The sequence below is a fragment of the Cetorhinus maximus genome, chromosome 17 (assembly GCF_964194155.1).
Source record: "Cetorhinus maximus chromosome 17, sCetMax3.hap1.1, whole genome shotgun sequence".
Lineage (NCBI taxonomy): Eukaryota > Metazoa > Chordata > Chondrichthyes > Lamniformes > Cetorhinidae > Cetorhinus > Cetorhinus maximus.
This window is the reverse complement of record NC_135895.1, coordinates 3,233,422-3,305,510: the sequence shown is the minus strand read 5'-3', so window position 1 is coordinate 3,305,510 and position 72,089 is coordinate 3,233,422. Positions and strand designations below refer to the sequence as shown.

Below are 72,089 nucleotides of genomic sequence, written 5' to 3'. Positions count from 1 at the left end.
CCCTGTATAAACTGACTGTTCCTCTGCAACTGAGACAGATCAGGTGCAGCCACAGGGATATGATTGGGGTCGGGCTCCTAGCCTGCCCACACGTGCAAGCAACGTGGGGGCACCAAAGTGCCACCAAGCGCTTAAGACCTTACCGTCCCTGCCAGCACAGATTGTGAGTCCGCGACCTCTTTATTGGACCGCGGAGCAGTTGGACTGCACACATCGCACAATCTCCTCGACAACGCTGCCCATGTAACAGTCACTGCTGGAGACGCTCACAGTCCCTTACAATCTCAGCATCCTTGTTTGGACCAGTGTCCCCCATGTCGCAGGCTGACAGGGCAGCCATGCAGCGCACTCATCTCTGGCCATCCGAGGGGTGACCAGCATTCTCCGGGAAGCATTAAGGGGCAGTCACACAGGGTCAGGAAAGGTGCTAAGTACAGCCATGATAACCACGTCTCTCTCTCTTTCATGCTGCAGGAGGAACACGTCAGGATCATGGATCCTGGTGACCTAGCTGTGTGCCTGATGGCCTACAGAGGCCGTAGAAGACGGAGGAGAGAGTGACTGAGGCTCCTGGCCGTGCAAAGGCAGGAGCAGCAACCTCATGAAGGGGCAGCAGGGGCTCCCACACACACTGCCCAGGAGTGACAGTGAGCCGTGGCTGATCGACACCTAGCGACATCCAGGGTCTATAGACGCCGCCTGTCATTCCTGCAGATGACTGAGAACCAGTGTCGCTGATGGCTGCGTCTGTCTAGGGACCTGGTGACTCACATCTGCCACTTACTGCAGGACTTGTCGCCAAGGGGACATGGAGGGCATCCACTGCCAGTGGCTGTGAAAGTGACAGCGACGCTCAATTTCTATACCAGTGGCTCCTTTCAGGACTCCACAGGCGACCTCTGTGGGATTTCACAATCCACCACCCACAAATACATCCATGAGGTCACGGATGCATCTTCTCTATGGCAACAACTATGTGCATTTCGTCCGGGACCGGGACAGCCAGGATACCAGGGCTATTGGATTCGCCCGGATCTCGGGATTCCCACAGGTGCAGGGTGCGATTGACTGCACTCATGTGGTGCTCAGGTCTCCATCGCTACACTCAGTGACTTCATCAACCGCAAGGGCTTCCGCTCACTGAACGTGCAGCTGGTGTGTGACCTCCACAAACACATCCTGCAGGTGTGCGCACGGTTTCCAGGGAGTGTGCACGACGCCTACATCCTGAGTCGCTCGCAGATCCCTGCAGTCTTCCAGGGTCCACAGAGGCTGCAGGGTTGGCTCCTTGGGGACAAGGGCTACCCGCAGAGGCCGTGGCTGATGATACCCGTGCGGTGGCCTCAGACTGCAGTAGAGCGACGTTATAATGAGGCTCATGCTGCAGCTCACAACTTGTTGGAGCAGAACATTGGGATGCTGAAGATGAGGTTCCGGTGCCTGGACCAGTCTGGTGGAGCCCTGCAATACAGTCCACAGAGGGTGTCACACATCATCGTCGTCTGCTGTACCCTTTACAACCTGGTGCTGCAACGGGGAGAGGAGCTGACTGAGGAGGAGATGGAGGAGCTGGAGGTCTCCTCCGATGAGGAGGACGCTGACAGGGATGAGTGTGAGGGGGTCCTCGGTGGTGACGATGACGGGGATGAGGCTCTCGCACTGGCCAGACGAGGCAGGCACACTCGGGAGGCCCTCATAGCTGCCAGATTTGTGGGGGATGATGACGACAGGCAGTGAGGTGTCCCCATAGATCCTCACATCACAGTTGTGAACGTTTGACTCCAGTTTGGCTTATGGCAGCGCCAATGCCCTCTGTGAGAATGCTCCTTTCATGGAGATGCAGTGGAGGCCCTAATAGTCGCTCTATCACAGGAGGAGGATGACAACATGCAGTGAAGACACTCCATAGATATTCACACAGCCTCTGAGAATGTCTGACTCCTGTCTGGCTGAGGGCATCTCGCTTGCTCCATGATCAGGGCCATCTCAGAGACACAGCCATGAAACTTCAGATGCATCTGATGTTGTGCCCACCTTCAGCACCTCAGCCCTTCAGGAGCTGGTGCACAGCGTCATTGGTCACAGCTGCTGGTATGATGGGGGCCAGCCTCACCTTAAAGGTGCTGAGAGCACACAGAGAGAATGAGAGAACTCTGTGGCGTCTGCCCACTACATTCTGGCAGCAATGACCAGCACCGCCGAGGTGCAGGCATCAGTAATGTTTCCAGGGAGTGAGAGGCTGGACCATCACTGTGGTCTGAAGGCTGCACAGACACAGGGAAGAGGCCCTGGACTGAGACACCTGCCTTTATCTTGTGCAGAAAGGTTTCACATCTGAGTGACAAGAACACTGCTCATCAGAACAAGGAGCCTCAGGCAGGGAGACATTCTTAAGAGTTTATTGACAATAGTGAACAGTATGTACAAGTGATCAACACCCATGCCCAGGCTGTGCAACTAATTCTCCTTAACTTTCCTAACCCTGCCGCTACGTCTTGGCGCTCCCCAGACATCCACAGCAGTGATGGAGGCAGCAGGGTGACTGTGACGCCCTGTCTGTGATGACTTTGGCGGGCGTCTTCTGGAGGGTTGAGACTTGGGCCCTGGCTTGCTTTTGGGGTCTTGCTGTGTGGCAGTGACAACCTCCTCGGCCTGTGGAGCTGGAGCTGCTGAGATCACAGGAAGAGGAGGTTTGGATGGGTCGGACACTCCTGGAGTCACCTGGGCTACATGGGCTCGGAGTGAGCACCTACTGATCCTGCTCCCTATGGGTGCCCGAGGGCCCCTGGCTGACTCCTTGAAGAGAAGGCATAGCTGGAGTGAGATGGAGTTGCCCCGCACCCTTCTTGCATACATACTGTCGTAGGCCAACCATGGCATCAGTGATGGAGCTGAGCCCACACAATCAGTGAAGGAGCAACGTCCTGGACCAAGGTCTCCATGACGGCCGCCATCCTGCCAGTGTTGACCTCGGTGCATTGGCAATGCCGGCGCTATCACCACAGCCTGAAGGCGGACAGACTCCTCCATCGTGCCTTGCAATCTGAGGGGTGCAGCGGACATCCCTTCCTGATGTTCCCGAGCTTGTCTTTGCAGCTCCAGCAACTGTGACATGACCGAGTCCAGAGGCTCCTCATCTGACTCGGACTCAGCAACGTTCTGGCCTCCAGCAGCTCCTCCGAGTGCCGGATACCTGGGAAGTCCCGGCCTCCGCCTGCTGTGGATCAGACTGTGCGATGTGCTCACCAGATTGTGATCCCGAGGATACTCTAAAGCTAGGTCCCACCGAGGTGTGTGTCTCTGCACTGGTGGAGGGTGTGGGTGAGCACTGTGATGGGACTTCAGGGAGGGTGCCTTCAGATTCCTCTTCAGAGGTTTCTTCGGGGTTTGATTGGAGGCCCTGGGTCATGGACTCTGTCGGCTGTTTCCCAGATGTGCCTGTGAAAGCAAGGGGAGATAATTAGCACGTGGCAGTGGCCTGTGAAAGAGGACACATCACTCACAGCATGGTTATCTGATGGATGTTGCACTGCTGGATCCTCACTTGGTAGAGCAGCGCCGACCTCACCGCCAGCACAGGACCGGTCCCGGTCATCGCCGGCCAGCTGGATGGCTCTGTTTTCAAAATCTGTGAGAACCTTGATTTTGGGCATCCCTCCACCTGTCTGTGACCTCTCCCTCCTGTTGTGAGCCAGTTTGTCCTGAATGGATAGAGATGGGGAGGGTGTATCAGGACTCCTGCCGGGTCAGATGATAAGTATGCCCGGCCTGTGTGGGTGGTGAGTGGTCCCATGGACGGGATGAGGACAATGATGGTGAGTGTGAGAGAGTGAATGGTGATGTCCCTCACACTGGCAGTGAGTGAGGGCCCTGTGGGTGTGTGATGAGTTTGTAAGTGTGAGAGTTGAGAGTGATGAAAAGAGTGACTTACCCTGGGGAACGGAGGAGATCATTCATTTTCTCGTGGCACTGGGTGGCTGTCCTCTTCTGAAGGGCGTTGGCGCTGACCACCGCTGGCACCGCCTCCCAAGCCGGATTGGTCAGGTTGCTGCCCACCCTGTGACCAGAGCAGGGGTACAGGACAGCCCGGCGGGCCTCCACGGCATCCAGCAGTCGCTCGAGGGACCCGTCATTAAACCGAGGACTGTGGTCTTTTTTCCTTTGTTGGCCATGTCTCCCAGGCAGCGGCGGTGAGCTGGTGGCGATGAGTGGTGTGCTGGCGGCTGCCTTTTAAACATGGCAGCCGGAGTGATGCGACAATGGGGTGATGGCAGGAAGGTCAATGACAGCCCACTCGCCATGGAAACGGTGGTGTTTCCTGGGAATGCAAAATAATGAGGTGGGTTTGGGACAATACAGCGTGAAAACCCGCCTTTGCGGCCGGCAGGTAGAACATCATTTTACCCGCCCGCTACCGCAGTTAGTGCAAATCTGGGAAAATTCCGCCCTGAATGTTGTCCAGGTCTTGCTGCACATGGACACAGACTGCTTCAGGATCCGAGGAGTCGTGAATGGTGCTGAACATTGTGCAATCAACTGCGAACACCCCCACTTCTGACCTTATGATGGAAGGAAGATCATTGATGAAGCAGCTGAAGATGGTTGGGCCGAGGACGCTACCCTGAGGAACTCCTGCAGTGATGTCCTGGAGCTGAGATGACTGACCTCCAACAACCACAACCATCTTCCTTTGTCATAGGTATGACTCCAACCAGCGGAGAGTTTCCCCCTGATTCCCATTGACTCCAGTTTTGCTGGGGCTCCTTGATGGTTCATGTTGGGTTACTGGGATGTATGGGAGAGTGTTTAGTTACTTGTTTATTGTGGGCGACTTGGTCAGTGTGTGAGGAAGTGTTTAATTGGGGTTACTGGGTTAGTTCCCCTCCTTTTCTGTCTTTGGAGTGGGGTTTTGCAGGTGTGGTTGTGCTTTAGTCTGGCGGATGTAATTAGTTTATGGAAGTTGGGTTCTTTTGCTGCCTCTTCCAATGAGAGTTGTTTTGGGGGTTTGTTGTGCCTGGGCCATTTTTATCCATTGGATTAGTTTGCAGCGATGAAGCAGCTGTAGCTTCTGTTTGGTTTTCAAGACACGGAGCGGCCTTTTCCAAGAGAAGAGCAGTAAGGGAGAGACAGAGATAGAGGGAAAGAGAGATAAGGGGAGAGTAAAAGGCAGCAAGGAAGATAGAGATGGAGGAGAGTATTAGAGAAAGGGAGAGCTGGAGATGGAGAAAGAGTAACAGAAAAAGAGGTGGCTGATGATTTTTTAAAATCCTGAAACTGTTTAAAAGGTATCACAGATCAGTCAGTGGGAACAAGGGGCATATGGCAAATGAAGACAAATGTAGGTCCCTTACAGTCAGAAACAGGGGAATTTATAATGGGGAACAAAGAAATGGCTGACCAACTAAATACATACTTTGGTTCTGTCTTCACAAAGGAGGACACAAATAACATACCAGAAATGTTGGGGAACACAAGGTTTAGTGAGAGGGAGGAACTGAAAGAAATCAGTATTAGTAGGGAAATGGTGTTGGGGAAACTGATGGGATTGAAGGCCGATAAATCCACAGGGCCTGATAATCTACTTCCCAGAGTACTTAAGGAAGTGGCCCTAGAAATGGTGGATGCACTGGTGGTCATCTTCCGAGATTCTATAGACTCTGGAACAGTTCCTACAGATTGGAGGGTAGCTAATGTAACCCCACTATTTAAAAAGGGACGTAGAGAGAAAACAGGGAATTATAGACCAGTCAGCCTAAAGTCAGTAGTAGGGAAAATTCTAGAGTCCATTATAAAAGATTTAATAGCTGAGCACGTGGAAAGGATCGGACAGAGTCAGCATGGATTTATGAAACGGAAATCATGCTTGACAAATCTATTAGAATTTTTTGAGGCTGTAACTAGTAGAGCTGATGAGGGTGAGCCAGTGGATGTGGTTTATTTGGACTTTCAGAAGGCTTTCGACAAAGTCCCACATTAGAGATTGGCATGTAAAATTAAAGCGCATGGGATTGGGGGTAGTGTATTGAGATGGATAGAAAACTGGTTGGCAGACAGGAAAAAAAGAGTAGGAATAAACGGGTCTTTTTCTGAGTGGCAGGCAGTGACTAGTGGGGTACCGCAGGGATCGGTGCTGGAAGCCCAGCTATTCACAATATATATTAATGATTTAGGTGGAATTAAATGTAATATCTCCAAATTTGCAGATGACACAAAGCTGGGTGGGAGGGTGAGCTGTGAGGAGGATGCAGAGATGCTTCAGTGTGATTTGGACAAGCTGAGTGAGTGGGCAAATGCATGGCAGATGCAGTATAATGTGGATAAATGTGAGGTTATCCATTTTGGTAGCAAAAACAGGAAGGCAGATTATTATCTGAATGGCTATAAATTGAGAGATGGAATGTGCAATGAGACCTGGGTGTCCTCTTACACCAGTCGCTGAAGGTAAGCATGCAGGTGCAGCAGGCGGTAAAGAAGGCAAATGGTATGTTGGCCTTCATAGCCAGAGGATTCGAGTACAGGAACAGGGATGTCTTGCTGCAATTATACAGGGCCTTGGTGAGACCACACCTGGAATATTGTGTGCAGTTTTGGTCTCCTTATCTGAGGAAGGATGTTCTTGCTATAGAGGGAGCGCAGCGAAGGTTTACCAGACTGATTCCTGGGTTGGCGGGACTGACATATGAGGAGAGATTGAGTCGATTAGGATTATATTCGCTGGAGTTCAGAAGAATGAGGGGGGATCTCATAGAAACCTATAAAATTCTAACAGGACAGACAGGGTAGATGCAGGAAGGATGTTCCCGATGGTGGGGGGATCCAGAACCAGGGGTCACAGTCTGAGGATACGGGGTAGACCATTTAGGACTGAGATGAGGAGAAATTTCTTCACCCAGAGAGTGGTGAGCCTGTGGAATTCGATACCACAGAAAGTAGTTGAGACCAAAACATTGTATGTTTTCAAGAAGGAGTTAGATATAGCTCTTGGGGCGAAAGGGATCAAAGGATATGGGGAGAAAGCAGGAGCAGGCTATTGAGTTGGATGATCAGCCATGATCATAATGAATGGTGGAGCAGGCTCGAAGGGCCAAATGGCCTACTCCTGTTCCTATTTTCTATGTTTCTATGTCAATGTGTGTGTGTCTCAGTGTCACTGATCCCATAACAACCTTGGGCTCCTTGAAGCCTCTCTTCCCCCTCCCCTCACGACAAGAACCCCATGGTCTGCACGCACACCCCACCCTGCTGCAAAGTTATGTTTAAAAACCTTCCTGCCCTCCACCAAGTCCTCTCATTCTCCACCCAAAGAGCCTCTGACATGGACATTTCAAGATGAGTAACAGCAAAATGCTGCGGATGCTGGAAATCTGAAACAAGAACAAAAAGTGCTGGAAAAACTCAGCAGGTCTGACAGCATCTGTGGAGAGGAAGACAGAGTTAACGTTTTGTGTCCGTTTGACTCTTCTTCAGAACTAAAGAAAAGTAAAAATGGTGAAATATATACTGTTTAAGGGGGGACGGGACAGGTGAAGCTGGATAGAGGGCCAGTGACAGGTGGAGGCAAAGGAGAGATTGCAAAAGATGTCATAAACAAAAGGTCGAAGAGGTGTTGATGGTGGTGATACTGGCTAAAGGAGGTACTAATGGTGACATTAAGAGTAGAAAGTAGAATGAGCAAGTGACAGATGGCCCTAGTGGGGGTGGGTGAGGGGAGGGGAAGGTATGGGAGAAAAGATCGAAATAGGTTAAAAGGTAGGGATAAAACAATAAATAAAAATGGAAATAAATTTTAAAAATAATAATAATAAAAATAGGTGGGAAAAAAATATATACATATTAAATATTTGAAAAAAGGGGATCAAAAAGGGGTGATGATGGAGGAGAGAGTTCATGGTCTGAAGCTGTTGAACTCAATATTCAGTCCGGAAGGCTGTAAAGTGCTTGGTCGGAAGATGAGGTGCTGTTCCTCCAGTTTGCGTTGAGCTTCACTAGAACATTGCAGCAGGCCAAGGATGGACATGAGGGCATGAGAGCAGGGTGGAGTGTTGAAATGGCAAGCGACAGGAAGGTCTGGGTCATGCTTGTGGACAGACCAAAGGTATTCCGCAAAGTGGTCACCCAGTCTGCATTTGGTCTCTCTAATGTAGAGGAGACCGCATTGGGACCTCCAATATTCTCCCTCCACCTGGACCCCCTCCCTCTGGCCTCTTACCTGTTCTTGATCTTTTCATTGCTAACTGTTGGTGTGACATCAGCCGTCTCAATTTCTCTGCTCCTCTCACCAACTTTAACCTGTCTCTCTCTGAACTCGCCGCACTCCGTTCTCTCAGGTCTAACCCTGACATTGTCATCAAACCTGCTGACAAGGGCGGTGCTGTTGTTTTCTGGCACACTGACCTCTACCTCGCAGAGGCTGAGCGCCAACTTGCAGACACTTCCTCCTCCCTCCCCCTGGATCATGACCCCACCAATGAACATCAAGCCATTATTTCCATGACTGTCACTGACCTCATCTCCTCTGGAGATCTTCCCTCCATAGCTTCCAACCTCATAGTCTCCTAATCTCGGACAGCCCGCTTCTACCTCCTTCCCAAATTCCACAAACAGGACTGTCCCAGTAGACCGATCGTGTCAGCCTGTTCCTGCCCCACAGAACTCATTTCTTCCTATCTTGACTCCATTCTCTCTCCCCTTGTCCAGTCTCTTCCCACCTACATCCACGATTCCCCTGATGCCCTACATCAGATCAACAATTTCTAGTTCCCTGGCCCTAACCGCCTCCTCTTCACCATGAACGTCCAAACCCTCTACACCTCCATCCCCCACCAGGATGGTCTGAGGACTCTCTGCTTCTTCCTTGAACAGAGGCCTGAACAATCCTCATCCACTACCATTCTGCTCCGCCTGGCTGAACTTGTTCTCTCACTGAACAATTTCTCCTTAAACTCGTCTCACTTCTTCCAAATAAAAGGTGTCGCTATGGGTACCTGCCTAGGCTCCAGTTATGCCTGTCTCTTTATGGGGTATGTAGAACATTCCTTGTTCCAGTCCTACTTAGGAGGGGGTCCCACAACTCTTTTTTTGGTATATCGTTGACTGTTTCGGTGCTGCTTCATGCTCTCGTCTGAACCTGGAAAAATTTATTAATTTTGCTTCCAATTTTCAGCCCTCCATCACTTTCATATGGTCTGTCACTGACACTTCCCTTCCCTTCCTTGACCTCTCTGTCTCAATTTCTGGTGATAGACTGTCCACTAATATTCATTATAAGCCTACAGATTCCCACAGGTACCTCAACTACAGCTCCTCACACCCCGCTTCCTGTAAGGACTCCATCCCATTCTCTCAGTTCCTTCGCCTCCATCGCATCTGTTCCGATGATGCCACTTTCCAAAATGGCGCTTCTGACATGTCTTTCTACTTCCTTAACAGAGGTTTCCCACCCACGGTTGTTGACAGGGCCCTCAACCGTGTCCGACCCATCTCCCGCGCCTCTGCCCACACATCTTCCTCTCCCTCCCAGAACCATGATAGGGTCCTCCTTGTCCTCACTTTTCACCCCACCAGCCTCCGCATTCAAAGGAAGATCCTCTGCCATTTCCGCCAACTCCAGCATGATGCCACCACCGAACACATCTTCCCTTCACCCCCCCTGTCGGCATTCCATAGGGATCGTTCCCTCCGGGCCACCCTGGTCCACTCTTCCATCACCCCTGAGCACCTCAACCCCCTCCCACAGCACCTTCCCATGTAACCGCAGAAGGTACAACACCTGCCCTTTTACTTGCACCCCACCCCCTCCTCCAAGGGCCCAAACACTCCCTTCAAGTGAAGCAGCATTTCACTTGCACTTCCGTCAATTTGGTCTACTGCATTCACTGCTCCCAATGTGGTTTCCTCTACATTGGAGAGACCAAACGCAGACTGGGTGACCGCTTTGCGGAACACCTTCGGTCTGTCTGCAAGCATGACCCAGGCCTCCCTGTCGCTTGCCATTTCAACACTCCACCCTGCTCTCATCCCCACATGTCCGTCCTTGGCCTGCTGCAATGTTCCAGTGAAGCTCAACGCAAACTGGAGGAACAGCACCTCATCTTCCGACTAGGCACTTTACAGCCTTCCGGACTGAATATTGAGTTCAACAACTTCAGACCATGAACTCTCTCCTCCACCCTCACCCCTTTTTGATCCCCTTTTTTCACATATTTATTTTTTAATTTTTGTATATAAATATTTTTTCCCACCTATTTTTATTATTATTATTTTTAAAATTTATTTCCATTCATTGTTTTATCCCCACCTTTTAGCCTATTTCGATCTTTTCTCCCACACCGTCCCCTCCCCCTACCCACCCCCACTAGGGCCATCTGTCACTTGCTCATCCTGCTTTCTACCCTTAATGTCCCCATTAGCACCTTTAGCCAGTATCACCACCATCAACATCCCTTCGACCTTTTGTTTATGACATCTTTGGCAATCTATCCTTTGCATCCGCCTATCACTGGCCCTCTATCCAGCTTCATTTGTCCCACCTCCCCCCCTCACAGTATATATTTCACCATTTTTAGTTCTGAAAAAGAGTCATACGGACTCGAAACGTTAACTCTGTCTTTCTCTCCACAGATGCTGTCAGACTTGCTGAGTTTTTCCAGCACTTTTTGTTCTTGTTCCAAGATGAGTAACCCCTAAGGATCACATTTTACAGCAGCTACCTTGTATGTCAAAGCTGAACTGTTAGCATAGGGCAAAGAAAAGCTTATCTGGCCACAGGCAGTGCGTGCAATGTGACATTATAATGTATTTGTAAATTGTCATCACAAATGGTTGGTGTAAAGACAGTTTGGTTCTCTGGTGTGACGTTAGGGAATATTACATTTTAAATGTTAAGTATTCACTAGAAAGCAGTGGAGGCTGGGTCATTGAACTTATTCAAGGCAAAGTTAGATTTTTTGTAGACAAGGGAGCCAAGGGTTATGGGGGGCAGATGGCAAAGTGGAGCTGAGACACAAACAGATCAGCCATGATCTTATTGAATGGTGGGACAGGCTTGATGGGCCAAATGGCCTACTCCTGCTCCTAAGTCCTATGTTCCTATAATAAACACTGGTGCTGCTGTTGAGGCTGCGGATTAGAATGTGATGGCTTGCTGTGAGGTGGAACAATTGGACTATTGAGAGATTTGTGAGAAGTGATCTTTGCTAGGACTCTAGATTCAGTCGTGTCTCAGTGGGTAGCACTCTTGCCTCCAATCAAAAGAATGTGGGTTCAAGCCCCATTCCAGAGACTTGAGAGCAAAAACCAGGTTGACACTCCCAGTGTAGTATGAGGGCCGCACTGTCAGAGAGTCAGTACTAAGGGCTGCACTGTCAGAGGGTCAGTACTGAGGGAGTGCTGCACTGTCAGAGGGTCAGTACTGAAGGAGTGCTGCACTGTCAGTGGGTCAGTACTGAGGGAGTGCTGCACTGTCCGAGTGTCAGTACTGAGGGAGTGCTGCACTGTCAGAGGGTCAGTACTGAAGGAGTGCTGCACTGTCAGAGGGTCAGTACTGAGGGAGTGCTGCACTGTCAGAGGGTCAGTACTGAGGGCCACACTGTCAGAGGGTCAGTACTGAGGGCCACACTGTAAGAGAATCAATAGAGGTAGTGTTGCACTGTCAGAGGGTCAGTACTAAGGGAGTGTTGCACTGTCAGAGGGTCAGTACTGAGGGAGTGTTGCACTGTCAGTGGGTCAGTACTGAAGGAGTGCTGCACTGTCAGAGTGTCAGTACTGAGGGAGTGCTGCACTGTCGGAGGGTCAGTGTTGAGGGAGTGCTGCACTCTCAGAGGGTCAGTACTGAGGGAGTGCTGCACTGTCGAAGGGTCAGTACTGAGGGCCACACTGTCAGAGGGTCAGTACTGAGGGCCACACTGTAAGAGAATCAATAGAGGGAGTGTTGCACTGTCAGAGGGTCAGTACTAAGGGAGTGTTGCACTGTCAGAGGGTCAGTACTGAGGAAGTGCTGCACTATTGGAGGGTCAGTACTGAGAGAGTGTTGTACTGTCGGAGGGTCAGTATTGGGGGAGTGCTGCACTGTCAGGGGGTCAGTAATGGGGAAGTGCTGTACTATCAGAGGGTCAGTACTGAGGGCCACACTGTCAGGGGGGCAATAGCGAGATAGTGCTACACAGTCCAAAGGGCAGTACTGAAGGAGCTTTGCATCGTCAGAGGGGCAGGATTGAGGGAGTGCTGCACTGTGTGAGGAGCAGTACTGAGGGTGTGCTGCACTGTCAGAGAGACAGTACTGAGGGAGGATTGCACAGTTTGAGGTGGAGTACTGAGGGAACATCGCACAGTTTGAGGTGGAGTACTGAGGAAGTGCTGCACTGTGTTAAGTGTCATTTTTGGGTGAGTTGTTAAACTGCCCTCTTAGGTAGATGTAAAGGATCCCATGGCACTATTTCAAAGCAGAGCAGGCGAGTTATCCCCTGTGTCTTGGCTAATATTTATCCCTCAATCAACATAACTGAAAACTGATTATCTGATCATTATTTCATGGGAGCTTGCTGTGCGTAAATTGGCTGCTGCATTTCCTACATTACTACATGACTGCACTTCAAAATTACTTCATTGGCTGTGAAGCACTTTGGGACATCCTGATGTTAGAAAAAAGTATTAACTAAATGTAAACGTTTTCAATGCTCAACTTGGACACCGTCTGTTAATTTGGGCAGATGTTGAAAGTCCGATTGATGATATATGGAAGGAGAGCAGGGAGTTTTCCCACTCTCCGGGCTAACATTCATCCCTCCGGCAACACGATCAGATATAAAGTGAACTGGCTGCTCATCTCAGGCAGTATGGGGGATGTTCCTGTGCAGCAATTGGTTGCTTTGTTTCCCCACAGGCAAATGACTATATCTCACACAAAGACAGAAAATGCTGGTAAAACTCAGCAGGTCTAACAGCATCTGTGGAGAGAAAGACAAAGTTAACATTTTGAGTCCATGTGACTCTATTTCAGATGCTGTTGGACCTGCTGAGTTTTTCCAGCATTTTCTGTTTTTGTTTCAGATTTCCAGCATCCGCAGTATTTTGCTTTTATCTTAGCTTTTGGCTGTATCTCACAATCAATTTCCTCACTGTGAATTATTCTGGGATGTTCAGAAGGCGTTCTGATCGCTCCCTCTTTGGCCCATTGGTTTTCTTACACCTCTGCGTCTCCGTGGGATGGTTTCCTAAACTAAAGCCAAGTTGTTTCAGTTTTGTCCTCCTGTCAGGGTGTCCTTCCTGGTGAGGCTGGGTATTTTACCCCAACACATTCACCCATTTCTACAGAACAGCTCTCTATTTCTGTGCCACAGTGAGAGTAATCAGCGCCCCACCCTAACCCTAATGCAGATCTCGGTGTGAAAAGGAGCAGAGCTCCTTCAAATCCTCACGACAGATACGCAGACTCTGAGACAGAGCTTCTAGTGGCTGTCACAAAGTATCCAGCTGGATTATTATTATGAAATATATTATGTTCTTTACCTCATGGATCAATTTCAAAATCCAAGAACCCAGAGATAGGTTCTGAGAAGCATTTAAAAGCATTTATTTCAAAGAAAGAGCAGCACATTTGACAAGTTTGTACCTGATTTGATTGTACAATTTTTTGGTGTTTTTTTAAGGGCAGCATTTCTGAATCTAGCTATTTTTATAAGCAATGTAATTGCATATGAAGGGTTGTGACTAAGTCTGTAGAGAAAGAACGATTCTGTTACTACAGGCTCCAAACTATCAAGAAAGGCAGAATTAGTCAGGGCTCTTTTCTCTAGAAAAGAGAAGGCTGTGGGGTTGAGCTGATAGAAGTCATTAAAATTATGGAAGAGTTTGACAGGCTGTGTACGCACAGAGAAGGTGTTTCCAATTCTGGGGAAGAGAAAAACTAGGAGCCATAAATATAAGACAGTCACTAATAAATCCAATCGGGGAATTCAGAAGAAACTTCTTTACTCATAGAGTGGTGAGAATGTAGAACTCGCTTCCACAGGGAGGGGTTGGGGTGAATAGTATGGATACATTTAAAGGGAGGCTGGATAAACACACAAGAGGAAGAAAGGAATAGAAGCATATGCTGATAGGGTGAGATGAAGAGGGTTGGGAGGAGGCTCGTGTGGAGAATAAGCACCGGCACTGTCCTGCTGAGCTGAATAGTCCATTTCTCTGCTGCCAAGTCTATGATTCTGAATTCCTGAGCTGGTACAGATATAAACAAGCGTGCAATCTCTTCTTTGCCTCCACCTATCACTGGCCCTCTATCCAGCTCTACCTGTCCCACCCCCTCTACCAGCTTATATTTCACCACATTTCTATATTTCTTTAGTTCTGATGAAGAGTCATTCAGACTCAAAACGTTAACTGTATTCCTCTTAGCAGATGCTATCAGACCTGCTGAGTTTTTCCAGCTATTTTTGTTTTTGTTTCAGATTTCCAGCATCCGCAGTATTTTGCTTTTATCTTAGTGCAGGGAAAGGAAGTGTGTTTAAACTTTCATTTGTTGGCAAGGGGGTTTAAAAAACCGAAACCACAAAATCACGACACGATTTGTGCAGATTTATTTATTGTCCTGTTTGACATGTTTGTGATTCGCAAAGCAACAAGTTAAAATTGTTGAAGTATATCTCCATAGCACAGTGAGGCATTATTCCTTCAAGTGAGCGTTGGACCTGTTTCTGCCTGGGCCGGAGGACCATTCATAAAAGACGTACGCAGTCTGCAATATAAGTCAGTGTCAGCGTGGACTAGTTGTGATAGCTAAATGGGTATGTACCAATTTATTCTCCCTCTAATTTATCAGCCCTGGGTCAATTGGCTCATCTCAGGGTCAGATAGTTGTGGGTTCAAGTCCCACTCCAGAAAATTGAGCCCACAATCCAGGATGGCACATCAGTCCAGTGGTGAGGAAATGTTACATGTCTGGAGGTGTCACCTTCCAGATGAGATGTTAAATTGAGGCCCATCGACTCTCCTAGGCGGAGGTAAAAGTTGCCATTGCACTATTGCAAAGGAGAACAGGGGTGTTCTCCCTGGTGTCCTGGGCAATGTTTATCCCTCAACCAGCATCACTAAAACAGATTATCTGGCCATTATCACATTGCTGTTGTGGGAATTTGCTGTGTGCAAATTGCCTGCTGCGTTTCCTACATTAAACAGTGGCTATACTGCAAAAGTACTTCATTGGTTGTAAAGTGTTTTGAGACACACTGTAAAAAGCACTATAGGAATACAAGTTCTTTCCTTAATTGGTCTGGGTTTTTAACAGCTGATTTTTACACCTCTCACAGAAGATTAATGCATGAACATACAAATTAGGAGCAGGAGTAGGCCACTCGGCCCCTCAAGCCTGCTCCGCCATTCAATAAGATTGTGGTTGATCTGATTGTAATCAAAACCTCACATTCCCACCTACCACCAATAACCTTGCACCCCCCTTGCTTATCAAGAATCTACCTACCTTTGCCTTAAAGATATTCAAGGACTCTGCCTCCACTGCCTTTTGAGGAAGAAAGTTGCAAAGCCTCACAAACCTCTGAGAGAAAAAATTCTCCTCATCTTTGTCTTAAATGGGTGACCCTTATTTTTAAATAGTGACCCCCGAGTTCTAGATTCTCCCACAGAAAGAAACATCCTTTCCACGTCCACCCAATCAAGACCCCTCAGAATCTTATATGTTTCAATCAAGTCGCCTCTTACTCTTCTAAACGCCAGCGGATATAAGCTTAGCCTGTTCAACCTTTCCTCATAAGACAACCCAACCATTCCTGGTATTTGTCTAGTAAACCTTCTCTGAACTGCTTCCATCGCATTTACATCTTTCCTTAAATAATGAGACCAATATTGCAGTACCAATACTAATAAAGACTGCAAGACCTGGAAAACATTCAGGCTTAGGCTGGTAAGTGGTATGTAACATTCACAACACACAAGTGCCATGCGATGACCATCTTCAACGAGAGAGTCCAAACACCTCCCCTTGACATCCAACGACATTACCATCACTGAATCCCTTACTATCAACATCCTGGGGGGTTATCAATAGAGCCCTGGCATGGATCCGATGGGCAGAACGGTCTCCTTGTGTCTGTAATGACTGTATGGCATTCATATAAATACTGTGGCTACAAGAGCAGGTCAGAGGCTTGGAATTCTGCGGAGAGTAACTAATCTCCTGACTCCCCAAAGCCTGTCCACCATCTACAAGGCACAAGTCAGGAGTGCGATGGAATACTCTCCACTTGCCTGAATGAGTGCAGCTCCCATAACACTCAAGAAGCTTGACACCATCCAGGACAAAGCAGCCCCGCTTGATTGGCACCACGTCCACAAATGTTCACTCCCTCCACCACCGTCGCACAGTAGCAGCAGTGTGTACCATCTACAAGATGCACTGCAGGGACTTGGCAAGGCTCCTTTGAAGGCACTGAGCAAACTAACAACCTCTACAAGCTAGAAGAACAAGGCAGCAGGTGCACGGGAACACCACCAGTTGCAAGTCACTCACCAGCTCGACTTGGACATATAATCAGCTGTTCCTTCACTGTTATTGGGTTAAAATCCTGGAACTCCCTCCCTAACAGCACTGTGGGTGTACGTACACCATATGTACTGCAGCGGTTAGAGGAGGCAGCTCACCACCACCTTCTCAAGGGCAATTAGGGATGGGCAATAAATGCTGGCCTTGCCAGAGATGCCCACATCCAGAGAATAACTTTTCTTTAAAAGGGGTAGGATGTATCATGTATTACTACGCATGTAGCACAATGGTTATGTGGGTTGATTGGCCAGAGGTTTATGCTCTTTTAAGTCTATGTTACCTTCATTAGGGTCAAACATTGGTTCTCTAAATGTCCGAGGCTGGAAAATGTCGCTTTTGTTAGGCTTAAAGTTTGGAGTATTTTCCATTTTCCACTGTGAAACGACTGGGTAAAGACCAGAGGTTATTTCATTGGCTTCATACCGATCCTAAACAGAATGCAATGAGAATAAGCTGTTAAATATATAATTGTTGATTGTGAACATATCATCAAATTATATAAACAGCCGAGTAGAGAGATAAAAAGAAAAGCACAAAAGCTGACAAATTGAAATTGGAACAGAAAATGCTCTAACCCTGTAACAGGTCCAACAGCTTCTGTGAACAAAGAGGACAGCTGAATGTTTCAGGTAGAGGTCCCTCATCAGAAGTGGCAACACTACACTGGAGTCTCGATCTGCTCAGATTGTATACTGAAGTCTCAATGTGAGATTTCAAAAACACCCTCTCACTCAGAACAAGAACACTCCCAAATGAAATAAGGTAACGCTAAATGAGGTCACGGCTAAGATTGGCCCACCACCATATTATTGGAATATTACACACTCTCTCTCACATCCACACACACATACATACACAAGCACACACATAAACACACACATATATACAGACACACAAATGCACATATACAGGCACACACACACACACACGTCTACAGACACACACATACATTTACAGGCATACACATACATACACACACATCCAGACACATAGACAGATGCACACACATATACAGACACACACATATACATATATATATACAGACATACAGACACATATATAGACACATACATGCACATACACACACATATATATATACAGACACACATATACATACAGACACACATATACAGACACACAGACATGTACAGATAAACACACATATAGACACACATATATTTAGACACACACATACAGAGACACACACATATATTTAGACATACACACATATACAGACACATACACACACACAGTCTTGATCAGCTCAGATTATATATTGAAATCTTAATGTGAGAATTCAAAAACACCCTCTCATTCAGAGCAAGAACACTACCAACTAAAGTAAGCTAACACTAAATGAGGCTATTGCTAAGCTTGGCCCACCACCATCTTGGAATATTACACACTCTCTCACATCCACACACACACAAAGACAAGCACACACATATACAGACATAAACACACACACAGACATACACACACACAAATACAGACATACACAAACACACATACATACAGACATACACACACATATACAGACATACACACACACACATGTACAGACATATATGGACAAACACATTTAGGATCATACCTCACAAGACTGAAGTTTTATTTTACAAAATAGAAAAGCATAGGGGAGGTGATAGCGTAGTGGTATTGTCAGTGGGCTAGTAATCCAGAAACCCAGCATAATGCTCCAGGGGACCGGGGTTCAAATCCTGCCATAGTGGATGGTGGAATTTGAATTCAATAAAAATCTGGAATTAAAAGTCTTGTTGATTGTTGTAAAAACCCATCTGGTTCTGGAAATCTGCTGTCCTTACCTGGTCTGGTCTACATGTGATTCTGAACAAGGTATGCAATAAATGCTGGCCTAGCCAGTGATGCCCACATCCAATGAACAAAGAAAATGATCTGGGATTTTTTTAAAAGAAGGTCGTTGAGACCCTGCAGATTTTATCCTTTATTTTATAACACCCATCCTCTAAAACCCATCGCTACAGAGAGACTCTATATGTGTGTCCTTTGTCTGTGTGTCTGTCTGTGTGTGTGCTGGGGGAATTCTTTAGGAAGAGAGAGAGTTATACTTCCCAATTACAATTGTGTGTTAACCAGTTCACCTTGGAACTGTAAACAGGCAGGCCGCTTCCAAGAAATCACCTGTCCTATATGGTACTTGAGAAGGAGTTGTTTGTTTGTGTTGAACTGTAAAGCACTTTAATTAATGAAAAGCTGGGAGACAAAAAGGTAATCACATGAGAGAGGGAACAAACTTACGTTGTGAACCTGCTTGTTTTGAAGGCAGTCTTGTTGGAGAACAAGCTGAGGAAGGAAGGCTACCTTGACTGGCTCCCTCTCTCTCTACCTTGCCTAAAGTTGTATGTGGCTATCAACCTGTAGCCCAAGAACCCTCATCTGAGTGTAACTGGTCTGCATTTGGACCAGCAAAGCTGAGAGTTGGTGAAAACTTCCAGGCAACCACCAGGACCAGTGGCCTGACTTCACACGAGAGAACTCCAGGTCAACAGCGTTGAGACCCTGCAGACTTTATCCTTTATTTTATAACACCCATCCTCCAAAATCCATCTCTGTAAGAGACTATGTGTGTCCTTTGTTTGTCTGTGTGTGTGTGCTGGGGGAATTCTTTAGGAAGAGATAGATAGTTATACTTTCCTATTACAATTATGTGCTAACCAATACTTGCAACTTGTTAAAAGAAATTTTGTTTTAAAATAAATTAATCACTTGGAGTTTTGACAGAAGCCTGGTCAGAGTCTCTTTTCTTCTGGGTACTAGAGGTATAGATACACAATTGGCCATTTTGGTGAGAAACTTAAACATTTAAATGAATGGTATGGCCTGCAGGGTAGTGGTGCTTAATAATTTGCACACTCCTCCCATCTGGGGTCATAACATAAATTGGGGGCTCTTGCGGGATTTGAAATGTGGACAGCAGGTGATTGGACATGGAATAATAATTGGTAAGGGATAAAAGGACGGAACCAGGTTTCTTATACATTGATAAATTAAAATGGTGTTGGAAGTTGCTAATGCTTTTTTCACAGATGGAAGATATAATCCTGACTAATTTACAGAAATTAACCAAGAGTAAACTAATGGGATTGGCAGATAAACTGGAGTTAGAATTACCAAAAGGGGCGAAGAAAACAGACATAGTTGAGTTAATAGCATAACATTTGAAACTGGAAGGGATAACAAAGAGATCACGTTCTCCAGTGGGTGAGTCAATTGAGTTAGCTAAGATCCAGTTGCGAATGAAGCAACTTAAATGCAAAAAGGAACTGAGAAAATGTGAATTTGAGGAAAAAGAAAAAGAAAAGGGAAGAAAAAGAAAGAGAATTGGAATTGAATAGGCTGAAGGCAAAAGAAATAGAAAAGGAAAGAGAAAGGGCAGAAATGGAAAGAGCAAGACCATTTAGGAAACTGGAACTGGAATTTCAGGCATGGGAGAAGGATAAAGAAAGAGAGGCAAAGGAGAGAGAGAAGGAACAAGAAAGGGAAAACCGGCTTAAAAAGCTGGACCTCAAGAGAGGCCTCAGGTGCTGAGGAACGTTCTGATGATGAAAAAACCTTCAACACAAAGCCTGGTGGGGAAATGTTTAAATTTGTGCAAGCTCTTCCAAAGTTTGAGGGAAGTGATGGAGAGGCATTCTTTATCTCGTCTGAGAAGGTGGCGAAGCAAATGAAGCGGCCAAACAAAATCTGGACATTACTCTTATAGAGTAGGTTGGTCTATTGAGATACGATATTTATGCTTTACTTCCAGAAGAGGAATCGATGGATTATGATGCAGTAAAAAAGGCTACTCTTAGTGCATATGAGTTGGTCCCTGAGGTATACAGGCAGAAATTTTGGAATATAAGGAAACAGCCTGGGCAGACCTTTATGAGTTTGAGAGGATAACGCAAAGTAATTTTGACTGTTGGATATGGGCATTAAAGGTAGAGACAACGCATGAATCTCTTACAAAAATAATTCTCTTGGAAGAATTAAAAAATTCACTTCCTCCAGTAATTAGAATCCACGTTGAAAATCAGAGGGTTAAAACAGCTAGACAGGAAGTGGAGATGGCTGGCGATTATGAGCTGGTCCATAAGTCTAAGCCCTTTTTCTGTCATCCCCACAAACCCGAGAAGGATAGAAGTTGGGAAGGTGAAAGGAAGGCAGGTACCAGGGAAGAGAAGAGACAGCTGGGAATTCCCCAGAAACTCCTCCTCAGGCCAGAAAGGAAGGTGCTGAGGGTGGAAGTGAGATTCGAAGACCTAAGTATTTCCATTGTAACAAGGTGGGACATGTTCGTGCCAATTGCTGGAAGTTGCGTGGGAAATCCATGGGACTTACTGGGGTGGGTAAGGGTGATTCAGGAAAAGGAGCCCCAACTGAAAGTCCAACAGATCAAGTTGTAGCATTAACTGCAGTTGTGAGTCCGAGTGTGAACACTGCTGTGAGTTCAGGAGAGGTGAATGAGATACATGAGCATTGGATTTTTTGTCGAGGAGAAAAGTAACTCCTTATTCCTCAAATGAGACAGCTGAACCTATAGTCATACTTAGAGATACAGGAGCCACTTTTGCTGGGGAAAGGCAAAACTTTTTCACCAGAGAGCGCATTAAAAGCCAAAGTTTTAGTCAATGGTATTGGTGGGGAGTATATACCCGTACCTTTGCGCCGTGTGCACTTGGAATGTGACCTATTGTCAGGGACAGTGACGGTAGGGGTTGTACAGCAGTTACCTGTAGATGGAGTTGATTTACTCCTGGGAAATGATTTAGCCGGAGCGAAGGTAGTAGATTCTCCCATAATTACAGAAAACCCAAGTGAGGTTAAAGAGACGGAGCAGTTACAGGAAAAGGTTCCAGGAATTTTTCCTTTGTGTGTGATGACCCGAGCAATGGCTAAGCAAAGTTCATCATCAAAGGTCAAAGTGATACCACAGGCAGATATTCAGTTGGCTGAAACTTTCTTTAAAGACTTAGATAATCCAAAAGGGATGTTTAACAAATCTTCTATAGTTGAAGCTCAACAAGCTGATCAAGAGTTAAGTAAGATAGCACAATCAGCCCAAGCTGAGGATGAGGCTCAGTCGGTTCCAGAATGATATTATATTAGAAATGGAATTCTAATAAGAAAGTGGAGACCTCCTCACAGACCTGCAGATGAGGAGTGGATGCTTATTCATCAGGTAGTGTACCGCCCAAATATTGTAAAGAAATATTATAGATAGCACATTAAGTTCCTATGGCAGGACATTTGGGATACGGAAAACTCAAGTGCAGATAATCCGGCAGTTTTAATGGCCCGGTCTTCAAAAGGATGTGGTGCAGTTTTGTAAAATGTGCCATATGTGTCAGATGGTAGGAAAACCGAAACATGCAATCAAATTGGCACCCTTAATTCCTATACCAGTTTTTGAGGAACCATTCAGTAGAGTGTTAGCAGACTGTGTGGGACCGTTACCAAAAACAAAAGCAGGACACTAATATATCGGGGAAAACTCTGAAGAAGAGTCATACGGACTCGAAACGTTAACTCTGTCTTTCTCTCTGCAGATGCTGTCAGACCTGCTGAGTTTTTCCAGCATTTTTTGTTTTTGTTTCAGATTTCCAGCATCCGCAGTATTTTGCCTTTACACCAGTATATCCTTACTATTATGGAAATGCTAACTCGATTTCCAAAGAACATCCCTTTAAGGACCATTACGGCTAAGGTAGTGGTAGAGAAGCTAACCCAATTTTTAAACTCGATATGGATTACGGGTAGAGAACCAGACGGATCAAGGTTCCAATTTTATGCCTAAAATTTTTCAGAACATAATGAGTAGTTTAGGTATAAAACAGTTAGAGGGCCATTGATAGGTAGCCCTCTATCACTGGCCCTCTATCCAGCTCTACTTGTCTCACCCCACCTTAAACCAGCTTATATTTCACCTCTCTTCTATTTTTACTTAGTTCTGTTGAAGGGTCATTCGGACTCGAAACGTTAACTGTGTTCCTTTCCGCAGATGCTGTCAGACCTGCTGAGTTTTTCCAGGTATTTTTGTTTTTGTTTTGGATTTCCAGCATCCGCAGTTTTTTGCTTTTTTCCCGATTACAATTGTGTGTTAACCAGTACTGGCAACTCGTTAAAAGAAGTTTTGTTTTAAAATTAATTAATCACTCTGAGTTTTTGAAAGAAGCCTGGTCAGAGCCTCTTCTTCTGGGTACTAGAGGTATAGGTACACAACTGACCATTTCGGTGAGAAAATGAAACATTTAAATTAATGGTCCAGCCTGCGGAGTAGTGGGGCTTGATAATTCACACACTCCTCCCTTCCCGGTCAACCCCAATGGGACGGCCTGTACCACCGTCACCAGGTAATTCAGCAACAGCTTTTTATGAAAGGATTGTGCTGAGAAATTGAACCACAGAACATTCTTACTTCAATTAATTCTTTGAATTCAGTAAATATAAAATTGCAAGATCTGAGATAATCTGTTTCCTTGGTGAAATTGAGTCCATAAATTATCTTCAATTTCTCTTTAAAATTAAGGATTGTTACTTGCAGTATAGTTAATAATCTGCTTTCTCATCAGGACCTAAATGAATAAAAACTTAGCAGGTGGCCAATTAACCCAATTAGGTCAAATGACGGTTCTTTTCTGACCGGGCCAGTGTTTTGTTAATGTCAGGACAGCCCCTGCTGTGTGGGAGACTGCCAGGTAAATCAAAGCAGCCTCACAGTGGCTTCCTCGAGGTGGAGAAGGGCCTTTCTTTCACATCACTCCAGGGCCCATGGAGGGGCCTACCAGAAGCACTGGCACCACCGCTGGAGGGGCTACCCTCTCTGATCACCAGGGCATGCCTGCCTGGCCCTAGCACAGAAATATAAGTTCCTACTTAGCTGCGAGGGCACCTCTCTTACCCCTTGCAGCTCAGCACTGCCATTGCTATTGGCACCACTGACAAGAAGGCAGAGATTCTGGCCCGCTGAGTTGGCAGTTCAGAGAGGCAGGCAGCTGTCCTTTCATGGACAGTGACCCTAGTACAGCCTCATATTGGCTGCCATAGTAAAATAGCTTCCATAATCCCGCTGCCTCCTGGCACGGGCTTGGGACACTGATTTGGCCCTGACATCGTCGTGGTCAGTAAAATTTCAGCCCTTGCATCAAACAACCAGATAAACAGCTCATGAAATCAGATGTACCTCCAGCAAGTCAAAGTTCAGTTTGTTTTTATCTATCTCTAAATGGACAGCACTGCACTGATCATCCTGCTTGTTGCTGCTCCCCACTGCCTAGATAATCAATAAGACAATTTCATTACCACATGTACTGAAAAAAAATCTACAATTAAACAAACATTCATAATAAATCATTTCAGGCATTTTGAAAAATATCTGGAGATAAAGACTGGACTTGATTTTGTAATTCCTCAATCTCAATTCTGTAACTATACCAGTTAAATTAAACAATACCAATGGGAAATAAATTCAAACTTTACATCGCCAGCAACTCTCCAAGTTAAACCTGCTGCAGATGAAAAGATCCCGGGCTGTTTCCCATCTCCACCAGCTCCGCTTACTGTGCTGTGAAATGTAAAGGCAGAGAAACGCACACAGATTCAAATAACACAATTAAACCCATGGGATTGAAACTACAATTCAACTGTCCCCAACCCAGAGCCCAAATACACAGTCCCACCCAGTGCCCAGATACACAGTTCTGCCCAGTGTCCAGATACACAGTCCTGCCCAGTGCCCAGATACACAGTCACACTCAGTGCCCAGATACACAGTTCTGCCCAGTGTCCAGATACACAGTCCTGCCCAGTGCCCAGATACACAGTCCCGCCCAGTGCCCAGATACACAGTCTCGCCCAGTGCCCAGATACACAGTCCCGCCCAGTGTCCAAATACACAGTCCCGCCCAGTGCCCAAATACACAATCCCGCCCAGTGCCCAGATACACAGTCCCGCCCAGTGCCTAAATACACAATCTTGCCCAGTGCCCAGATACACAGTCCCGCCCAGTGTCCAAATACACAGTTCCGCCCAGTGCCCAAATACACAATCCCATCCAGTGCCCAGATATACAATCCCACCCAATGCCCAGATACACAGTCCCGCCCAGTGCCCAGATACACAGTCCCGCCCAGTGCCCAAATACACAATCTCGCCCAGTGCCCAGATACACAGTCTCGCCCAGTGCCCAGATACACAGTCCCACCAGTGCTCAGATACACAGTCCCACCCAGGGCCCTAATACACAGTCTTGCCCAGTGCCCAGATATACAGTCCCACCCAGTGCCCAAATACACAGTCCCACCCAGTGCCCAGACACACAGTTCTGCCCAGTGTCCAGATACACAGTTCTACCCAGTGTCCAGATACACAATGCCGCCCAGTGCCCAAATACACAGTCCCACCCAGTGCCCAAATACACAATCTCGCCCAGATACACAGTCTCGCCCAGTGCCCAGATACACAGTCCCACCAGTGCTCAGATACACAGTCCCACCCAGGGCCCTAATACACAGTCTCGCCCAGTGCCCAGATACACAGTCCCACCCAGTGCCCTGATACACAGTCCCACCAGTGCTCAGATACACAGTCCCACCCAAGGCCCTAATACACAGTCTCACCCAGTGCCCAGATACATAGTCCCACCCAGTGCCCTGATACACAGTCCCACCCAGTGCCCTGATACACAGTCCCACCCAGCGCCCTGATACACAGTCTCGCCCAGTGTCCAGAAACACAGTCCCACGCAGTGCCCAAATACACAGTCTCGCCCAGTGCCCAGATACACAGTCCCACCCAGTGCCTTGATATACAGTCCCACCCAGTCCAGTGCATGATGCACAGTCCACTGCTCTGATACACACCCATCCAGTGCCCTGATACACATCCATTCAGTGCTCTGATACACAGTCCCATCCAGAGCTCTGATATGCACCCATCCAGTGCTCTGATATACAGTCCCACCAAGTGCTCTGATACACAGTCCCATCCAGAGCTCTGATACGCACCCATCCAGTGCTCTGATACACAATCCCATCTGGTGCTCTGATACACACCCGTCTAGTGCTCTGATACACCTAACTGCCCAGTGTTCAGATATATAGGCTTAAATTTTCATGCAATACGTGAAAATGCAGGCAGAGACCTGAATCCAGAACTCCATCCCCCAAACCCAGCCTCCACTATTTTCACTGGGGGGTGATGGAGAGAGTGGGCGCAGATTTTAAATAGCACATTCCTGTTCCCAGAGGCAGCTTCCCATATAAATCAGCAGTTGCCCCCACTCATGCATGATTTTGGTGAGGTAGATGTCTGAAACCTAAAGTGTGGAGATTAGACCTGGTAGGAGCAGGTTTGAGCCTTGTGGATTCGTTTGGATAACCAGGGTATACTTTTAGAGGGTAAGATGCCCCTTCCAATATGATCCCAGGACACATTTAGTTATGTGCCCTTTGGGGCTGTTAGCAGCAAACATGATTGTGTGTAAAACATGCATAAACGCATTGGAACTGTCAAAGCTGTCAAAGAACTGTCAAAACCCAAATGAACTGTCAAAAATCAAAAGAATGATCAACGGTTACTAGGAGTGTCAAAGCTGGCAAAGAATTGTCAAAGAATGTCAAAGTTGTCAAAGAACAGTCAGAATTCAAAAGAACTGTCAAAGTTCACTGGAACTGTTAAAACTTTCAAGGGGTTTAATTGTGCTGGACTTTAAATGAAAACAAAATGTGTGGAGTTTAAGGAAATACTGCGCCTATTATTTTACTCTGTTGACATAAGACTGAGGGTTATCATGATATAATTTGCGCTGCATGACTGATTTTACAACCTAACATTATCACAGAGGGATACCTATTAAGTGAACAGTTTGATTGACAGCTCCAAATGGATATAGAATAGAACTGCTTGTTTTCATAAGAGATTATTTGAAGGAATTTCAATGCATTGAACTTTTTTTTAATCAATGAGAGTGTTTTTTTTAATGTGACATCATCAATAGACACAGCTTTATTTTATGTCAGCACGGTTCCTGAGTTTTTCCCATTGTGGATACCAGTTGAGTTGTATGGAGGGGGTAAGGGCAAAAGGTGGTGGGTTGAGGGCATAGGTTGGCATTAAATTGGCACAGGGGCTATAAAGAGCCATGAGGATGAGTGGAGGGGGCACGGGACAGCATGGGGGTATGAGGGCCGACGTGGGTGAGTAGAGAAGAATAGGGTGACATGGCGATATGAGGGGCCATTGTGGATGGGTAAAGGGGAATGATTTGGCATGGGTTGCCATGGATGGTACACAGAGGCAGGCTTCCAGCCAGTCCATCTCCTCACCCAACAGCCTCCGCACTCAGTCCTGGCGTGGTGGATGCGACTTCTAATCCAGCCCATGCCCCCACCCCCCCAGAACAAAGATTTGACCTTCTGGGCCTCTTATTTTCCTGGGTTGGGTTGGCAGAGTCGGGAAATGTCCCGTGTCTGCACTCCCGACCAGGAAGTGAAAGTTCAGGCCATAGTGTTGATACAGAGACTTAACGTTACTTGTGGGAGGTAAAAACATAACTTCTAATTTGTAAAAGTCCCTGATGTATATTCCCAGCATGGTGCTCACTCACCCATATACTACCATCCTCCAGTACGTGGATACCCCGGCTACATAACTCTGCATTCATCTCTTTACTTGGCAAATCTTTTTGCTTATGTACAGCTGAGGCAGCTCTGGTTTAGTAAAATAAAACAAAAAAAAACATAACATTAGTGTTCCAGTACCAGTTACTACAAATTCCAGTTTTTAAATAGAATGATGACAACATTCTCATTCAAGCAGAGAAGTCTAAGGGGAGATTTAGTAGAGCCCTTCAAAATTATGAAATGTTTTGTTAGAGTAAATAAGGAGAAACTGTTTCCAATGACAGGAGGGTCTGTTACCAGAAGGACAATTGAAGCTAATTGTAAGAGCCAGAGGGAATATGTTGAGAGATGTTTTTACATAATGAATTGTTGTGATCTGGAATGTGCTGCCTGAAAGTGTGGTGGAAGCAGATTTTTAATAATTATCAAAAGGGAATTGGATAAATGCTTGAAAAAATTTTGGAGGACTATGTGGAAAGAGCAGGGGAAATGGGATTATTTAGATAGCTCCTTCAAAGAAGCAGCACAGGCACAATGGGCTAAATGGCCTCTTTTTGTGCTGTAAGATTCTATCATGAAACAAAACATCATTAAATGTTGCTGGTGATGACGATGGTATCTAGCTGGCATTGAACATCACCCACAAGTAGTCAGCTGGTTTCCCTAGCACATGTGGAAATTCGACACTGTCCCTGAGTCTCTGAGCCACATTACAGACAAGGAACAGACTTCCTTCCTGCTCTATATGGAGGGTCTTCTCCTTCAACATACACCTCCATTCAGGTAACTGACCTACATTTTGGAAAAAGGCAAGGCTAAGGGACCCCCTTCAGTGTACCACCAGAGACTGTATGTCAGTCCTGATTTAGTGGGTAGCACTCTTGCTTGTACCTCAGAGGCCTTGGGTTCAAACACATACGCAAACTGACACTCCTATTGCTATCCTGAAGGAGGACTGCACTGTCAAAGGATCAGTACTGAGGGAGTGCTGCACTGTCGGAGGGGCAGTACTGAGGGAGTACTGCACTGTCAGAGGGGCCAAACTGATGGGAGCACTGCACTGTTGGAGAGGCAGTGCTGAGGCATTGCTGAAGTGTTTGATGAGTGGTACTGAAGGAGTACTGCACTGTCAGAGAGTCAGTACTGAGGGAGTGCTGCACTGTCGGAGGGTCAGTACTGAGAGGGCACTGCACTGTGTGAGGGGCAGTATTGAGGGAGAGCTGCAGTGTTGGAGGGGCAGTACAGAGGTACTGCTGGAGCGTTTGATGGGCAGTACTGAGGGAGCACTGCACTATCAGAAAAGCAGTAGTGAGGGAGTGCTGTATTGGTTTAAATGAGATTTTAAACCAAAGCCCTGTCCTTCCTTTCAGATGGATGCAAAAGATGCCATGGTGCTATTTGAAGAAGAGCAGGGGAGTTCTCCTCAGTGTCCTGGACCAATATTTATCCCTCAACTAATATCACTAAAACAGATAATCGGGCCATTATCATGCTGTTTTTTGTGTAAATTGTGTTCTGTATTTCCTTGATCACAACAGTGACTATGCTAGGCATTTCATTGGCTGTAAAGTGCTTTAGAATGTCCCATGATTGTGAAAGGTTATCAGATGCAAATCTATGGGCAGAACTTTCCCGCTGGTGTGTGGGGGCGGGCCCCCCATGCCAACGTGTAAAATGGCGCGTGGTAACGTCAGGCGTGCGTCCCAATGTCACCGCGCGCCATCGCGATATTTGGGAAGGCGGGTGCACTGTAAATTCGTATGCACGCCCGCCATCAATTAATGGGCCAGTTAAGGCCCTTGAGGCAACAACTGAATAAGATTTTTCACAGCCCGTGCGATCTTCAGGGCGTTGCACGGGCACAATGGGCAGGCAGGAAGGAGACATTTGTATAAACCTCATCCATGGACGGGATAAAAGGGGTGAGTGGGGTCGTGAATGTGATCTTTCAGGTATTTAAGTGTGAAAGTTACTAATACTTGCCTGTGTGAGCAGGAATACTTCAAAACTCATACCAGCTGCTTGGACAGGAGTGAAAACATTGGTCAGGGCTCTACATTAAAGATCATTTTGGGGCCTGCAGCTTTCAGGAAGCCTTCCCTTAGCCTGGGAATGGGAGTTGTGCTCTCCACTGGAGGCACCTCCTCTGAGGGGAAAGGGAGGGCCAGAAGGGGGAGGAGGCCAGGAGTCCACATTCAGTCTCCAGGGGAGCCACCTTTGGGAGGTGAGGCGCAGGCACAAGGGTTGCAGGGCCAAGAGATAGTCCAAGGCGGAAGGGGCCTCAGAAGATGCCACTATCCTGCTGCCAGGGTATAGAGGCGGCGAAGCAGCTACCTCAATATGTCTGAGGTCCAGTGCCGAAGGAGGCTCCGTCTCTCGAGGGAGACAGTCACCTCCAACTGTCAGATGATTGGGCCTGAGATCTCCACAAACTGTGTGGGTGGGCACCCCATGCCAGTGGTTCTAAAGGTCACTGCTGCCCTCAACTTCTATGCCTCCGGCTCTTTCCAGGGGTCGGTGGGTGATCTCTGCGGTGTCTCCCAATCAGCTGTGCACACTTGTGTCAAACAGGTTACAGACGCTCTGTTCAGACGGGCATTGACCTTCATCCACTTCCGCTGGGACCAGGCAAGCCAGACACAGTGAGCCAGAGGCCTCGCGGCCATTGCTGGCTTCCCCCGTGTCCAGGGTGCTATAGACTGTACACATGTGGCCATCAAGGCGCCAGCGGGTGAGCCCGGTGCCTTGGTCAACAGGAAGGGCTTCCACTCCATGAAGTGGAGTCCAGATAGTGTGTGATCACAGGATGCTGATTCTACAAGTCTGTGCAAGATACCCAGGCAGCTCCCATGACGCTTACATCCTCAGACATTCCCAGGTGCCGGGGCTCTTCAGTGCTCCAGCCCGGCTGGATGGATGGCTGGTGGGTGACAAGGGCTATTCCCTCAGGAGGTGGCTCATGACGCCTCTCCACCATCCAAGAACAGAAGCTGAGCAGCGGTACAATAGGAGCCACACCCCCACAAGGGCTGTGGTGGAGAGAACCATCGGTCTTCTCAAGATGCGCTTCCGATGCCTGGACTGCTTAGGGGGCACACTCCAGTACCCCCCAGATCGTGTCTCAGTGATAGTGGTTGCATGCTGCACTCTCCACAATCTGGCGCTGGAAAGGGGGGGGATGCAGTGGACGAGAAAGACATAGATGCAGTTGCTCCGGATGCACACGATGAGTCCAGCAGTGAGTCCGAGGATGAGCACACACAGGAGAACGCTGAGGGGGTAGACACTGACCCGGGCATACTCCAGGGAGGCAGGGACACCCGGGAGGCTTTAGTCCAAAGAACCTTCAGCTAGCACACCACAGATAGGCCTTCAACACACGCCAGGGTTGCAGGCTCCACACTCGACACCTGAGTGCTAAATTAACCTGGATATAACATTAACTAAGGCCCTTGTCAACAAAGGTCAATGTCAAACAACTCACTCATAACATCATGGCTTCCCGTCCGCTTGCAGAAGTAAGGAATCACCCTGAGGCATGGCAACATGTCAAAATTTATTGAGGGAACAAATGTAACTTCATAAAGCCAAAAGAAAAGGTGTTGGACATCACACCAAGTCTTCCAGAAACTACTATGGACCAACATAAAAGCACCAGTGAGAAACCCGTGGTGTGCCCAAGGTGCCTTAAATTTACGCTTACGGGTGCTACATCTAGGTGCTGTCCCCTCGCTGGCACTGGCATTTGAGACAGCCTGCTCACTGTGCTGTCCTGTTGGCCTCGATGACCTTGGCGGACGTCCTTTGGCCCACGGAGCATTTGAGGGAGCGGCCAGTTCCACGACTGGCATCTCCCCAGTCAGCACAGCTTCATCAGATGCCATGGTCACTGGCAGAGCGAAGGAGGAGCTATTGCCCTCATCCGCAGCGCCCTGAGAGGAGCCCCGCCTGGACGACAGGCAGCTACTGCGCTGACGTGAGGTTGCTTTGGACCTCCCTGCTCATCGTAGATGGATGGGCACCGAGCTGGAAAACTTGGTGCCCAAACCATCTCCCACACGGGTAATAACCAGCTGAGGTCAATGCCGCTGTGAGGACTTACAGGTCCAAGCGCAACTCCAGGAGGTTCCGATTGATCTCCTGGAGGAACCTCTCCACGAGAGTCACCACTCTATCCATGGAGGAAGCATGGCGCTCAGCAATGAGGCTCATTGCATCAGGGATGCTCCGTGTGGACTCCTCAAGCACGAGCACCATGTCATGCATAGCCCCATGTATCTTCGCCAGATCATCCCACATACCCTTTCGCTGCCTCACGGATGACTCCAGAGGCACATCATCAGCCACCAACTGAGCATGTACCTGGTCCCCAGCAGTCCTCCGACTGCCAGCGCCCTGGGGACTCTCTATCTCTGCCCACACCTCAAGCGAGTGTGAAGTGCCCTCACCGCCATGCCCTGGGACACTAGCCGAATATCTAATTCCCACCGAGGTACGAGTATCTGCGCTGGTGCCTGCCTGGCTGAGATGGTGTGATGCTGGTGAGTGGATTTCCTCTGGGTCCTCAGGGATGAGAGGTGGGCACTCTGCCTCCTCCTCTCAGCCCTGGTCCGGTGATGCTGAATTGATTAGTTGCAGTGCAGACAATGTCAACTTGTGTGCCCCCGCATCATTATGCGCTCATCCTTCTATAATCAATGGTAAACCCGTGTTGCTAACTTCAATCACTGAGCATTCAGCAGTGCCATGGCTGTTGGGACACACATGGTGACCTGAGTGCTCGCCAAACATACTCCCCATTGGCACCCCAGCCTCACCGCCACTGGTGGACCTGGGCGCATGGTGCCTCTCCAGGTCCATGGCCTGCTGCTTGTAAGCTGTTAGGACGGCCAACTGGGCCTGGCCTCCACCAGTCCGCATTCGTTCTGCGGCATTGTGCGCAGTCTTCTCCTGAAAAGGAGAGAAGAGCATTGATTAGTCCAGCCTGTACCTGGATTCCCATCGCATCCCTGCCAACCCAGCCAGAGTGGGACATTGCAGGGCTCCAGGTCTTCGTCACCCCGCAGCTGCCACACACTCACCCAAACAAGCCAGGGCTGACCACCCGCACCATTGTCCAAGTGCTGCCTTTTTCACATGTGGCACCACAAGATGTTACTTTGCTAAGCAAGGAGGCACAATCACATGGGTGTCAGTGTCACACATGCTGCAGATGCAGAACACATCCTAGCTCAACCCTCTCAGGGTGAACTGGGCATGGGCAATATCTGCTGGCACACCCAGCGAGAGATACATGCTGTGAAGGATTCAATGCTGTTCCTGTACTCAGGGTTGCTGGGGAGGTGGGGGGGTTGGGGGGTTTGGGGGGCGGGTGGGTTGGTTTGGGGGAAAGGGTGACAGCTGCATTAAGTGACTTGAGGCAACATGGTACACACCCTTCCTGAGCACAGGAGATCATTGAATCTTTTGCGTCACACCACATCATGGGAGCTGACAATCTCGGCCACCTCCTCCCATGCACGTTTGGTCAGGTGGTGAGGCCTCCGCCTCCGCCTCCCCTCCCTTGGAAGAAGGACCTCCCGCCACGTTGCCACCTCCTCCAAGAGGGCAGCTAGGCACTCGTTGGAAAAACGAGGTACACACTGCCCCACTGGCCTACCCTCCGGCCTGGCCTGCCCCACTGGCCATTTGGCCTCTTGAACTTGCTCCGTCATTTAATAAGATCCTGGCTGATCTGATTGTGGCCTCAACTCCACTTTCCTGCCTGTCCTCCAGAACCCTTGACTCCCTTGTAGATCAAAAGTCCTTTTAACTCAGCCTTGAATATATTGAATGACCCAGCCTTCACCACTCTCTGGGATAGAGAATTTCAAAAATTAATGACCCTCTGAGAGAAGAAATCCCTCCTCGTCCCTGTCTTAAATGGGAGGCTGATTATTTTGAAACTGTGCCCCCTAGTTCTAGATTCCTAGAAGGGGAAACATTCTCTCAACATCTACACTGTCAAGCCCCCTAATAACCTTATATGTTTCAATAAGATCACTTCTCATTATTTTAAAGTGCACTGAGTATAGGCCCAGCCTGCTCAATGTTTCCTCATTAGACAAACCCCTCATCCCAGGAACCAACCTGGTGAATCTTCTCTGAACTGCCTCCAATGCAAGTATATCCAATGCAAGAAAACCATATGCAGTACTCCAGCTACGGTCTCAGCAATGTCCTGTACAGCTGTAGCAAGACTTACTCATTTTTATATTTCATCCCCCCTGCAATAAAGGCCAACATGCCATTTGCCTTCCTAATCACTTGCTGTGTCTGCATACTCATTTTTTTGTGATTCATGTACAAAGACACCCAGGTCTCTCTGTAACACAGCATTCTGTAGTCTCTTCCTATTTAAATAACATTTTGCTTTCCTATTCTTCATACCAACGTGGACAAGTCACATTTTCACACATTATTCTCTATCTGCCAAATTTTTGCCCACTCACTTCACACATCTATATGTTTTTGCAGAATTTGTGTTCTGCTCACGTTTTGCTTTCCTACCCATCTTTGTATTGTCAGCAAATTTGTCTAAATTACATTGTCCCTTTATCCAAGTTATTAATATAAATTGTGAATAGTTGAGGCCCCAGCAATATCCCTGTGGCACTCCACTAGTTATAGTTTGCCAACCTGAAAATGATCCATTTATCCTGACTCTCAGTTTCCTGTTAGTTGGCCAATCCTCTATCCATGCTAAACACTACCTTTAACACTGTGAACTCTTAGTGTAGTAGTAACCTTTTCTGTGACACCTTATTGAATGCCTTTTGGAAATCCAAATACTGGTTCCTAATACATTACATCTACTGGTTCCCCTTTATCCACCCTACTTGTAACATCCTCAGAGAATTCCAATAAATTTGTCAAACACAATTTCCTTTTCATATAACCATGTTGACTCTGCCTGGTTGTATTATGATTTTCTAAATGTCCTGCTACAACTTCCTTAATAATGGATTCCAGCATTTTCCCAATGACAGATGTTAGGCTAACTGATCTACAGCTTCCTACTTTCTATCTCCCTCCTTTCCTGAATAGTTTTACGTTTGTGGTTTTCCAAACCACTAGGACCTTTCCACAATCTCGGGAATTTAGGAAGAAAATTACAACTAATGCATCCACTATTTCTGTGGCCACTTCTTTTAAGACCCTAAGATGTAGGCCATCAGGTCCTGGGAACTTGTCAGCCTTTAGTGCCATTAGTTTCCCAAGTACACTTTCTTTAGTGATTGTGATTGCTTTAAGTTTCTCCGTCCCTTTTGCCCCTTAACTTTCTAATATCCTTGGAATGCTTTTTTGTGCCTGCTACTGTGAAGACAGATACAAAATACTTGTTCAAAATCTCTGTCATTTCCTCGTTTCCCATTATTAATTCCCCAGACTCATATTGGTACTGGTACTCGTAATGTCTTTGGGGCTAGTAATCAAGAGGCCCAGGCTAATACCCTGTGGGCATGAGTTCAAATCCCACAACAGCAGCTGGTGGAATTTAAATCCAATTAATAAATCTGGAATTATAAAGCTAACCTCAACAATGATGACCATGATAACTATCATTGATTGCTGTAAAAGCCCATCTAGTTCACTAATGTTCTTTAGGGAAGGAAATCTGCCATTCTTACCTGGTCTGACCTACATGTGACTCCAGACTCACAGCAATGTGGTTGACTCTCAACTGGCCTCTAAAATAGCCAAGCTAGTTACTCAGTTCAAGGGCAATTAGGACAGGGCAACAATTGCTGGCCCAGTGACACACACATCCCATGAAAGATTTTTTCTTTAAATCTAATTTCTCACTCTTTATTATTCTTTTAGTCATCCTTTGCCTTTTTGTAAAATGTTCACAATCTTCTGGCCTACCACTAATCTTCACAGCATTTTATGCCTTTTTTTCAATTTGACACCATCATTAACTTCCTTAGTTAGCCACGATTGCTGTAGAGTCTTTCTTTCTCAATGGAATATAGCTTTGTTGAGAGTTATGAAATACCTCCTTAGGTGGTATGCTGGCTCGACCAGCATTTATTGCCCATCCCTAATTTCCCTTGGGAAGGGCAATTGGGAGCCGTTGCAAGAAGAGATCAAGAGATGCAAGGAAATTCCAGAACTTAGGGCCCCGGCAGCTGAAGGCACAACCACCAATGGTGGAGTGATTAAAATCACGGATCCTCAGCAGGCCAGAAATGGAAGAGTGGAGAGATCTTGGAGGGATGTAGGGCTGGAGGAGATAGATAGGGATAGAGAGGGATAGAGACAGATAGAGATAGGGAAGGGAAAGGTCATGAAAAGATTTGAACACAAGGATAAGAATTTTAAAATCATGGTGTTGGTGGACTGGGAGCCAATGTAGGTCATCGAGCAGAGAGATCATGGGCGAACACACAAATTAATCAATACCTCAACTTTTTTCTGGTCAAGAATCCACGGGACCATCGCTGAAGGATGAGCACTGCAGAGTGATGGGCAAGAATGTTGTTGATGGTAGAGATGAGATCCTTTATTTGATTTAACTCATCCTGCCAGGTCGAGGTCTATGTGAGAGGTAAAAACACCAATCGTGATTCTATTTCAGGGAGAATTAAGGTGCTTGTTCATACAGCAACAAAAACTGATAGTTATATATCATCCTTAATGTGATAAAATGTCTCAGGAACTTTCTTCTCAAGTGATCAGGCAAAAAGGTCAAATTGAGCAAAAGAAGGAGACATTAGAACAATAGATCAAAAAATTAGTCAAAGTTGGAGGGGGGGTTATTAAGGACCGTGCTAAAGCAGAAAAGCAGTGGAGAGGTTTAGGGAGGGAAATCCAGAATTTAGGACCAGGCAGCTGAATGCACAGCTGCCAGTGGTGGAGCAATGGAACGTAAAATGTGCAAATGTCAGATTGGAGAAGAGCAGAGGCCTCAGAGGATTCTTGGAACTCAAGGTGGTTACAGAGAAAGGGAAGTGGTGAGGTAAGACAAAGAGTACAGCAGGACATCCCGAGTGAAATCACTCAAATCTTCACTTACACCTTTTGAACTATTAGCTGTCTAAATGCCTCAATTTTAAATAACTGGAATGAGCAGGGACAATACAGTTTTCCTAGCAGATCCGACTGAGAACAAATCATATACCCATTTTTAAGTCCAGTCTTATCTTTCTCAGATTCTCCCCTAGCTCTCAATGATTTTATTTATTGGGTAAGTTTTGTTTTCAAATTATAATTTACAAGCCCCATTCTTGGGAGGGGTGTTGTCAGAGTAATTCAGGAGAAAGATTTCCACGGCAGGAGTGTAACTTGAATTAAGATAATTGGCAAAAGAACCAAGGGGAGAGAAGGAGGTTTTTTTTTTATTGCTGCGAGTTATTGTTATCTGGACTTCTTGAAAGGATGGTGGAAGCAGATTCAACAATAACAGGAAGGGGAGGAGGCCATTCAGTCCCTGTCGAGCCTGTTCCAACATTCAATCAGATCATGGCCGTACCTCAACTCAATTTTCACACCTCTGTTCCATGTCCCTCAATGCCCTCTGAGGGGATTGTAGCATAATGGTTGTGGTTTTGGACCAGTAACCCAGAGACCTGGACTAATGCTCTGGAGAAATGAGATTAAATCCCACCAGGGCAGCTTGGTAGGGGGAGAGGGGAGAGATTTAAATTCAATTAATTAATAAATATGAAATAAAAGGCTAAGCTCATTCATAATGATGAAACTACTGGATCTTTGTAAAAACCTATCTGGTTCATTAATGTCCTTTAGGGAAGGAAAACCGCCATCCTCACCCGGTCAGGCCCACATATGACTCTAGATCCATAGCAATTTTGTTGACTCTTAACTGTCCTCTGAAATGGCCGAGCAAGCCTCTCATTCGAATCAAACAACTACAGAAAACTACGTAAAACGGTAATGTGGGTGTATCTACACCACATGAACTGCAGTGGTTCAAGAAGACAGCTCACCACCACCTTCTGAAGGTAACAAATGCTGGCTTTGCCTGTGACACACATCCCAAAAACAAAATTTAAAAAAACCTTTACCCAGCAAAACTCTATCAATCTTAGTCCTGAAAGCTGCTATTTGCCCCAGACATTCGTAGACTTTTGGGGTTACCCTTTGTGTGTAAAAAGTACTTTCTGACATCACTCCCGAATGGCCTACCTCCAATTTTAAGATAATGTTCTCTTTTTTCTGAATGATTTCTGATTTTCAAATTTTTCCAAGTGGAAACCAAACTGTTTCTTTCTCACTACAATAGGCATAGGCACCAACCTGTGCAGGTACATTGGGATGAATAATGAAATATGGACTTAAAGCTTTGAATTGTTTCCTATTCCGACAATCCTCAATGATTTCCTCATCTGCAATGACAAAGTTATCCAAGGCTTTGAGAGACCAGATGTAGTTGACAACGCGATGCCGATATCTTGGGACAAGGCTAACTGGTGTGTCAAACAGGGTCAGAACGACAAGGCTTGGGCAGGGAAACAGGGATTTGACACTCTTCATGTCTCCAATGATGTTGTCATGGAGATAGAGGATCTGCAGGCGCTTCATTTCAGACCAAAAGTATTCATCTGGGAGATTGGTAATCTGATAATGGGGGAAAAGTAAACAAAATTACATTAGTACATTGTGTCCAGTTCCAGGGCTGAGGAGAAGGAGCGGGAGTGGTACTAATTGGATAGCTCTTATACAGCAGAATCTTGCCAGGTGGAGGTGGATTTGGAGGTGGGACCAGGAGCAAATTTGAGACTTGCGTGTTGGGTCTCCCACTTCTGAGTGATCTTGCCGGAGACGGGGTCAATATAGCAGCAGCTATCCGACCAACTGCAGTGGATGGTCAATTAGACCAATTAAGGGATCGATGGGGGCTAGTTGCTTGTACCACCTTGATCTTCCTGGCATCAGCCTGCACGCTTCCCGTTCCCCTCCACAGGCAGCTGAGCCCAGAGGTCAGTGGCAACTTGAACGCAGCCTCCCAGCGGCAAGCAGGAGGGTCACTGGTGCCTTTTTTCACTGGGCCCATGAATGCACTGACAAAGTGCAAAGCCTCCCTGTGGGGGAGTTTGCTGCCCCACACTGATGGCCCCACCAGCTATGGGTCTTCTGTTTTTTCAAATATTATTCAGGTTTCTCAGGGCACCTCAAGACACCTTTGCACCTACCTGCCTCAGCAGTGCCCATCTCTCATGGCGGGGCTGCAGTCTGTCCATTGCTGCATAGCTCTCTGAAAGAGCTAACCACTTAGCAATACTTTATATCCTGAGTCATGTTATGGGTTCGAGGCCCACACCAGGGTCAGAGTTTTATGGTCTCCCACTGGCGGGTTTGCAGATGGGAGCCCATAAATTTCCCAGGTGGCCTTCCCACAGCCCCCCCCACCCACCATCAGCCTGTCCGCAATTTTAAATAGGGCGGGCAAAGTCTGGGGCAGTCTGCCCACCCTAGCCCCAATTGAGGCCCTTAATTGGTCACTCAAGGGTCACTTCCCACCTGACCTCAGTTTCGAGGCTGGTGGGAGGAGTTCCGGTCTGGGGGAAGCCTGGAAGGTCACCCTTACATGTGGCTCAGATTGGAAAGCGGGGTATATCCGCAGGTGCTCCCTCTCCTCCCCGCCCCCTTGAGACATCCAGTGGTTGTGAAAGGCACTATACGAATGCAAGTCTTTCTTTTGTCTTTTCAACCAACAGGTGAAATGGTCATTCATTCACATGCTGTTAGTGTGACTCTGATGTGTGCAAATTCACTGCCCTATTTGATTACGTAAGCTATATTACATTTGAAAAGTAATTCACTGGCTGTGAGGTACTTTGAAACAGGATGAAGGGACATGAAGGGAGCTGTATTAACTCAGGTTCATTCTTTTACCTGCAGTCCTATTCCCCTGTCCTTTCCTTATACCCTTTGAAATACAACAGGAATGAAATGCGCCTTTACCCGGTTTTTGTGAAACAGGATCATCGCGAATCAATGGAAAAGGAAATCAGGTGTGACTGGCTCTCAGCCTGTATCTGGCAAAGACCAGTGTCACAAAACTATCATACTTTTCATAATATTATTATGGGGTACTGTAAAGTAGGCTTATGTTTGTGTGTGTTTGGATGGGTCTGTCTGTGTGGCTGATTTAATTAAATTAGAGACGGATAGACTGCAAGGTTGAAATTATCAAAAGAGTGAGTGTAAAAGGGCATGTGAAACGCTAACCAGTAAACTCGGGTAAAGTCTCAGCAGACAGGGTGTGAATGAAATTTGCATTTTAAGATAAATGGAGAGGTGTTTGGTTTTCAAAGAGACATGGTAGGATGTTTACAACCAAGAAGATGAATAAAGCAGATAATTACGTTGATTTTTCCCAAAAGTGCTGGCCATAATGACAACATAAAAGATTTTTATATTATGGTAAAAGTAAATTCCAAAGGCAGGTGGGAACAATGGGGTTTACAAATCAAAGAAGGAAAAATATATTTAAAGAAGGATTAGATGGCTATGGGTGTGGCCGTGTAATATCTGAAAGGTATACCATGTGCAACAGACTTGGGGAAAAAGCCTCTGGCCACTTTGTAGAAGCCTGCCCTTCCAGTAACCAAAGTTGTGTTAAAGCCTTTGGAATTCCACTGTTGGGCGGGTGTTTGTGGTAACCTTGCTGGATTGTCTGTATAAATTTAAAATTTATTTTGGACTGTTGCCTTAAAAGGGGTGTGTAGTTGGGGGTCTGGTTAACTAGGAATTTTGGGAATTGTTATAATATTAAGTAACCATGTAATTGTATTCTTGTGTATGTGTTTTATTCTTTTCTTTTGTTAATAAATGTTTTAATACAATGTTTAAAATCACTAAAGGTGTTAGTGGACTCCTTACTTCAGAAATCAGTGCATAAATCTTCTCGTAATAAATACAAATTGCAAAACCATTGTGATAGTGCGGTCAAGTTTCCCTTGTGGATTTGGTCAGCCTGGCAAATACCATCTGCTGTATCATAACACCATTGACATATCCAAATGTTCCTAAACTAGAAATCAAAGCATTAAACAAGCATGATCCCAGTTCTCAAGCTATTCATAGAGTCATAATACTACAGGAGGCCATTCAGTCCATCTAGACCATGCCAGCTCTCTATAAAGCAATCCAGTCAGTCCCATTCCCTCACTCGATCCCTGTAGCCCTGCAAGTATTATTTCCCCCCAGTGCCCATTCAATTTCCTTTTGAAATCATTAATCATTTCCACTTCTACCACCCTCGTAGGCAGTGAGCTGCAGATCATTACCACTCGCTGTGCAAAAAATATCTTCCCCAGATTTCCTCTGTATCTCTTGACCAAAACTTAAATCTCTGTCCCTTGAGTCCTTGTGCCATCAACAAATGGGAATTGCTATTCCTTGTTTACCGTATCTAAATCTCCCTTCAATCTCCTTTGCTGCAAGGAGAACAACCCCAACTTCTGCAGCATAAAAACATAAAAGCGAGCGAGCGACAGTGCTGCTTTTGTCTGCACTGGAGTGCTGCTTTGGGCTGCATTAGAGTGCTGCAGTTGGAGTTTGGTGAGAGAGAGTGGTCAGTGAAGAGGGAAGGACAGATCCTTTCATTTTCTGCCTTTCCTCAGTAAAAAGAGCGGTGGCCTTGGTAAGTAGGGCCTGGTAAGTATTTCTTCTGTCCTAAACTAGAAGTAAAAGTAAAGGGAGTAATTTAAGGGTAAGTCAGGGCAAGGCTGCTTGGCCAAGAGGAATGCTCCTCCTGTGCACTGTAGGAAGTCAGGGACACTTCCAGTGTTGAGGCCGACCATGTGTGCAGGAAGTGTCTCCAGCTGCAGCTACTCGAAATCTGCATTTCAGAGCCGGACCTGTGGCTGGAGTCACTGTGGAGCATCCACAAGGATGAGACCTTCGTGGATACCACGTACAGTGAAGTGGTCACACCGCAGGTAAAGAGTGCACAGGCAGAAAGGGATTGGGTGATCGCCAGACTGAGTAAAAGTGCTAGACAGGTAGTGCAGGAGTCCCCTGGGTCCATCTCCCTCTCCACCAGATTTTCTGTTTTGGATACTGCTGGGAGAGATGGTTTCTCAGGGGAATGCAGCAAGAGCCAGGTCCATGGCACTATGAGTGGCTCAGCTGTGGAGTGTGGTGGTGGTGAGTGGGTTGAGGTGGGGGGGGGGGGGGGGGGGGGGGGAGCGGTGCGGAAAAGTGGAAGAGCAATAGTGATAGGGGATTCTATTGCAAGGGGAACAGGTAGTTTCTGTAGCCGCAGATGTGACACCAGGATGCTAAGTTGCCTCCCTGGTGTCATGGTCAAGGATGTCACTGAGTGGCTGCAGGACATTCTGAAGGGGGAGGGTGAACAGCCAGAAGTTGTAGTCCATATCGGTACCAACGACATAGGTAAAAAGAGCAATGATGTCCTGAAAGCAGAATATAGGGAGCTAGGAAATAAATTAAAAAGCAGGACCTCAAAGGTAGAAATCTCAGGTTTACACCCAGTGCCACGTGCTAGCAAGATCAGGAATAGAATAGACCAGATGAATGCATGGCTGGAGAGATGGTATAGGAGGGAGGGATTGAGTTTCCTGAGGCATCGGGGCTGATTCTGGGGAATATGCGACCTGTACAAGCTGGACAGGTTGCACCCGAGCAGAACCGGGACCAAAATCCTCACAGGGGTATTCGCTAGTACTGTGGGGAAGGGTTTAAACAAGATTGGCACGGGGATGGGAACCTGAATGGTGAGATGCAAGAGAGGGAAACAAAGATAGGAATGAAAGACAGAAAAGTAGAAAGCAAAAATGGAAGGCAGAAGAAACAAGGGCTAGCAGCAAATAGGGCTATAGTACAAAAAAAATGTGCAAAAATATAAAAAAGACAAGTCTAAAGGCACTGTATCTGAATATTTTTAAGGCAGAGGTAGATAGATTCTTGACTAACAAGGGAGTCAAAAATTATCAGGGGTAGGTGGCATGTGGAGTTGAGGCCACAATCAGAACAGCCATGATCTTATTGAATGGCAAAGCAGGCTCACAAGGCTGAATGACCTACTCTTGCTCCTAATTTGTATGTTCATATGAAACGTATGGCCTACGTACCTGCTTCGGACTGGCACTGAAATTCATACAGGAGGTTGCTCAATGTGTGGTAGGCAGAACATCTTTTTGGGTTGACTGCAGCATCCTGTCAGTGGAAAATACCACCCATGTAGCCATGGCATAGTAGCAGCGTGAAATGGCTTGCTTGATCTGTTGTTCAAATTTCTGAGATACTTTGTCTTTCCAGGGTAGTTTGAGGCAGACCAGGCAATTCCAGGTCTGAAAGTGGCAGCCTTTGGCCTATATGCGGAAAGCCATTCTGCCTACCACACAATTGAGCAACGTCATGTACAAATTTAACTCAATTACAGAAAGTCAGCATGCAGGTACAGCAAGCAATTAGGAAAGCAAATGTCATGTGTGTGACTGGAATCAAGCACAAGAGCAAGGATGTCTTGCTACAATTGTAGTTCTTTGGTGAGACCACACCTGGAGTACACTGTACAGATTTCATCTCCATATCTAAGGACAGATATAGTGCCTTGGAGGCAGTACAGAGAAAGTTAGTCAGATTAATTAATCAGGTGAGAGTGACTGCCCTTGACATCAAGGCTTCATTTGACCGAGTGCGGCATCAAGGAGCCCTAGCAAAACTGGAGTCAATGGGAATCAGGGGGAAAATTCTCCACTGGTTGGAATAATACCTAGCACAAAGGAAGATGGTTGTTGTTGTTGGAGGTCAGTCACCTCAGCTCCAGGACATCATTGCAGGAGTTTCTCAGGGTAGAGTCCTCGGTCCAACCATCTTCAGCTGCTTCATCAATGACCTTCCTTCCATCATATTGTTAGAAGTGGGGATGTTTGCTAATAATTGCACAATGTTCAGCACCACTCGCAACTCCTCAGATACTGAAGCAGTCCATGTCCAAATGCAGCAAGTCCTGGAGAATATCCAGGCTTGGGCTGACAGGTGGCAAGTAACATTCGTGCCACACAAGTGTCAGGCAATGACCATATTCAACAAGAGAGAATCCAACCATCGCCCCTTGATGTTCAATGGCATTACCATCACTGAATCCCCCACTATCAACATCCTGGGGGGTTACCATTGACCAGAAACTGAACTGGACTAGCCATATAAATACTGTGGCTACAAGTGCAGGTGTGAGTCTAGGAATCATGCCATGAGTAACTCAGTTCCTGACTCCCCAAAGCCTGTCTGCCATCTACAAGGCACAAGTCAGGAGTGTGATGGAATACTCCCCATTTGCCTGGATGAATGCAGCTCCCACAACACTCAAGAAGCTGGACACCGTCCAGGACAAAGCAGCCCGCTTGATTAGCACCACATCCACAAACATTCACTCCCTCCACCACTGAAGCACAGCAGCAGCGTGTGTACCATCTTCAAGATGCACTGCAGGAATTCACCAAGGCTCCTTCGACAGCACCTTCCAAACCCACGAATACTACCATCTAGAAGGACAAGGGCAGCAGATAGATGGGAACAACACCACTTGCAAGTTCCCCTCCAAGTCACTCACCTTCCTGATTTGGAAATATGTCGTCATTCCTTCACTGTAGCTGGGTCAAAATCCTGGAACTCCCTTCCTAACAGCACCGTGGGTGTACCTACACCACATGGACTGCAGTGGTTCAAGAAGGCAGCCCACCACCACCTTCTCAAGGGCAACTAGGGATGGGCAATAATTGCTGATCCAGCCAGTGAAGCTCACAGCCCATGAATAATTTTTTTAAAAATTGGTTCCAAGGATGAAATGGTTGTCCTTTCTCCAGGCTGCGGAATCTAGAAAACAGGGACACAGTCTCAGGATAAGGGGTCGAACATTTAGGACTGGGATGAGGAGAAGTTTCTTCACTCAGAGGGTTGTGAATCTTTGGAATTCTCTGATCAAAAGGGTTGTGAATTTTCCATTGTTGAATATATTCAAGATTAATATAGATAAATCTTTGGTCCCTCCAGAAATCATGGCATATTCGGAGCAGCCATGATTATATTCAATGGCAGATCAGGCTCAAGGGATTATATGGTCTACTCCAGCTCATTTTGCTTATGTTTTCATGCTTGGATGAAGTAAATCAAGTGGCTTATGTGGAGAGTAGGCCAGTTGGCCTAAATGGCTTGTTTCTGTTCTGTAAATTCTGTATAATATTTATTGACCACTAATGCCTGTTTTATGAGTTTCACTATTGCCCTTTACACAAACATACACCAACAACAATTGATCTCAATTTGCACTCCTACTAAGATAATGGTCTCCACTCAACACATCCTACTGGCACTGCTGGGAGCAAAGTTCACCAAGTTGAAAGCCATGGGTCCACATCAGACCCTTCTATCCTGTCGGGTCCTGGGTGTCCTGAAGCACTTTCTCCCTCCAAGGAACTCTTTATAGCGACTGCCTGTAAAATGTACCGTATTGTCAGTCAAGCACTTTGGGATGTACAGAGGTCATGATGAGGAACAAGTCCCTTTGACAACTCATGTTCCCAAGGAAAGCAATGAGTCTGACTATGCACTGATTCGTAGCTGTATTGTTTCTACAAACGTTTAACATTTGGGACACAGATCTGTCAGGTTCTGAAATTTCCAATTGTGTGACACTTGTTTTATTGAACACACATCCTATATCACTTACATGGTTTCCATGGAGATCCAGCTTGATTAAATTGGGACAGCTTGAGAGAGCATCGATTTTAGTGATGTAATTCCTGGGCAGGATGCAAATCTTCAGAGCAGAACAATTAGACAAGTTGCCCAGGTTTTTCAGATAATGTCCAGACAAGTTTACCACTACAATCTTCTCCAGTTTCTTCTCTTTGAACGCACTGTCCATCTCCCCGCAGGACAGGATTAATGATTTCGAAGGAGACACAAGGTGACTTCTGTCTAGCCTCCGATCTGCGGAGGTCTGTGGAATATACAAAGCCACCAAACAGTTAGAGAGAAATCTTCCTTTCCCTTTAAAAAGGCACATCATCTAGATTAACACTTCAATACAGCACTGTAAGAGCACTGCATTGTCAGGAATAATTTAAACTGAGGCCATGTGACCTCTCAGGTAGATGTAAAAAAAATCGCATGCCACCATTCAAGGTACAGCTGGAGAGTTAACTCCAGTGTCTTGACCAATCTTTATTCCTCAACCGATATCACTAAGAACAGATTATCTGGTCATTATCTCATTCCTGTTTGTAGGAGCTTACTGTGTGCCAATTGTCTGCGAGTTGACGCTCAGCCTCCGCGAGGTAGAGGTCAGTGCGCCAGACAACAACAGCACCACCCTTGTCAGCAGGTTTGATGACAATGTTGGGGTTGGACCTGAGAGAACGGAGTGCAGTAAGTTCAGAGAGAGACAGATTAGAATGGGTGAGAGGAGCAGAGAAATTGAGATGGCTAATGTCACGCCGACAGGTCTCAATGATTTTCCACCCACGGTCGTTGACAGGGCCCTCAACCGTGTCCGGCCCATATCCCGTACATCCGCCCTCACGCCTTCTCCTCCTTCTCAGAAACATGATAGGGTCCCCCTTGTCCTCACTTATCACCCCACCAGCCTCTGCATTCAAAGGATCATCCTCCGCCATTTCCGCCAACTCCAGCATGATGCCACCACCAAACACATCTTCCCTTCACCCCCCTTGGCGGCATTCCGTAGGGATCGTTCCCTCCGGGACACCCTGGTCCACTCCTCCATCACCCCCTACTCCTCAACTCCTACCTATGGCACCTCCCCATGCCCACGCAGAAGATGCAACACCTGCCCCTTCACTTCCTCTCTCCTCACCGTCCAAGGGCCCAGACACTCCTTTCAAGTGAAGCAGCATTTCACTTGCATTTCTTAACTTAGTCTACTGCATTCGTTGCTCCCAATGCGGTCTCCTCTACATTGGAGAGACCAAACGCAAACTGGGCGACCTCTTTGCAGAACACCTGCGGTCTGTCCGCAAGAAAGACCCAAACCTCCCTGTCGCTTGCCATTTTAACACTCCACCCTGTTCTCTTGCCCACATGTCTGTCCTTGGCTTGCTGCATTGTTCCAGTGAAGCCCAACGCAAACTGGAGGAACAGCACCTCATCTTCCGACTAGGCACTTTACAGCCTTCCGGGCTGAATATTGAATTCAACAACTTTAGATCTTAAACTCTCCCTCCCCCCATCCCCACCCCGTTTCTTCCCCCTCCCCCCTTTTTTTTCAATAATTTATATAGATTCTTCTTTTCCCACCTTTTTCCATTATTTTTAAACCTACAACTAATACTTTGTTAGTCTGTCCACCCCACCCCACTAGAGCTGTACCTTGAGTGTCCTGCCATCCGTTCTTAATTAGCACTTTTCTTAGATAATATCACCACCTTCAACACCTCTTTGATCCTTTTGTCTGTGACATCTTTTGATTATCTGCTCCTATCACTGCTTGCTTATCCCTACAACCACCCCACCCTCAACTTCTCTCTCCCCCCGCCCCCCACCTTAGACCAGCTTATATTTCACCTCTCTCCTAACTATACTTCAGTTCTGCCGAAGGGTCGTGAGGACTCGAAATGTTAACTGTTTTCTTCTCCACCGATGCTGCCAGACCTGCTGAGTTTTTCCAGGTAATTCTGTTTTTGTTAAGGCTAAAGAAATGTTGTCATTTATCTCAAAGGTCTAGAATACAAAGGAGGAGCAATGCTTCAATTATACAATTTTAATCAGACTCAGAATTCAGTGCTAGACATCACATCTTGAGAAATATATCTATGTATCTACGCCACATGGACTGCAGCGATTCAAGAAGGCAACTCACCACCACCTGCTCAAGGGCAATTAGGGGTGGACAATAAATGCCAGCCTAGCAAGCGACACCCACATCCCATGAATGAATAAAAATATTGGCTTTGGAGGGGGTGCAGCATGCAGATTCAACAGAATTATACCAGACTAAAAGGATTAAATACTGGGACTGGTTGCATAAACTTGGTTTGTATTCCCTTGAGTTTAGAAGGCTGAGGGTTTAACTGATAAAGGAATTCTATAGGGTAGATAGAAAGAAACTATGTCCTCAGGTGGGTGAATTCAGAACAAGGGGTCACAGTCTTAAAATTAGAACCAGGGTATGTCAGGAAGCACTTTTCCCACACAAACCAAAGGGAAACCTGAAATTCTCTCTCCCACCTCTGCAAAAGGTGGTGGATCCTGGGGTCAAATGGAGATTTCAAGACTGAGATTGACAGATTTCTGTAAGGATATTGAGGGATACGGAGCAAAGGTGGGTAAATGGAATTGAGGTGCAGATCAACCATGATCTAATTGAATGGCAGAACAGGTTCAAGTAGCTGAATGACCTCCACCTGCCTCAATGTTCCTATCCCGATGTCCTTACTCCTACAACCTAACAGCAAAAAAATGCCATGGCATTTTTCGAGGCAGAATAAGGAGTCCAGGTTGACTGTCTTCCTTGAACCCACACCACCAAAATACAGATCGTGTGCTCATTTGTTTTATTTACAGTTTCTTGGGGCCTTGACTGTGTACAATGTGTTGCTCCATTCAGTTACAGACAAAACAGTGATTGCACTTCAGAAGGTGTTGGGTATGAACTGCTTTTAGCTGTCCTGAGAATGTTAGAAGTTACGCTCTCTGGCCCTGGCAATGCAAATTTTTACACTTGTTTTTAAAGTTACAAATGGTACAAATGTCATCAAGTCAGCAATGCCTTCTGCTCACAAAGAACCAAAATGATGTTACTGACTTGCACTGAGTCCTGTTCACCCATTAATCCTGTACTCGCTGACCTACATTGGCTCCCAGTTCAGCAGTGCCTCAAATTTAAATTTCCTATCTTTGTGTTCAATCCCCCACAGCCTCACTCTCCCCACCTTTGAAACTTCCTCCAGGCGTACAAACCTCCGAGATCTCTGCTCTCTTCCAGCTCAAGCCTCTTGCACATCCTCAATTTTTATTGCTGCACTGTTGGTGGTTCAGCTGCCTGGGTCCTAAGCTTCAGAATTCTCTCCCCAAGCCTCTGTCCTCCTTTAAGGCATTCTTTAAAATCTATCTCTTTAACCAAACTTTTGGTTATCTGTCCTAATATTTTCCATGTGGCCTGTGTCAAAATTTAGTCTGAAAGTGTTCCTTTGGGACATTTTACAGTATTAAAGGTGTATATTTAAGTTTTTGTTATTGTTGTACTATCAATGATCATTGCTGTAATTGATGCTCTGTCCTTTGACTACAAAGGCCATAAGCATTTTAAATCTGTAGACTACCTGACAGGTAGGCAATGTTGCCCCAGGTATTGTATCTGAACAGCCATTTAAAATAAAATCCAACCTTAAAAAAGGAAATAATACTGTTTTTTTAAGTACCACAATTAGGAGGTAATTGTGTGAAAGGAAGCTTGGTCCTAAATACATCTCCTTTTATCTTCAGTGATAAAATTGCTGAATTGTGGAATCATAGAATGCCTACAGCACAGAAGGAGGCCATTCAGTACATCTTGTCTATGCTGGCCCTCTGAAGAGGCAAAGCACTTAGTGTCACTCCCCTGCCCTTTCCTTATAGCCTTGCAATTTTTTTTCTTTTCAGGAAATAAACCAAATCCCTTTTGAAAGCCTCAATTGACCCTGCCTCCATTTAATTAATTTGAGAATCTTGTCAAATCACAGCACCATGTAGTGAATTTACTTTTTAAATTGCTGTTGTCTCTCATCTTCAGCCATATTCAGTCAGTACCAGAGCGTTCCACACAAGTGGGGGCAGGGGGAACACTCAAGACAGTTAGTTTAAAAATTTGACTGATTTCTGTCACAAAAATAAACAAAGCCCCAGCTTCGAAATCTGTTAATTTTTAGTGCCTTGTCATTCCTGAAGGGGACAAAAATTCATATAACAAAAAACTTGAATTTTGGCAGTGTCTTTCACCACCTCGGGAAGTCACAAAACATTTCACAGTCAATGAAATATTTTTTAGTCAGTCACTGTTGAAATGTAGAATGTGCGACAGCCAACTTGTGTGCAGAAGATCCCCAAAACAATAAGATAATGACCAGATACTCTGTTTTTGTGATATTTGTTGGGGGGGGGGTTAAGGGAATAGGGGCAGGGGCAGGGCCAGGGGTTGGGAGATGGGGTGGGGTTTGGGATCAGAGAGAAAGGGGTTTAGGTTTGGGTCAGTGTGTTTGGGTCAGTGGAAGGGGGTTTCAGGTTAAGCACCTGGTTTGGGGGGTCAGGGGGATGGGGTTTCAGGTCAGCGAGAGGGATTGGGGTTAGGGAATGAGTTTAGGGTCAGAAAGGGAGTTGGGGGCCAGCAGAGGGACTTTCAGGTTGGGCACCAGGTTTGGGTTCAGGATCAGGGAACGAGTTGGGGGTCATGGGGGGGTCAGAGGGGGAGTTGGGGGTTTTGAGAGGGGGCTTTCCGGTTGGGCACCAAGTTTGGGGGTCGGGTGGATGGGGTTCAGGGTCACGGAGGATGTTTGGGGTCGGGCCCCGAGTTTAGGGTGTGCTGCCGGGCGGCTTTCCCGCTCCCACACTCGCCTTGCTGCATTCCCAATTTAGGCCGTTTCCAAGAGCCGCCATGTCAGGCCCGCAGTTGCTATGGAAACTCACCGCCGCTCCTGCGCAGGCGCAGTGACTTCGGCACCAACCAATCTCCGCTTCCCCCCCTTTTACGTTGACCCATTAAAAAAGACACGCATTGTCTCAAGGCACACCAGATACTATCAAATTTAAAATTGTGCTTCAAGACGGCTGTCTAATCTATTCTCAGGCATTTCCATTATAATAATATCGATGATTTCGCCCCCCCATCCTTGGAGTAGATGGTACCTGCCGCCAGCGCTGACTTCTGACCCCGGGACAATGGATGACGCGGAGAAAGTGAAGAGCGCGAGTCGGAGGCGGCTGAGAGATTTCCAGAAGCTTCGAGGTGGGGGCGGGGAAACGATTCACAATCCTCGCCCCCCCCCTACCCCATCACCCCCACCCCCCCCACCCCACCCCTACCCCATCAACCCCCCCACCCCTACCCCATCAACCCCCCCTACCCCATCAACCCCCCCCCACCCCATCAACCCCCCCCACCCCACCCCTACCCCATCAACCCCCCCCACCCCACCCCTACCCCGTCAACCCCCCCCACCCCACCCCTACCCCGTCAACCCCCCCCACCCCACCCCTACCCCGTCAACCCCCCCCACCCCACCCCTACCCCGTCAACCCCCCCCACCCCACCCCTACCCCGTCAACCCCCCCCACCCCACCCCTACCCCGTCAACCCCCCCCACCCCACCCCTACCCCGTCAACCCACCCCACCCCTACCCCATCAACCCCACCCCACCCCACCCACCCCACCCCTACCCCATCAACCCCCCCCACCCCACCCCTACCCCATCAACCCCCCCACCCCACCCCTACCCCATCAACCCCCCCCACCCCACCCCTACCCCATCAACCCCCCCCACCCTTACCCCATCAACCCCCCCCACCCCTACCCCATCAACCCCCCCCACCCCACCCCTACCCCATCAACCCCCCCCACCCCACCCCTACCCCATCAACCCCCCCCACCCCTACCCCATCAACCCCCCCCACCCCTACCCCATCAACCCCCCCCACCCCTACCCCATCAACCCCCCCCACCCCATCAACCACTCTCCACCCTCCACCCCATCAACCAACCCCATCAACTACTCCCAACCCCATCAACCCCCCCCACCCCATCAACCCCACCCACCACCCCATTCAGTCCAATTCAGTTTCTCAATAGTGACCTCCAGTATGTTTATGGTTGGGGATTCAGTGATGGTAATGCCATTGAACATCAAGGGGCGATGGTTAGATTCTCTCTTTTTGGAGGTGGTCATTGCCTGGCACTTGTGTGCCATGAATGTTACTTGCCTCTTGTCAGCCCAAACCTAGATATTGTCCAGGTCTTGCTGCATTTGGACATGGACTGCTTCAGTATCTGAGGAGTCACAAATGGTGCTGAACGTTGTGCAATCACCGGTGAACATCCCCACTTCTGACCCTATGATGGAAGGAAGGTCACTGATGAAGCAGCTGAAGATGGTTGGGCTGAGGACATGACCCAGATGAACTCCTGCAGTGATGTCCTGGAGCTGAGATGACTGACCTCCAACAACCATCTTCCTTTGTGCTAGGCATGACTGCAACCAGTGAAGAGTTTTCCCCTGATTCCCATTGACTCCAGTTTTGCTAGGGCGCCTTGATGCCACACTCGGTCAAATGGTGCCTTGATGTCAAGGGCAGTCACTCCCCTCAAGAAAGAAGGGAGACAAATAGCAGGAAACCATAGACCAATTAATTTCTTTCATGGGGAAGATGCTAAAATTCGTTATTGAGGAAATAAGACATTTAGAAGATCTCAATCCAATCAGGCAGCGCCAACGTGGTTTTATGAAAGGGAAATCATGTTTGAATAATTTACTAATGTTCTTTGAGGAAACAATAAGCAAGGTGGCCAAAGGGGAATCTACAGATGTGGTGTAGTTAGATTTCGAAAAAGCATTTGATTCGTTGCAAATTAAAGATGACTGCACAAAATAAGACTTCATGGTGTTGGGCATTTTAGCATGGGTAGAGGATTGATTAGCTTACAGGCAGCAGAGAGTAGAGTAAATAAGTCCTAGTGGAAGTGGAATGCCTCAACCATTTGCAATCTATATCAATGATTTGGATGAAGGGACCGATGCATGGTTGCTGAATTTGCTAATGATCAAAATAAAAGGTAGGAAAGTAAGTTGTCAAGGCATAAAGGGTCTACAAATGGATTTAGAAAGGTTTCGTGAGTGGGCAAAAATTTGGCAAATGGAGTATAATGTGGGAAAATGTGAACTTGTCTGCTTTGGCAGGAAGAATAAAAAAACACTATTTAAATTAGAGACTGCAGAACACGACTGCAGAGGGATCTGGGTGTCTTGGTACATGAATCACAAAAAGTTAGCATGCAGGCACAGCAAGTGATTAGGAAGACAAATGGAATGTTGGTGTTTATTGCAAGGGGAACTGAGAATAAAAGTAGAGAAGCGTTGCTACAGCTGTACAGGGCCTTAGTGAGACAGCAGCTGGAGTACTGTGATAAAAACAAAAAGCTACTGCGGATGCTGGAAATCCAAAACAAAAACAGAATTACCTGGAAAAACTCAGCAGGTCTGGCAGCATCGGCGGAGAAGAAATCAGTTAACGTTTCAAGCCTTCATGGCCCTTCGACAGAACTGCCGAAGGGCCATGAAGGCTCGAAACGTTAACTGATTTCTTCTCCGCCGATGCTGCCAGACCTGCTGAGTTTTTCCAGGTAATTCTGTTTTTGTGTTAGCTGGAGTACTGTGTACAGTTTTGGCCTCCTTATTTAGGAAAGTATCACAGTATCTTTACAATGCAAAAGGAGGCCATTCAGCCTATCGAGTCTGCACTGATTCTCTGAAAGAGCATTCCACCTAGTCCCACTCCCCTGCCTTATCCCTATAACATTGCGCATTTTCTCTTTTCGGGTAGCAATCCAATTCCCTTTTGAATACCTCGATCAAACCTGCCTCCACCACCCTTTCAGGAAGTTTCTTCCAGACTCCAACTACCCTCTGGGTGCAAAAAATTTCCCTCACATCACATTTACCCCTTTTGCCAATTATTTTGAATCTGTGCCCCCTCGTGCTTGATGTTCTTTTGAATGGGAACAGTTTCTCACTATTTACTCTGTCCATACCCCTCAGGATTTTGAACACCTCTATCAAGCCTTCTCCCAGCCTTCTCTTCTACAAAGAAAACAGTCCCAACCTCTACAATCTATCCTCATAGTTACAGTTCTTCATCCCGGGAACCATTCTTGTGAATCTCCTCTGTATTCCCACCATTGCCTTCATGTCCTTCCTCAAGCATGGCACCCAGAACTGGGCACAGTACTCCAGATGAGGCTTAACTAGTGTCTTATACAATTCCTTACTCTTGTACTCAATGCCCCTGTTAATAAAGCCTAAGATACTATATGCTTTATTAATTGCTCTCTCAACATGCCCTGCCATCTTCAATGACTTATGTATGTATACACTAAGGTCCCTCTGTTCCTGCACCTCCTTTAGAGGCTCTACCTTTATTTTACACAGTCTCACCATACCTTTCCTGCCAAAGTGAATCACCTCACACTTCTCTGCATTGAACTTCATCTGCCACTTGTCTGCCCAATCCACCAACATGTCTATGTCCTTTTGAAGTTCAAGACTACCCCATCACATTTGACAACATTTCCAATCTTCATATCATCTGCAAACTTTGAAATCATGGCCTGCACACCACAGTCTATATATATATATATAGGAAGAGCAGGGGTCCCAACACTGACCCCTGAGGAACTCCACTACAAACCTTCCTCAAATCTGAAAAACAACCATTTATCACGACTCTCTGTTTCCTGTCACTCAAGCCAATTTCTTATCCAAGTGCCTGCTTTCCCTTTTATTCTAAGAACCAGAATTTTGCTCACAAAAGGATATACCTGCATTGGAGTTTGGAAGAATGAGAGGCGATCGTATTAAAACATATAAGACCCTGAGGAGATTTGATATGGTGGATATCGGGAGAATGTTTCCTCTTGTGGGGAATCTAGAACCAGTGGACACATTTTAAAAATTAGGGCTCTACCATTTAAGATTGAGATGAGAAATAATTTTTTTCTCTGAGGGTTGTTCATCTGTGAATTCTCTTCCGCAGAGAGCAGTGGAAGCTGGGTCATTGAATTTATTCAAGGCTGAGTTAGACAGGTTTTTGATAGACAAAGGAGTCAAGGGTTATGGAGGGCAGGCAGGGAAGTGGAGTTGAGTCCAGAATCTGATTAGCCTTGATATTATCGAATGGCGGAGGAGGCTTGAGGGGCCAAATGGCCTATTCCTCCTAATCCTTTTGTTCTTGTGTGAGGGAGGGAATTTGGTTCACTTTCCTGGTCGCTGATGTGTTTGTCTCCTGGCCATCGACAGTCCACTGATGAATCACTGCTCTTTGTCCGCTTCCTCTTACAATTTTTTTTCATCTTTTTGCTCAGGAAAGGAAGTGACGCCTGGTGAGTTCTGGGACGTTGTGGTCATTACAGCTGCTGATGAAAGACAAGAGCTGGTATTTGAGCAGCAGATCAGCAGCAAGCTGGAGGAGAATGAGCTTCCTCTCAACGTGCGGTATCATGTGTTTGCTGATCCAATGGGGCCGAAAATTGGTAAGAGATTCTGCCATGGACAAAATGATTAACTAGAAAGTTGCTAAACCATCACTAATCACTACTACAGCCTCAGCTGGAGTATTGTGTCCAATTCTGGGCACTACACCTTTGAACAGATGTCAAGGATGCAGAGGAGATTTACTAGAATGGGACCAGGGATGAGGGACTTCAATTAATATGGAGATTCAGGAGGGGCTGGGGTTGTTCTCCCATATAGAGTATAGAATTACATAATATTTACAGGACAGAAACAGGCCATTCGGCTCAACTGGTCCATACTGGTGTTTACAGTCCACAGGAGCTTCCTCCCACCCCCCTTCATCTCATCCTATCAGCAGATCCTTCTATTCCTTTCTCCCTGATGTGTTTATCCATCTCCCCCTTAAATGTATCTATACTATTCACTTCAGCCACTCCCTGTGGTAGCAAGTTTCATATTCTCACCACTCCCTGGGTGAAGAAGTTTCTCCTGAATCCCCTATTGGATTTATTATTCATGATCATATTTATGGCTCCTAGTTTTGGTCTAATCTAAAGGAGCAGGAACAATAACTTATATTTATTTGTACATCCCTTTAATATGATGAAACATTACAAGGTGCTGCACAGGAGTTTTATAAAGCAAAGTATGAAGCGAGCCACATAAGATACTGGGACAGGTGATTAAAAGCTTGGCCAAAGAGGTTGGTTTTAAGGTGCGTCTTAAATGAGGAAAGCGAGGTAAGAGAGACAGAGAGGTGTAGGGAGGGTTTTTTTTTTATTCATTCATGAGATGTGGACTTCGCTGGCTGGGCCAGCATTTATTGCCCATCCCTAGTTGCCCTTAAGAAGGTGGTGGTGAGCTGCCTTCTTGAACAGCTGTAGTCCATGTGGTGTAGGTACACCCACAGTGCTGTTAGGGAGAGAGTTCCAAGATTTGGGCCTAGCAACAGTGAAGGAACGGCGATATATTTCCAAGTCAGGATGGTGAGTGATTTGGTGGGGAATTTCCAGGTCATGGTATTCCCGTCTGTCTGCTGCCCTTGTCCTTCTAGATGGCAGTGGTTGTGGGTTTGGAAGGTGCTGTTGAAGGAACCTTGGCGAATGGTCCTGAACGTTGTGCAATCATCAGTGAACATTCCCACTTCTGACCTTATGATGGAAAGAAGGTCATTGATGAAGCAGCTGAAGAAAGTTGGGCCTAGAACACTACCTGAGGAACTCCTGTAGTGATATCCTGGAACAGAGATGATTGACCTCCAACAACCACAACCATCTTCCTTTGTGCTAGGTGTAGACTTCAACCAGCGGAAAGTTCCCCCCTGATTCCCATTGACTCCAGTTTTGCTAGGGCTCCTTGATGCCACACTCGGTCAAATGTGGCCTTGATGTCAAGGGCAGACACTCTCCCCTCACCTCGAGTTTGGCTCTTTTTCCATGTTTGAACCTGGGCTATAATGAGGTCAGAAGCTGAGTGACCCTTGCGGATCCCAAACTGGGCATCAGTGAGCAGACTATTGCTAAGCAAGTGCCACTTGATAGCACTGATGATGACCCCTTCCTTCACTTAATTGACGACTGAGAGTAGACTGATGAGGCGACAGTTTGCCAGGTTGGATTTGTCCTGCTTTTTGTGTACAGGACATACCTGGGCAATTTTACACACTGCTGGATAGATGCCAGTGTTGTAGCTGTACTGGAACAATTTGGCTAGGGGCACGGCAAGTTCTGGATCACAAGTTTTCAGTACTATTGCCGGAATATTGTCAGGGCCCATAGTCTTTGCAGTATCCAGTGCCTTCAGCCGTTTCTTGATATGACGTGGAGTGAATCGAATTGGCTGAAGACTGGCATCTGTGATACTGAGGACCTCCGGAAGAGGCTGAGATGGATCATCCACTCGGCACTTCTGGCCGAAGATTGTAACAAATGCATCAGCCTTGTCTTTTGCACTGATGTGCTGGGCTACCCCACCATTGAGGATGGGGATATTTGTGGATCTTCCTTCCTCCAGTGAGTTATTTAATTGTCCACCACCATTCATGGCTGAATGTTGCAGGACTGCGGAGCAAAGAGTCTTACGGACTCGAAACGTTAACTGTATTACTCTCCGCAGATGCTGTCAGACCTGCTGAGCTTTTCCAGGTATTTTTGTTTTTGTTTCGGATTTCCAGCATCCGCAGTTTTTTGCTTTTTATCTTAGATCTGATCTGTTGGTTGTGGGATTGCGTAGGTCTATCTGCTTATGCTGTTTTGCACACAAGTAGTCCTGTGTTGTAGATTCACCAGGTTGATACCTCATTTTTAGATATGCCTGGTGCTGCTCCTGGTATGCCCTCCCGCACTCTTCAATGAACCAGGATTGATCCCTTGGTTTGATGGTAATGGTAGAGTGGGGGATTTGCTAGGCCATGAGTTTACAAAATGTGGTTGAGTACAATTCTGCTGCTGCTGATGGCCCACAGTGCCTCATGGATACCCAGTCTTGAGTTGCTAGATCTGTTCAAAATCTTTCCCATTTAGCACGGTGGTAGTGTCACACAACACAATGGAGGGTATCCTCAATGTGAAGATAGAACGTCGTCTCCATAAGGACTGCATAGTGGTCATTCCTACCGATACTGTCATGGACAGATGCATTTGCGGCAGGCAGGTTGGTGAGGATGCGGTCAGGTATGTTTTTCCCTCCTGTTGATCCCCTCACTGCAGGCCCAGTCTAGTAGTTTTGTCCTTTAGGACTCAGACAGTTCAGTCTGTGATGGTGCCACCGAGTCACTCTTGGTGATGGTCATTGAAGTCCCTCACCCAGAGTATATTCTGCGCCATTGTCACCCTCAGTGCTTTCTCCAAGTGGCATTCAACGTGGAGGTGTACTGATTCATCAGCTGATGGAGGGCAGTATGTGGTAATCAGCAGGAGGTTTCCTTGTCCATGTTTGACATGATTCCATGAGACTTCACGGGGGCTTGAGTCGATGTTTGGAAGGTGCTGCCTAAAGAGCCTTGGTGAGTTCCTGCAGTGCATCTTGTAGACAATACACACTGCTGCCACTGTGCGTTGGTGGTGGAGGGAGTGAATGTTTATGGATGGGGTGCAAATTAAACGGGCTGCTTGGTCCTGGATAGTGTTGATCTTCTTGTGCTGATGGAGCTGCACTCATCCAGGCAAGTGGGGAGTATTCCATCAAACTCCTGACTTGTGCCTGGTAGATGGTGGATAGGCTTTGGGGAGTCTGGAAGTGAGTTACTCTCCACAGGATTCCTAGCCTCTGACCTGCTGTTGCAGCCACAGTATTTATATGGCTAGTCCAGTTCAGTTTTTGGTTAAATGGTAACCCCACAGAATGTTGATAATGGGGGATTCAGTGATGGTAATACCTTTGAATGTCAAAGGGCGATTATTATATTCTTAGATGGTTAGATTACCCTGGGTCTCTGAATTACCAGTCCAGTGACAATACCACTATGCCTCTGTCTACAGTACTCCAGGCGTGGTCTCACCAAGGCCCTGCACAACTACAGTAAAACTTCCCTACTTTTATATTCCCTTCCTCTTGCAATAAATGCCAACATTCCATTGTCTTCATTTGCTGTATCTGCATAATAACTTTTTGTGATTCATGAACCAGGCCACCCTGATCCCTCTGTTCTGCAGAGTTCTGCAATCTTTCTCCATTTTAACAACATTCTGCTTTTCTATTCTTCCTTCCAAAGTGGACAATTTCACGTTTTCCCCACATTATACGCCATCTGCCAAATTTTTGCCCATTCACTTTGCCTATCTATATTCTTTTTCAGACTCCTTATGTCCTCTTCCCAATTTACTTTTCTACCTATCTTTGTGTTATCAGCAAATTTTGCAACCATCCCTTCATTCAAGTTATTGATATAGATCGCAAATAGTTGATCCCTGTGGCACTCCTCTGGCTATAGTTGCCAACCCAAAAATGACTCATTTATCCCGACTCTCTGCTTCCAGTTCGCTAACAATCTTCTGTCCATTATAATATATTACCTTCTACACCATGAACTGTTACTTTGTGTAGTAACCTTTGATGTGGCACCTTATCAAACACCTTTTGGAAATCCAAGTACACTACATCTACAGGTTCCCCTTTATCCATGTTGCTTGTTACTACCTCAAAGAAATCGAATAAATTATTCAAACATGATTTCCCTTTCATAAAGCGATGTTGACTCTGCCTAATTGCATTAAGATTTTCTAACTGCTCTGCTTTAACCTCCTTAATAATGTATTCTAGAATTTTCCCTCTGATAGATGTTAGGGTAACTGGCCTGTAGTTTCTTGCTTTCTGTCTCCTTCCTTTTCTTGAATAGAGAAGGTACATTCACTATTTTCCAATCTGATGGAACCTTTCCAGAATCTAGGGAATTTCACCCAATCTAATTAGAGTCATAAAGGTCTACAGCACAGAAAAAGGCCCTTTGGCACTTCTTTTAGTACCCTAGGATGCAGTCCATAGGTCCTGGGGACTTGTCAGCCTTTAGTTCCAATAATTTTCTCAGTACCCTTTTCCTGGTGATTGTGATTGTTTTAAGTTCCCCCCTCTCTTTCACCTCTTGATTTATAAGTATTTCTGGGATGTTATTTGTTTCTTCTACAGTGAAGACAGATACAAAATATCTGTTCAGTGCTTCGTCATTTCCTTATTCTTTCATTATTAATTCCCCAGAATTACACTTGAGAGGACCTATTCTCACAATATTTACACTTTTCCTTTTTAAATACTTTTAGAAACTCAAACTGTCTTTCTTATATTTCTAGCTAACTTTCTCTTGTACTCAAATTTGCCCCTCTCTTACTTTTTTAGTCATTCTTTGCTGGTTTTTAAACTCGGTCCAATCTTCTGATCTAACACTAACCTTCGCAAGATTGTATGCTTTTTTTTCCAATTTGACACTATCATCAACTTATTTAGTTAGTCACGGATTCTCCCCTAGAGTCTTTCTTTCTCACTGGAATGTATCCTTGCTGAGCGTTATAAAATATACCCTTAAATATCGGCATTTCTATTGACCTATCCCTTGATCTAATTTGCCAGTTCACTTTAGCCAGCTCTTGTAAACCAAAATGGTATGAAGACTAATGTATAAGACACCTGAAATCTGTCCTTTTATCCTTTACCAATTACTATTAATCCATGTCCAGTTACCCATCCATATTCCAAAATCCCAGATGAGCCTCCAATCTACGTTAAGGCATTCACTTTACAAGAGTAAAAAGAATAATGCTATTGCCTAGCCACAGGGGGGGCAGATAGGCAGCTTCCTCCCACAGACATACACACAGAACTAAAGAAACAGCAGTTTTAAGTTCAGTTGAAGCCAGGACCCCAGAGACTGGACTCTGGGAGAGAGGCACATTTCCCAAAAGAACAAAAAAGTCCCAAGCGAGGAAAAAACCCAAAAATCCAGGAGAGGAGAAGAGAGGAATGTCCAAATGAGACCTTGTAGCGAAAGGAAGGACAGGATCCTAGGAAAAGGTGCTGTTAAGTCAAGTGAAGAGTGAGGGGCAGAGAGAAAGGCTACAGGTTTCACATTTAAAGTGAGAACAGCTTGCAAGAAGGTTCAAAGAGATAACTGAAGGTCTGTAATTCTTTGCCATGGGCATGTGAAAGAGTGGTGTAGTGTTAAGGCTGAGTTGGTGAGAGAGAGTTCATGGAAGACAGCTTGAGTGCATGTGGTGACCCAGGGAAGAGGAACATCAGAAGAAGAGTTTGAAACCCTGGAGATGAACCCTTGTGGAAGGCGTCTGTGAGAAAGCGTCAGTTTGGGAGAAGATTCCAAGGTGAGATCTTGGAGCGTGGAGATTGGAAATCCTTATGGGAAGGACAGACTTCATTGAGACTGGTTGGCTTACAATGTGACAAGTGACTGGGGAGGGGAGTTGAGGAGAGATCCATAGCATCTGTTTGATCTGGCGTCTGTCAGTTGAGGCCAGAATGTGGTGTGCCTGACGATAGGGTGCCACAGGTTTACATGGACTGAGTACTTACTGTGTATAGTAAAGTATAAGATAACTTTTGTAACTTGTGTTATTTTTACAAATTTGTATACATCTGTAAAGGTATAGTTGTGCGTGAAAGAGTACTGTAATATAGTTCATATTTTCTTGTTGAATAAATGTTTTATTCTTTGGTTAAAAGCTCATCAGCTGACTCCTGTGACTCTACACTCCATGTATCTACACAAACAAATAAAAGTTAGGATCTATCAGGCTGGGTTCCACCCTGGGCTCAGGCTTGTCCAAGGGTAATCTCAGCTGGGGATCATAACAAGCATCTTCAGTGGTTGCAGGTTTGTGATGGGAGGTCATGCCTGACAAATCTGTTAGAATTCTTTGAGGAGGTAACGAGTAGGTTAGACAAAGGAGAGCCAATGGATGTTATCGACTTGGACTTCCAGAAGGCCTTTGACAAGGTGCCGCACAGGAGGCTGCTCAGTAAGATAAGAGCCCATGGTGTTAGAGGCAAGGTACTAGCATGGATAGAAGATTGGCTGTCTGGCAGGAGGCAGAGAGTGGGGATAAGGGGGTCCTTCTCAGGATGGCGGCCGGTGACTAGTGGAGTTCTGCAGGGGTCAGTGTTGGGACCACAACTTTTCACTTTATACATTAATGATCTAGATGAAGGAACTGAGGGCATCCTGGCTAAGTTTGCAGATGATACAAAGATAGGTGGAGGGACAGGTAGTATTGAGGAGGTGGGGAGGCTGCAGAAGGATTTGGACAGGTTAGGAGAATGTGCAAAGAAGTGGTAGATGGAATACAATGTGGGGAAGTGTGAGGTCATGCACTTTGGTAGGAAGAATAGAGGCATGGACTATTTTCTAAATGGGGAGAGAATTCAGAAATCTGGAGTGCAAAGGGACTTGGGAGTCCTAGTCCAGGATTCTCTTAAAGTTAACTTGTAGGTTGACACGGTAGTTAGGAAGGCAAATGCAATGTTGGCATTTATTTTGAGAGGACTAGAATATAAAAGCAGGGATGTGCTGCTGAGGTTTTATAAGGCTCTGGTCAGACCACATTTAGAATATTGTGAGCAATTTTGGGCCCTGTATCTCAGGAAGGATGTGCTGGCCCTGGAGAGGGTCCAGAGGAGGTTCACGAGAATGATCCCAGGAATGAAAGGCTTAACACATGAGGAATGTTTGAGGACTCTGGGTCTATACTCGATGGAGTTTAGAAGGATGAGGGGGTATCTGATTGAAACTTACAGAATACTGAAAGGCCTGGATAGAGTAGATGTGGGGAAGATGTTTCCATTAGTAGGAGAGACTATGACCCGAGGGCACAGCCTCAGAGTAAAGGGAAGACCTTTTAGAACAGAGATGAGGAGAAACTTCTTTAGCCAGAGAGTGGTGAATCTATGGAATTCATTGCCACAGAAGGCTGTGGAGGCCAGATCATTGAGTGTATTTAAGAGCGAGATAGATAGGCTCTTGATTGGTAAGGGGATCAAAGGTTACGGGGAGAAGGTGGGAGAATGGGGTTGAGAAACTTATCAGCCATGCTTGAATGGCGGAGCAGACCCGATGGGCCGAATGGCCTAATTTCTGCTCCTATGTCTTATGGTCTTATGGATAGCTGGGAGTAGAGGAGTTTGAACTTGGCAAATAACTCTTCTCGTTTGATGTGGGAAGAAGGCACACCAAAATTGAAACCATGCATTAGAACAAGCTCCTTGTTTTTCGAGAGAACATTGTCAGAGAGATTTACCATGTGTTGGTGGTATCGTTAATTGCATTACCAAACCACTTCCTGAATTCCAGTGCCAGTGTGATGCTAGGTATGTAGGCTGTACGTCCCAAAGACTGGTGGAATGTGTCAAACAGCACATGCCTTCGGCTGTTTGCAATACGCAAGGTACAGATCGTACTTAACCAGCTCGTCCTTGCAAAACTCAAACCACAGTATCCAACATTAGATGTGATTCCGCAGTTGGACAACATTTGCTAAATAATCCTGAGTGTGCTAAGAATTACGATGACAACCAATTTAAGATCGTGAGTCGGGCTTGCAGTGTGGCACACTTGCACGTTCTAGAAGCTACATATATTTATGCACAGGGCCCTGTTCTTTGCAGACAGACAGAACATGTACACATGTTACGCCTGTTTCAGCTAAACAAAATAGGTGACAGCCATTCTCTGGTTCATTCCCCAGGGCAATTCCTTGACCAATCAGAGTCGACCTGCCTGGTTCAAATCTAAACAAAGTTTAGCAGTTAACTGTCGGTTACCATCAACTGGTGCATTCTCCATGGCAACACCTCTACCAATCAGAGTCCACATGCCAACCAATCAGCACTCTCTTCTCATGAAGTATAAATTGTTGTTCCCTTTACATTTGGTATTCTTGCAAATTGTCCTGATGAGTGCAAGATGAAGAGCTTGTCTTTTTTCAGCAGTGCTTAAGAAAAGATACTGTTGACTGGGACCTCAGCTCTGAATTGTCTTCACTCTTTGCCGAGCTAGTTTGTGCATTTTCTTTGCAGGTACCAGAAGTTCCTCATTGGTCAGACCAGTCAAGCACTCAGATGGTTACCGTGACACCTTGAGTGGAAGACAGCCAAGAAATGAACCAGCGGCAAGAAGAGCCTCAACCTCCAGCTCCGACATCTGTTGATAAGATACCTTGAGACGCCTGCCACATTTACACAAAGATGACAGACTCTGGATTAAGGACCTCGATAGAATAGGCGTTATTGTCTGGAGAGAATGACCAGCCACGGTCATGCCTTGTCAGTGCTCCTGTAGTACGGTCAGGAGGAACAGGTGGAGTCTTCTCCTCATCCCTCGATGTGATCCTTCCACTATACGTTGGAGAGAAATTGAAGGAGTCGAGCAAACACCAGAATGACCACACCCAAAACAATCTCCTATTCATCAAGGTTTACTCAGCATAACAGAATCTAGCACTCCTCCAACTGTTGTAAATGCAAGATCTGGAAGAATTATAAAGCCTCCAGGCCACTGGAACCTTTAAACACAGAGACTTGAGGGGGGGGGAGAAGGGGTAGTAGAAATACTGTAAATATTTTGGGTAAACAGGAATGCATTGTAAATACGTTGGATAAATCTTGGAGGGGGGGGTGTGGTATAAGGGTCTGTCATAGAAAGGGTTAATGTGGGACTGGGTACAACACTGATGTAAAGGAACATACGACCCATGTCTCAAGGGCAGTCTTGTGCTGGACAGAGACGTGTATATGTTGGGGAACACTGGGTTTAGTGAGAGAGAGGAACTGAAAGAAATCAGTATTAGTAGGGAAATGGTGTTGGGGAAATTGATGGGATTGAAGGCCAATAAATCCGCGGGGCCTGATAATCTACATCCCAGAGTACTTAAGGAAGTGGCCCTAGAAATAGTGGATGCATTGGTGGTCATATTCTATAGTCTGTGGAACAGTTCCTACAGATTGGAGGGTAACTAATGTAACCCCACTATTTAAAAAGGGAGGCAGAGAGAAAACACGGAATTATAGACCAGTCAGCCTGACTTTGGTAGTGGGGAAAATTCTGGAGTCCATTATAAAAGATTTAATAGCTGAGCACGTGGAAAACAGTGGCAGAACTGGACAGAGTTCCTTTATGAAAGGGAAATCATGCTTGACAAATCTACTGGAATTTTTGGGGCGAAAGGGATCAAAGGATATGGGGAGAAAGCGGGAGCAGGCTATTGAGTTGGATGATCAGCCATGATCATAATGGCGGAGCAGGCTCGAAGGGCCAAATGGCCACCTCCTGCTCCTAGTTTCTATGTATAGAGGCAAGCATGGAGACAGCTTCCAGCTTAGACCTTATATTGTATACAGGTAGCTAATAAACACTTACTGAAACTATACAACCTCTTTGTGAGACCTACCAAACTACACGTAACAGCTTACAACAATTGCTACCTTGCTCTCTTGCCTGGTCCTTTTAATTTACCACATCTTCCCTCACGTAATTTGTTGCCCCCTCTATTTAGTTTAAAGCTCTCTCTACTGTCCCAGTTATATGACTCGCCAAAACACTGGTCCCAACGGTACACCTCCCACTTACCCAGCATTGGTGCCTGTGCTCCATCAAATCAAAACCCATTTCTTCCACACCAATCTTTGAACCACACATTTAACTCTCTAATCTTATTTAGCCTATCGCTCAGGTGATAATCCAGAGATTATTACCTTTTGAAGCTCTGCTTTTTCATTTAGCTCCTAGGTGCTTTTACTGTTATGTAGAACCTCTTTCCTAGTCCTGTCTGTGTCATTGGTGAACCACGACCACTAGATCCTCCCCTTCCCACTGCAAGTTCATCTCCAGTTCAGCCCAGATGTCCCTAATCCTGACACCAGGCAGGTAACACAGCCTGCTTCAGAAAACTGTGTCTATGTCCTCCTGACTATACTGCTCCCACTGCCACTACATTTCTATTTACTCCCTCTGCTTGAATGGCTTCTTGCCATGGTCAGTTTAATCGTCTACTCTGTATGCTTTCGTCCAAATAGGCTGCAAGAACCTCGAACCTGTTAGACAATTGCAAGGGCTAAGGCTATACCATATCTACCTCCTTGATGCCCATACCTGCCTCACTTACAGTCAAACAGTCCTGCCCCTGTCCTTGGACCAAATCAGATGACCCAAGCTTAAGGGGTGTGACTGCCTTTTGGAACAGTGTCCAAGTAACTTTCCCCTCCCTGATGAATCTAGTGTATGTAGCTCGGCCTTCAGCTCATTGACTCTGATCTGAAGCTCCTTGAGCTGCTGACACTTATTGCAGACATGTTTGCCGTGGATCACACTGGTGACCGTCTTTACCCACATTCTGCAACTGCAACACTTCACCTGCCGTGCCATCTCTGTTGTATTTTAGTTAGGTAATTAATTGTTGTCTTTTTAATTAATGCCTGTAGTCTAGCTTTATCTTATATTCTTATTATTTCAATTGATGCTCACTTACCCCAATTGAAATTTCCTAATTTAGATAAGGTAAATGGGAAGTTCTCACCAGCCAATCACCCACCTGCCCGACTGAATGGAATAGCTCTTTCAAACAATTTGATTGACAATGAGATGGCCAGTCAGAGAGCAGGTTTGTAAGTCCAGCCCAATCGTTCCCCTTTGCAACAAATGGAACATTACAGAGTGAACAAAGACTGCAAGTCATGTTTGAGAATTAATGGCTCAGAGATTGGAATATATAAAAAGATTGAAGGAATGTTGTTCATTTTATGTGTTTTTGCCCAGGAAACGGAGGATCTACACTCCTTGCTCTTCATCGACTAGAGGAACTCTATGAAGACAAGTTGGATAGCTTCACTATTCTTTTAATTCATGCTGGTAAATACTGAAGTCTTTTGCTCTGGGTTAAAATGGTAATTGTTTGAATTAAGCACCGATACCCTGAAGTGCTGAGCTCTGTTCAAGCTCCATGTCTGTGGTCTCCCAGAGAGGAGGACGTAGTGTCTTGGATGTTGATCATGTGGTTCTGAAGTTTAAGAATATCCAATTATTTAACTTGACTCAGTGGGTAGCACCCACACCTTTTGAAGCAGAACGTTGTGGGTTCAAATCCCACTTCAGAGACTTGAGCCCACACTCCAAGCTGACACTCCTAGAGTAGTACTGAGAAATTGCCCGACCATCCCAGGGGTAGTACTGAAGGAGCACAGCACTGTCAGAAGGGTTGTACAGATGGAGTGCTGCACTCAGAGGGGCCATCTTTCAGATGAGAGGTTAACATCTGAGGCTACATCTGCTTTTCTTGTTGACGTGAAAGTTCCCATGGCGCTACTGGAGGAAGAGTAGAGGAGTTCTTTCTGATATATAAATGTAAGGTTTTTTAAAAAATGATTGTCCAAGAAGAAGAACATTTGACCTATTGATCCTGTGCTGGCTCTTTGAAAGAACCATCGATTAGTCCCACTGCGCCTTTGCTCATTTCTCATAGCCCTGCAAATGTTTCCCCTTCAAGTATTTATCCAGTTCTCCTCCCTGGTTCTTTTGGCAATTACCTTAAATCTTTGTCCTCTGGCTAGCCACCCTCCAGCCACTAGAAATCCACCACTATAATAATAATAATAATAATGGTATTTTATTCAAGAAACACATTCACAGCCCAAAGGCTGAATTAGTGTGACTTATAGGTATATCAAACGTATTTCATCACTACACTAATAATGAAAACATGCTTCAAAGTAGTGAAATATCCTGATCCACTGACTCTCAAAAGCAACAGCAACATGCATTTACATAGCATTTTTAATACAATAAAACATCCCAAGGCACGTCACAAATGCATAAATCATACAAAATTTGTCACTAAACCACCTGAAGTAATAGGTCAGATGACCAAAAGCTTGGTCAAAGAGGTAAGGAGTGTATTAAATGTCAAGAGAAAGGTAGAGAGGTTGAGGGAGCGAATTCCAGAGCTTTGAATTCAGACAGCTGAATGCATAGCTGCCAGTGATGGAGCAATAACTATTGGGATTGTGCAAAATAAGTTTAGAGATCATGGAGGGTTTAGGAGCTGGAAGAGCCTACAGAGACTGGGAAAGGTGTAGAGGCTGGCGCAGGCTACAGAGACTGGGAAAGGTGTAGAGGCTGGCGCAGGCTACAGAGACTGGGAAAGGTGTAGAGGCTGGCGCAGGCTACAGAGACTGGGAAAGGTGTAGAGACTGGCGCAGGCTACAGAGACTGGGAAAGGTGTAGAGACTGGCGCAGGCTACAGAGACTGGGAAAGGTGTAGAGACTGGCGCAGGCTACAGAGACTGGGAAAGGTGTAGAGGCTGGCGCAGGCTACAGAGACTGGGAAAGGTGTAGAGGCTGGCGCAGGCTACAGAGACTGGGAAAGGTGTAGAGGCTGGCGCAGGCTACAGAGACTGGGAAAGGTGTAGAGACTGGCGCAGGCTACAGAGACTGGGAAAGGTGTAGAGGCTGGCGCAGGCTACAGAGACTGGGAAAGGTGTAGAGGCTGGCGCAGGCTACAGAGACTGGGAAAGGTGTAGAGGCTGGCGCAGGCTACAGAGACTGGGAAAGGTGTAGAGGCTGGCGCAGGCTACAGAGACTGGGAAAGGTGTAGAGGCTGGCGCAGGCTACAGAGACTGGGAGGGGTGTAGAGGCTGGCGCAGGCTACAGAGACTGGGAAAGGTGTAGAGGCTGGCGCAGGCTACAGAGACTGGGAGGGGTGTAGAGGCTGGCGCAGGCTACAGAGACTGGGAAAGGTGTAGAGGCTGGCGCAGGCTACAGAGACTGGGAGGGGTGTAGGGCTGGAGGAGGTTACAGAGATAGGCATGGAGAGATTTGAAAAAATAATTAACTCTGGTGAATCAGTCCATGTTCTGGACATGTTTGCGTTCACACACTATGATGTGATTCCCTTTTTGTTGTAGGAGGTTACAGCCAACGTTTGCCAAGTGCCAGTGCACTGGGGAAGATCTTTACCGCTCTGCCTTTGGGCAACCCTGTTTACCAAATGCTGGAGCTCAAGCTGGCGATGTACATTGACTTCCCCACCCACATGAAGCCTGGGGTCCTGGTGACCTGTGCTGATGACATTGAGCTCTACAGCGTAGGTGAGACTGAGGCCATATGCTTCGATAGGCCTGGTTTCACTGCCCTCGCTCATCCTTCCTCCTTATCCATTGGCACCACACATGGCGTCTTTGTGCTGGAGCAAGGCCCGGTGGAGGGTATTCAGAAGGAGCTGGAGTATAAAGCCTGTTGCCGCTTCCTGCACAAGCCCAGTGTGGAGGCGATGCAGGAGTCGGGGGCAGTCTGCAGGGCAGGCCAGGGACCTGGGAGTGGTGAAAACACTAAGGAGGTGAATTTTGTCTACACGGATAGCGTCTATTACTTCAATCGTCCAACAGCCAAGCGGTTACTAGCAATCCTTGGAGAGATTGGCACCCTCAGTTGTGAGATTGATGCATACGGTGATTTCCTCCAGGCATTGGGGCCTGGTGCCACAGCAGATTACACCAGAAACACAGCCAATGTTAGCCAGGAGGAGGAGCAGCTGGTGGCTGTTCGACAGAAGATCTTCTCCTGTCTCCAAGGGACGCCGCTTAATGTGGCCATGTTGAACAATTCCAAATTCTATCACCTGGGCACCGCCCAGGAATATCTGCACCACTTGACAGCAAATGTGACCCTGAGAGCGCAGCTTGGGATGCTCTCTGACTCCAGTGGAATTGGACAGCTCTGCCTTGAGAGTTATGGCCAGGCTCCATGCATCATCGAGAGCCTGGTGGGACTGAGGTGCAACATATCTCCTGGCAGCGTAATTGAATACTCCCGGCTGGGGCCTGGCAGCTGTGTGGGCACCAACAGTATTGTCAGCGGGTGCTGCATAAGAGAGAATTCCACCATACCCCCTGACACCTTCCTGCACTCGCTGTGGGAGACAACCTCAAGTGCACAGTCCCATCCCTGTCGGAGATCCATGAGCTGCGGCTGCTGGGCATTGATTTCCGAGAGGCTACCATGCGCCTGGGCCTGAAGATCTCCGAGCACCTTTTCTCCGGCAGTGGGAGAATCCGCCCCAGCCTGTGGAATGCCAGGATCTTCCCTGCCCCACACGTGAGGGCCGAAGACTCAGTGGCGGCGGTCCTGGAGATGTTTGAAGCCCTGCGGGGAAAATCTGTCCTTCAGTTGGCGGATGATGTTCAATTGCTTTCCATTGAAGAAATACTCCAACGCAAAGAAGTGATGAGCATGCTGAGTTTTAGAAAGCAGCTCACTGAAGAAATTAGCCAGAGAAGACATGCTGGGAAAAAATAAATTGAAGGCCTTATAATTTATTTATATAGAGATTTCTTTTTATCGTGTCCCAAAATAAGCAGCAAGTTACAAATATTGACTTCTATCATACCAAGAATGCAGAACTAGTAGATGTAGAAAAGATGTTTCCATTTTTGGGGGACTCAAACGACAGGCCATAAATATATAAATTCAATGGGGAATTCAGGAAAAACGTCTTTAGCCAGAGTGATAAGAATCTGGAACTTGCTACCACAAGGAGTAGTTGAGGTGAATAAAATTGATGCATTTGAGAGGGAAGCTAGATAAACTCATAGGTGTGGAAGAAATAGAAAATTTGCTGATAGTCTGGGAGGTGGCTTATGTGGAGTATAAAATCCAGCTTAGACCATTTGGGCCGATGGCTTGTGCCTGTGTTCTATATATCTAGTCATCTTTCCCACTGTACCTGAACTTGGTTATGCAGGGCATAATTTCAAAGTTTTCAGATGACACAAAAGTAAATGTTCAGTTTTAAAGGGGCTGAAGGGACAGAAGGCCTGGGGATGGATGTACAGAAATCTTTCAAGATGGTGGGATAAGCCAATAAGGCTCTTTTAAAAAAAAACATATGGGATTCTTGGGTTTATTATTAGAGGCATAGAGTACAAAAGTAATGAGGTCATACTAAATCTTTAGAAATCACTGGCTGAGCCTCTGGTTGAATTGCTTCCAATTCTGGGCACCACACTTTTGGAAGGATGTCAATGCCTTGGAGAGGGTGCAGAGGAGATTTATTCGAATGGACCAGTGATGAGGGACTTCAGTTACGAGAGAACAGGAGTCAAAATAATTTCTGTCAAGGACTGTTCTTGAGATTTTCTCGAGGGCCACTTTATGATTTTCGGGGCTGACCTTTTGGTTTTCGGGAGTTCCTTTTTCATTCTCGCAGTAACAAAGTAACATTACCTTCTGTATTTGTTTTGAATATTTTTAGGGTTTTCTTCTTTGGATAGATAGCCCTGTCAAGAAGATATAATAATTCTCATAATGTTATTGGATTGCATCGTAAAACAGAGTAATAGTGAGATGTGTCAGTGTATGTGTGTAAGACTTAATTGAATTAGGCTGGGTGCTTTGATCTAAGAAGAGAGGTTACGTTTGAAATGTTAATTAAGTAAACATGGGGAAGTTTAGAAACATAGCTGTCAAGGGAACATTTGCATTTTGAAATAAACCAGACTAGATTGTTTTCAAAGGAGGGGTGAAATGTGTCACCTAGCCAGGTGAAGTTTAGAAACTGTGTGCTTATTTTTCCCAAAGATTATTGGTAAAACTTAGTGCTATGAGAGGGTTTTGTTATCAGGGAGATAAAGTCCAAAGACATAGTGAAACAATGGGTATTTGCATTCAAAGATGAAGATATGGTTAAAGAAGGAGCAAGGGCTGTGTGTAAGGGAAGACATTTTTAAGATCTGAGAAGTATGAAAAGTCTTCAGCATCTATGCCTCAAGTTGTTGTCTTCAAAGGACTGAAGTTAAGAAAACTCTTTTGGAAGTCGACTTATTCAGGGTATCATGCCTACGTCTTTTAAAATCTGTGTGTCTTACTGTTGCCTTAACAAAAGTGTAACTGGAATTTAGATCTACAAATTACTACAATGATATCTTCTAAATCCCCTAATCAATCTATGTGTGTATTTAAAATCATTTCTCTTAATAAATGTTTAATCTAGTCTTATAAAAAACCTATAAGTCTTGGTGGCCTTATTACTACTGAATTCAAGGCACACATCTCAAAATTTATACGAATTGAAAATTAGTTGTGGCAGTTGTTTCAAGTTTCCCCATGGGATTTGAGCAGCTCAGCATTTACCATCAGCTGTGTCATAACAGCATAAATACAAAAGACTGTTTGTATGTATATGTATTATTAAAACTTTCAACTTGGAATCTACAAATAAGATATTTTTGTTAATTTATTATAAATAAATCTCCCATACTAATTTCCAAAATGAAAATTCTAACTATTTGGCACGAGGTAACTTATTGGGAATGAGTCTCACATCTGTAGCCACTTTTAAAAATTAATTGCAAACCATTAGCACTCTCCAGCATTCATTGGTTTTGTTCTGCCAATTTCAATTTTCTCTCCCCTCAACACTTCTGTATAAAATGAATGTTGACAAACACATCAAGATACTGACTTCCAAAGGTCTAACTAAACAATGAGGGGAATGTACACACATATTTATTCTGTAGCACCAAGCTAACCATCAGATAATGAATGGTTTAATTCACATATACTTCACATTTCAGTGATTTCCCCCCCCCGCCCATGCTAAAGCACCTACTTGCTTGATCATCCATGCTTTAATGAGACATAGATTAGGACACCTTAGCACCACAATTACATTAAAAGCACATACCACTTTACAGAGGTGGTTAACTGACTAACTGTACCCCAGTGCCATACTATTCATAATGGACATTGAAAGTCTGTACACAAATATAGAATCAGACAGAAGGTATGCTGGCTGTTGGAAATATCTTTAATACATTTCCCCAGCCTGACAGACCAGATGGAGCTATAATCCAGTTACTATAATTAGGTTTAACAGAAAAAGACTTTGAATTCAATAATGAATTTTATCTTCAAATTAAAGGAACGGCTGTGGGTAAGAAATTTGCCCCAGCCTGTGCAAACATATACATGGCAGGGTAAGAAGAGAGTGTATTTAAAAAGTTTCCCAGGCTCCCAATATGTTACTACAGATATTTGTGTTGACATATGGGGTAATTTAACTTACACAGAAGTAGAATTAGAATAATTCAACAATGTTCTCAATAATCATCAGAATCACAGAATTGTTACAGTGTAGAAGGAGGCCATTCAGCC

At 46.1% G+C, this 72,089-nt stretch overlaps 2 protein-coding genes across 2 annotated transcripts; one reads left to right on the top strand and one right to left on the bottom strand.

Moving 5' to 3' along the window:
- Positions 1 to 14,575: 14,575 nt before the first annotated feature.
- On the bottom strand, positions 14,576 to 49,825 carry lrriq3 (leucine-rich repeats and IQ motif containing 3). The gene is made up of 8 exons (XM_078561884.1): positions 49,784 to 49,825; positions 44,904 to 45,176; positions 37,499 to 37,819; positions 35,645 to 35,778; positions 27,184 to 27,286; positions 23,760 to 23,849; positions 16,833 to 16,980; positions 14,576 to 14,731 (listed from the first exon to the last, which is right to left on the bottom strand). The coding sequence occupies exons 1-8, from the start codon at positions 49,823 to 49,825 to the stop codon at positions 14,712 to 14,714; spliced, it is 1,131 nt and encodes a 376-aa protein (XP_078418010.1). The 3' UTR covers positions 14,576 to 14,711.
- Positions 49,826 to 50,105: 280 nt separating this feature from the next.
- Positions 50,106 to 71,148, top strand: fpgt (fucose-1-phosphate guanylyltransferase). Its single transcript, XM_078560650.1, is given in 5 exon segments — positions 50,106 to 50,174; positions 54,301 to 54,468; positions 65,700 to 65,792; positions 67,844 to 68,848; positions 68,851 to 71,148. Coding segments are annotated over 5 exon segments (1,716 nt in total). The 5' UTR covers positions 50,106 to 50,107; the 3' UTR covers positions 69,234 to 71,148.
- The last annotated feature ends 941 nt before the right edge of the window (positions 71,149 to 72,089 follow it).

Coding starts and splice junctions, on each gene's coding strand:
- lrriq3 (XM_078561884.1), bottom strand. CDS start 49,825: ATGGCGGCTCTTGGAAACGGCCTAAATTGGGAATGCAGCAAG. Junction 35,779..37,498: donor ATCCCAATGTACCTGCACAG/GTTGGTGCCTAT, acceptor CCTCTCACATAG/ACCTCGACCTGGCAGGATGA. Junction 27,287..35,644: donor TTGACCAGAAAAAAGTTGAG/GTATTGATTAAT, acceptor TTACTAAACCAG/AGCTGCCTCAGCTGTACATA.